Raw genomic sequence first — 69,522 nt, forward strand, 5'->3', positions numbered from 1 at the left:
TCCTCGAGAATTAGACCAAGTTCTTATTGGAGATTTGAAAGATACACGAGCTTTAATAACCCACCTAAAACCATCATGATTAGGCTATTAAATATCATATACACAATTTCTTGATTTTTATAATTCTTACCTATTTTGATAAGGACTGAGAGCATCTATGCATGTAGAAGCAATACCATTATTAATAGATTCATTTAAGGAGCTAGGTTTAGCAGCAGGTTTGGCAGCTGGTTTTGAGGCATTATTTTGAGGTGGAAGATTGGATGCATTGACAACTGGTGGTGCCGCACTGCTGTTTGCTGAAGCAGATTCTTCAGGTTTTGAAACATCTGAACTAACATTTCCTAATACTTTTCCTACCTCTGAACCAGGTTTAAGTACTTCAATGTTCAAAATTACCATCACTCGCCTTAAATAAGAGTTGGAAAATTATTAACATTTATTAATAACGAGAATTTTTAAAAGCTTGACAACACTTACTTCTGAGAGCCTCCATTGTTGACCATGCTGATGGCATACCGCTTAATTTGAACAATAGAATGTTCTGACAAGCTGTTGTTGGTGATAAGATGATTCAGCTGGGTTGCCAGCATGGTAAATGAATTAGACTTGACTCCATCAGAAACCAAAAGCCGGTATCTTTCACCACTTGATGAGCTACCTAGTTTTTTATGACCCTGAAGTACATACATTTTTTCAATTAAAAATTGTATGGAAAATGCGTGTTATTGCGCAAAAAGTGTCATCTTACCAATACTTGGAAGATCGGTTCATCGACTTCGTCACCGTTCATGATACGCTGTAAAAAGTAGTTTTACTGTCATAAGAAGTGTTTCCGAGTGTATTTACAATTGGATTTTTTTCAAAATATCAACTCTTAACAAATGTACACAACAAAAGATAACGCAAAACTAGTATAACCACAAATGAGACGGCGCATCAAAATACTCACGTCCAAAGCTCCTTCGGATAGTCTTGGCAGCATTTTTGATATTCGAGTCGAGCAAATGCACGATAACACGGAGTGTAGTTACAAAGAATCGAGTATCGAAAGGATTTTCTCTAAAAAAAAGTTCCAACGATTGGTGGAAAAATTCGCTGTGTCAAAGTTACAACTTGGTGCTGCCGAGTTCCCGCCAATGCAAACAGATGCGCGACCATTTGGCGGAACTGAGTCCTCTGAATTTCAGCCGTTTCTCCAGTTAGGCGTGCAATTGCACGACTAATTTATATTTTATATTGCGGTTTTTTTCGAATCGCCCATTGTGATTACGAAGGGATAATTTATATTTGTTCGAACTTTAAGAGTTTTTTTTCGATTTGCGCTTCATAATTGCAAACAAATAATTTTTATTTTATGTTCGAACATTAAGCGATTTTTTTCGATTTGCCCTTCGTAAATACAAACAAATAATTTATATTTTTTATAGCGGCTTTTTTCGAATCGCCCTTTGTAATTACAAACGGTTTTCGATGTTATGTAGACAAATGTAACTACATTCAGTTTTCGAATATTTTTATCACGAATTTCCAATGAAAATTCCCGTTCAAACTGAAAAGGAAATTATGACAAGCTTTTTTAAAATTATACTTTTGCCGGAGCACAAGTTCACAAGATAGAAATCTGAATGTAACTATAATTTTTGAATATTTTTATCACGAATGTTCAAGGTAAGTTCCTGCATAAACTAGGAATTACCCTAATGTAATTACAATCGGAAAAATCAAACATGAAAATAATTACGTCTGCATACATAGTATACGCTCAGGTCGTACAGCGCTGGTGTCTCCACGGGGCACCGTCATTTTTTGCCTCAAGACTTACTGTAAGTAACGCTGATTGTTTACAAGTTACAACTTGTCTGCACTTGTAGTGTCCCGTTGCCGCTAGATTATTTATCGAAAAATTCCAGGAAATCGACTTTAATTATTTTGTAACTCTGCAATCTTATTTGTCAAGGTACGTAGTAAGAGTGTTATTTTAGAAAAATTAATCGGTACTGATATGTCAGTGAGGGGAAAAGTTGTAATAACCTTTAAAGAGCAGCAGTAATTCAATGAGATTATGTGCTTTTTTCACATTTCAGATGAGTCGTAAAGAAGCTTTGTCACAATTCATTCAACAAATTCACGGACGCCCTGTGGTTGTCAAACTCAACAGTGGAGTTGACTACAGAGGTAAGATTGCTGTTCTCAAAGATTAAATGAGATATCATTCTAATGTTGAACATGTCTTGATTGTGTGAAATTCTTTATTTCAGGAGTTTTGGCATGTTTGGATGGATACATGAATATTGCTTTGGAACAAACCGAAGAGTATGTCAATGGTCAATTGAAAGATAAATATGGCGATGCCTTCATCAGAGGAAACAACGTCTTGTATATAAGTACACATAAGAGGAGGGCCAATTAAATGATTTCAATATGTCCATTGTATTATATTAGTAAAATACATTTATTTATATAATTTTATACCTCTAAATATCAACAAAACCACTAAATGCATTGAGCATTATTTTCAATAAAAATGTCGTCTACAACTATAAAAATTCTATGTTTCTATTGTAATGCATTTCTAACATTCTTAACTTTTATAAAAACTACAAGAATCTTCACACTAAGTCATTGTTTGTTTTTTTGTATAAAAATTTTCATGGAATTTGAGTTTGCTGAGAATCAGCGTGAGCCTGCTCCACCAGTGCTACCTCCTGAGCCATCAGTCTTTCGAACGCCTCATCATTGAATTGTTCTCTCATCTCTGCAGTTTGTCTTAAGTCACTTTCAGTCCTCATCAACGGTAAGGGCTCATCGTCTTCTGGATCCTCCTGGATGATCTCATTTGGCTGTATATCGTCAGAAGTTATCATACCGGTTCTGTACTTCTTGAGATGAACTTGCAAGTCCTTTTTGAAGCCAAGAGTCTCGCACTTGGCCAGAAAGTCATCGAAGTCGTACTTGGGGAACATCCTATAAGCCCAGTACTCGAGCCTCTTCATCACTCCGTCGAGATCTTCAGCCTCGTGTCCTTTACCCTTGAACTGAAAGCCCTCGTATAGTTTCTCGATCGTGTGAACCCCCTTGGGTCCTCTGAGCCTCTCCGAGTTCAAAACCATCATCTTCCTCGTGCCCTTCTTCTTGACGGGCACGGGTTGGGCGTCCTGGTTCTCGTCGGCCGCCGCCGCATCGTCGTCGCCGCCGTTGGCACTAACCTCACCTTCGGAACCTGCTGCGCCGTCGTCCTCCTCGTCCTGGTCGGCGGCCTCGTGACGGCGCACCAGATCGTCGTCGTCGGCGATGTCGGAAAGCTCCGCGTCGGACATGATGACAATTAATGAAAATCGAGTACTACAGACCGAAATGCGTGCGGAGTTGCGAACAATGAAGTCTATCTATGTGGAGAAACGAAGAAACACTGTTGGCACAGAAAAAGCCGTGCTGCACGGGACTCCCGCCAAATTCCGGGTAAATCAGCTGTCTCCTTTTGTCAGTTGAGTCTGCAGCAGTAACTTACTGGACGTATATAGACACTGTGCAGAGTATACAGTCTTTCTTCGTAAAATGTGTGAAAAAATATATTTATAACATCTCTCTCTCTCTTTTTTTCTATCTCTATACATAATAGCGGCTAATATGTACGTGCTCTACTCGATTCTACTTTTGATACTTCTTTGTTGTTGTTTGTTTTGATATAAAAGTTGCGATCGACGTTTTAATACTGCATCTCATTCGAAACTGGAGTCGCTGTCCTCCTTGTTGTTCTCCTCCTCGTCGGACACGGGCTCGTCCTTCTGCGAGTCGCTCTGGCTGTTCATGCGATTCAGAAAGGACACGAGCAGTCGCTTGTTGAGCTTGTCCGTCTGGGTGATCTCGCGAGCTGGAACATTGGTCACGGCTGGTGGCGAGGGCTGATCGTCTCGCTGCTGGACCACGACGACGACGCTCGTCGGGTCCTCGGGTACCTGGTTGACCTCCGCACTGTTGTTCTGCTGCTCGGTGGTCGGTGTTCCCGGCATCGTTTTTTGTTTATTTTGCTTTGTTTATTCACGAATATCACACAACAACGACAACTGCACCGTCGTCAATTTTTTTTTGTCGTGGCGCGCGCGACTTGCAGATCGTTGCCGTTGATTTGGTAACTGGAGTCGCGAGGGGTTATGTACGCAGTTGACGTATTATTTGGTGTCTGTTATTGTTATTGGATGCGGTTGCGGGGTCTGTCGCGAGAGGGCGCTATGCGGCGCCTCCACGAGCGTGGCGCGACTATTCGTATGTATGCAATCTCGTATGCTCAAATATGCAAGCTCGGCGCGAATCTTATTATCGTCGCCGTCGTCGCCGCCGCGAGCACAAGTGCACAGATAAGGAGGAATTAGCTGCAAAATCCGCGAGAGATAAAGAGTCGATCGGATCATCGGTTTTTGATCGATATGTGTGTGTAAAAAAAGTCATAGGTCATGCTCTCCTCGACACATACGGCGACGATGATGGGACACGTGGAGAAAAAAAACGTCGATCGATATTATGATTTTGTAATCTTGACAACTCGCCGAGGGCATGTGATGATAAGAAGCTGAGCAGCTGCGACGGAGTAATTCGCGCGAGTCATCTTGACGATTTTGATTTCAAGCTCGATACACGATTATTATTGCAAAGACTAATAGGCCCAATTAATGACCGAATTGTTGTTTTTCAACGTTTGAAAAACTAGGAAAAATGAATGATTGCGATTCAGAAAAAAACTAAATAGATCATTGCGTAGCTAATTAAATGTTAAACCAATTGAAATCACAGGAAAATTATTTTGGCATCGTTAATGTTATTATAACCGTTCATCAAGTGGTCATTAACTGGGTAGTTTACCCTAGTATAATTGATGTGAGCTCGATACACAATTATTATTAAAAAGACCAATATAATTGATATCGCGCGATGATTGCAGCACATTATTGTACTCCAGATCTCGATGTTTGCGCTCGGATCGCTTTTGTTTCTTGTTTCTTCTTCTTCAATTCCATTGTCGCGCGTCGCTCGAGATAACAACGTAGGGCTGTTGATACACTAACGTTCGATTGCGTACATACATGCATGTTATGTACCTGCTGTATATTACCTGCATCGCGAGCAACTCCAAGTGCGACCGATAATGAAACGTGACGAATCACTTTTCTCTCTCTCTCTCTCTCTCTCTCTCTCTCTCTCTCTCTCTCTCTCTCTCCAGTAGCCGCGAAGAAACAAAAAACAATTGTTACTCGGCTCTAGCAACGTTTGAAATCTTTTCCTTTTTTGTTTTTACTATCGTTGCAAAGAAATTGTCAGTTTGGAATTATTTTAAATATATTTTCAGAGTTTTGCGCGCTCGACCTTGCGAATAAGAAGAATAAAAAAAAAGATGTAAGTAAGCCTCTCGAGTTCCGCAAGTCTGCTTTGTCATCGCGGAATACTAGAAAATAACGACAAAAATCAAAAAAAAAAAAAACTGCAATCACGAATACGCGATCGCATACGACAAAGTCGCTACTGCATGGCACCCGCGCTAAATAATATACAATAAGAGCGAGTAGTACAGGTGCCGCAGCCGCGTGGCCGTAATCGAAGTCGTAATTTAAGAAGTTCCTTCTGCACGTTCATACACTTGTGCGCAAAAATTGCACCGACTCATCATATGAAAAAAACTTCATCATCGTTATAAAATGATCGACAAAGATTTGTGTATTTTGTACGCGGCCCGTTACGTACAGCGCGGGTGTTCGAGCACTTGTATGATACAACAGGTAGAAAATCTTCAAAGTCGCGTGTGTAAATCGTCTATGATGAAATGTCTATGACGAATGACGATGATGATCAGCCACTTACGTTACTACACTATAAGTAGCACGAATTCGGTGAAACTCCGAACTACGATCTGTATATACCATAGTAGCCCCGGAAGAATTTCAGGAATTTCGATGCAATCCCAGCGGTAAATATACATATAGCAATAGTCGCGTGAAATACACATACGCGCACACATCAATGGGAATGACGTACATATGGGTATAGTTTATAATATAGTATAGGAGTGGTGGCAGGCGCAGCATGAGCAGTACAAGTGGCGTGAGCAGCAGCACAGGATGGCTCGAGCGGTAAAAAGCCGGCGTTTGGTGCTGTGCTTATAGTTCCGGGCTCGATCTCGTTACATTACAGGCGGATGAGATATATAATATGAATACAAGAGCGACGTCGTCACCATGAAGATCCGCTACAACACGTACAAAATCGTATTATCATAAAAAAAACACGGCACAACCGATGGTGGAGGCTGTAATGTTTTGATGCTCCGAAGTTACGTATTCTATATCTAACATCGCATGTGGCGTTAAGATATAGGTATGCTGCTGTAGCAGACTCAACTCTGTGTTGTATATTAGCACTGCGAGTCGAGCCACCACAACACCGCCTGTTTCTCTCTCTCTTTGGCGCGCGCCTCGAATACAACGCACACTAACATATATATCGGAAGGCATGGCTGGCAGGCAGCAGCAAGTGAAAAGCCGAAGCGAGCGGTTACTGTAACAGTCGCGACTCGCCGCTCGCAGCACGCAGTACACCTTGTCTTGTACGAGCGCTTTTCGAAGCTCGCTCGCTACTTATCTTTCTCTCTGTCGTGCGCGCGTTGCACAGTCGAGTCCTTTTTCACACTTGACTCGCTGCCGTCTGCTGCTGCTGTTGCTTGATCTTGGCCGCTTTTTTGTTATTTACCATTGTCACGGTCGCGCGATTCTCGTCCGAAAGTCGCTCTCCCACGGTGTGCATCGGCTCCGTTATTATTTGTATTGAGTTTGAACCCTAGGAAGTTTTTTACGACTGCTGTTTCTGTTGCCGCTGGACTCCGGATAATACAACCGCTGCAACAGGTGAGTCTTTGATTTGGCTCTCTAATTCTAATTCTACGTATATACAAGTACATCGCGACACGTCAGGTTATAATATGATGATACACGGTGTACATCCGAGGATGTCTCTCGGCCACATGGCTTCTTACGACACACACGCTACGTGTGTCGCGCTGGCATCATCGTCCGCATGCAACTTACATGGCAAAAATTTCATACTCGATTGAATGACTAATAGCGGCGCGACGACGACGACGCCAATGTGTATGTACGTATGGGGTTATTTTAGCACGCCCGGCGCGGAAGTTGCACATGCATGTGTGTATATATAAGTGCGTTATAACCCCGTAGAAGGGAAGCAGCGAATCCGTATATAAACACACACGCGTTTCTCGCGCGCACACCTCCTCCTCCTCCTTCTCTTTTATACACTCTTTCTCTCCTCCAGCTCTCTCTCTCTCTCTGTCTTTCTTTTTTGGAGTTTCAACTTTCATTCATTGCTCTCACATACGGCTCTCGTATAAGGCGCGCGTGTGTGTATATAGTAGCGAGTACGATCGTTCGAAAGCGCATCGCTCCTCGAGTCCACAAACTTTCCAGTGATACTTGTGCAACTCGTATAATGAAATAAAATAAACACACATTTTTCTGCCTTCGGCTTATCGATTATAATATTTTATATTATTATATTGCTCCTTATCGAGAGAGTCGATGCACGCAGATAATTCGCTTTGCATGTCCCGCGTGACGCGCGCGATCGTCGCTGATGTGGATTATCTCTTTGGCCGTGGTTTATAATGCACTCGATTTAATTATTTTTTTTGTCACTCGTGTACGTACTTATACACACGTATCGAGAAAATTTTTTTTCGCGTTATATTGCGCTCGGCGCGATCGTACGATCGCTCGAGCGGGATCGCGCGAGCTACTAGATAATAACATGCAATCGCGATCGCAGTGCGCGTAGCACTCGAAGTAAAATAATAAAAAAATGCTCCGTCGCGACTTGTTTTGCTCAGTTTTTTGTTATTTATTTAATTTTGTGCATGCCGCTACTGGGCTTTCTTTATTCGTCGGTCAAACGTATGATCCAAATGCGTCGATAGAAAATAAAAGAAAAGAATAAAGAGTCACGCGAGGGGAAAGGGTAGAGAAGAAGAAGAAGAGAAGAGAAAATCGTTGGGCGCCTAGCGGTCGATGGATAAAAGGGAAAGAAAATCGTTAAGCATGTGCAGCGCACACACTCGGCTAAATTTAGACAAATTACTATATATAATACACGTACGTTTGTTCGCGAACGAGAGAGAGACGAGTGCAGTCGAGAACGACCACGACTTTGTCTTTATATCGCAATTAGCCAACCCCGGTACATAATGTCTCTATAATATTATAATCCAAACAAGTCGATTCTTTGCGGTGTATCCCCATCGTGCGAATGTCATCGTGTCTTTTATGCTTCGACGAATGCATTCGACTCCGTAATAATATAATGCCATTCGGCATGCAAAAAAAGACGACGACGACTCCGATCGAAAGCCGCGCGCGGAAGTCTCTCTCGGACTTTGTATATACGTGCACATATTTGCAGCTACATAATGCGACGGCGAAAGATTGTTGACTCGCGCGTTTTATATATATACCTTATACACATCGCGACGGCGCCGACGACGACTGCTCAGGTGGCCGTGTGCGCCTCGCGCGTCATGCGCGCGTGTAACAGTTTATACTACCTCGCGATCGTCTCTTTTCTCTTTTTCTCTCTTCGCGCTACTACTGTACTATATACACTGCAAAACACCCATGCACTTGCCCCACTAACACGCTTATCACACATCGTGCCCGTGGCGCGCGCGCCCGAGCGGCTATGCTGCACTTCTCGTCGTTGCTCACACGAGTATACACACATGTTTTTTTTTTTTTTTTTCACGGCTTCGACGATGCTCGTGTGCATCGCGTGTGCGCGCAATTACACGCTGGATACGCGGCCTAAGTAACGCGAAAATTTCAAATCCGTGCTGCTCTTTTTTTCCTCTCTTCTACTCTTACGTAAAAAAACAACCTGACTATATGGCTCTGCCTCTCTCTCTCTCGGATCGTCACCCGCACCGATCGGCGGGGCTCCATCTTTTCCAATTTTTCATACAATTATACTCCGGAATAATACACGATTGTACGAACCGGATAAAACAGAAGTAACTATATAACGATAAATCACGTTTTTTATGTGTATATTTTCCGTCCAGGAAAATCTGACGTCTCGTCGTATCTCGTTGTTTTTTTCGCCGATTTTAGTAGATATATTAAAAAAAACCAAAGCCCCGCAGTCGTCGATATATGCTCGTGCATTGCATCTCAGATATAAAGTAGACAGACGTCCGATTAAATAACGCGATGACATAGCGGATTTTCTCACGCTAGTCTCTCTCTCTCTCTCTCTGTATATGAGCGCGTATGTATGTTAATTATCGCGTGATTTCGTATGTAATTTTCTCGGCTATTTTTCTTTTTTTGTTCTTTTTGTTATTTATTAAAATGTCTCTAAAAATACGTTTTTCAGTGGTAGTATAGAGTCGGTGGTCTAGGCTCGATCGACGTCGTCTCGCGCTCGAGCTCGACGTTACGTAAAGGCTATATACACCGACACACGCGCACACACACATTGTATCGGTTAATTCAAATCCGCGACGACGACGACGCAATCGGAATAAGGTTTCGGGGGACTCTGTGTACGCGGCTGAAATTCATTAATTCGCGCATGTTTACATATTTGCTTTTTCTTTTTTTTTTCTTTCTCACATAATCTCATGTGTGTGCGCGACGGTATCATCACACATCATTAATTAATTATATACCGTCCTCTTTGCTCATAATCTCTTTGCTTGACGGTGGTGGCGGCTCGCATTAAAACACTATGTACTATACTATATATATTTATAGTTCAATTGCGATAACGAGTCGATGCGCTCAAGTATAAAAACGATCCCCAAGGAGATACGCAAATTTTTATACGAGTCACGCGATAATATCGCCTCGTACAAGTTTTTCGCAACGAACGAACGAGCGAAATCTGCCGCTTAAAATACCATACGCATCGATCCTCCTCGCAGGTATTATAATGCAAAGCAAAAGTTTACTCGAGTGCAGCTAGCTTCGAGCAACGCACGGCGCTTGTATGGCATAGGTTGACTGGGATAGAGAAGTTGGGCTATTTATAAAGGAGCGCACCACTGCACCGCTTTGATACACGGAGAGAGAGAGAGAACTGCTGTTGCTGCTGCTGCAAGCGGGCGCGAAATAAAGAGAAAAAGAAAGAAAGAAAAAATTGTCGTTGGCAAATCGACTAGTATACACATCATCGTGAGGCCGACTACATAAGAACGCAATATCGCAGGTGCGCGGCAGATATCGTGGTATAGCAGCAGTAGTAGTGGTTGCTGGAAAATTTTACTGTTGCCGCTACTTTTGCGCTTACTAATGCGAAACAAGCAGTCGCATATGCACGCACACACACGCATTCGTGGAAATCCTAGCGCGAGCAGCAGTAGTAGTAGTGGCTACGACGAATCACATTTTTATTCATGCGGATATTTTTTCCTGCTGGATTCTTTTGTTTTTTACGAGCAGTACGTATACGCAAAAAGAAAATTATCATTCTAACGATTTCGAGCAACAACAAAAAAAGAGAGAGAGAAAATTTATACGCGAGACAAAGAAAATTCATGTATTCAAAAAATAATCGATGATTTTCAGTCAAGCGCCGTGACTTTTGACTCGGGCTTGCATCTCTAATGCGTGCATTCAACGGAGAGACAGGTGCCGCCGAACTCGCGCGATTCAAAGTTCCCGCGCGAAAATTGCCGAGGGTCGTCGTCGTCGCATGTCGCGAAGGGCGCGCGCAGACCAGCCGCCTGTGCAAGTGCAATTCGAACGTCCCGCCGAAAGTGGCCTGATGTGCGCCCCGCTATCGATTCGGGACGCGTCCGAGGGGTAGAGGCGTTGTACCTGGACGGGGGTGGGGGTGACCGCTGGGGTGAATCAGGCCGCGCACTATAACTGTATCTCGACGAACTCGGGCTCCCTTCCTCGAGACCGTACTCGAAGTCTCTCTACTACCCCTGCATCTCGTACGATACGAGGGCCGCGCCAGTAATACTACGTCACGCGCACAGACACATGTAGGTAGATGTATAACGTCCTTATAGGGCGGCTCTGCGACTGTCTGTGCGTGTGTGTGTGTGTGTGTGTGTGCACACGACCCCTCTCGCACTCGCCACCGACTCCGTAGTACACGATATACTACTCGTCGAGGATTTCATCGAGAATCTGTACCGCATATAATAATTAGTCCATCGAATCGCCTGCTGCTGCTGTGCGTTTGTAAAATACGTTCGCCCGCGCGTGTATCGATATAATGTAACGCTGCTGCACGGGAACCTTGAAAAAAAAACAGGAGAGAGAAGAAAACGCGAAAGAGAGAAGTGCACGCAAAAACGAGAACGCGTGCGGACGTATAGTAGCATACATATAGTTGTTAATAGTAGTGCAGCAGCAGCAGCAGCAGCCTAGGCGTGTGTCGTGTCGTTATATACGCGCTCGAGTTCGAGCCGAGTAAAAGGATAAACTCGTTGTAATCCTCCGCAATCGTGACCCAGACGGCTTTAAAAGAGGAGCCTAGGGAAGTAGTGCGCGTTGGTGTGTGTTGTTGAATTGCGTGACGCCCGCGCGAGGGTGGTGAACGACGACGATGCTGGGCTACGTTTACAAGATAATACGCAGCATTTGGAATCATGGCAGTCTCGAGGACTTTGGCACTGCTCAAGGTATAACAGCATAGCATGCATAATCGTACGCACATACACACCAGCAGCGCGTGCAGCTCGCGTGGCGTAAGTAGGTAGCCCGACTGCACGCAAAACACGTGTGCGAGGATAGACAGAGATATAGTGCTGTAAAAAACAAGCACGAAATCTTATATTAACGCAGCTTTTAGGGAGGGTGACGATGAGGGCACCGATATAATGACATATAATATGCCGAACACCATATTTTCTACTAACTGGGCGGTGTGACGCATATCGCTCGATAATCGTGTGCATGGCACGAATGTACGTATGTATAGTGGCGGCGTTGACAGTCGTCGTCGTCGTCGTCGTCGTCGTAGGCCTCCATCCCCTCAAATTTCTTTTCGACCCCTTTTTTTCATTTCAATTATCTTGGGTCGCTACCTTATATTACATTATCGCCCCCACCACCTGTGTGTATATGTCATTCTCTTTTTTGGAATTTCTATCTAAATATCAAGAGACCGTCGTTCGCAGCCCGACGTGACTCAATCCGCGTGCGCTTGCATTACGAATTACGTATACGAGGACAAGGATTTTTGTTTAGCTGCGTGTTGACGTTTGGGGCATACCAATGAAGGGGCCTCAATGAACCGATTCTTATCTCTCTTTTTTCTTCCAGATATGGCCGCGGTGCAACCTCTCCTCGTCAACGGCGTGCAGACCAATGGATTCGGCAACGGCGGCGCCAGAGATAAAGTACGATTCTTGCTTCGCTTAGATTTTTGCTTTTGCGCTTTTATCGTTTTAACCGCATTGATGGTTTTGCGTTCGTCTTTGTTACAGGCCATCGTCAATAATCGGACGACTCCGAGATACGCAGTCGCCAGCGCGACCGGCTTAGACGGTGAGTTATTATTTTTTTTTTGACGTTTCTATTAATAAAATCTTGAAAGAGAAGCCATATGCGTATACGCAATGCAAGAGATAGTGCGTAATAATAAATTACACACGCGTCTTGTGACATATCGTTCTCGCGAATTATTATCATCATCGTTACGATTCGATAATAATTTTTATTTATACACCGCTACTCTTACACAGGTCCCGACCAAATCCTCAGCTCGGATGTCGACACGACGTGCGAGGCCAGCGGCCGAGTCCGCCTCAAGCTCGACGGCAGCATCGACCAAGACGACTTCAAGCCGATCTCGGTGCCGGGCCTGCTCGCTCGCACGGCCGCCCGCCACCCCGACCATCCGGCACTGGTGTCGCGGCCCGACGCCACGGGCAAGCGCACCACCTACACCTACCGCGAGTACGAGCAGCAGGTGAGGCAGGTGGCCAAGGCCTTCCTGCATCTGGGCCTGGAGCGCCACCACAGCGTCTGCATACTGGGCTTCAACACGCCCCAGTGGTTCATCTCGGACATCGCGGCGATCTACGCGGGCGGCTTCGCCGCCGGCATCTACACGACCAACTCGCCCGAGGCCTGCCAGTACTGCGCCGAGAGCAGCCGCGCCAACATCATCGTCGTCGAAGACGACAAGCAGCTGCAGAAGATACTGCAGATCAGGGCGCAGCTGCCCAAGCTCAAGGCCATCGTCCAGTTCGAGGGTGTGCCCCAGCACAAGGACGTGCTCAGCGTGAGTATTTCGTCTATATATAAACGTATTCCAGCCAGAGCTCCGATATTTTTTACTCAACGAATTTGTGCAATTTTTTTTGCAGTGGGAGGATCTACTGGAATTGGGCAGGCAACAGTCCGAAGACAAGTTGGAAGCCGTACTGAAGACGATCGGCGTCAACGAGTGCTGCACTCTAGTCTACACGGTGAGTTTCTCAAATGCAACATCTATTAATCAATGAAACTAACTAATTCCATTGAAATTTAGTCGGGAACCGTGGGCAATCCCAAAGCCGTGATGATCAGCCACGACAACGTTCTGACCAACGCCAAGGCCATACTGTCGGGCATCGATCTCAAGGAGGGCCGCGAGACGGCCATCAGTTATCTGCCGCTGTCGCACGTGGCGGCGCAGGTCGTCGACATATTCACGTGCATGCTCATGGCCGGCACCGTGCACTTCGCCGACAAGAACGCCCTCAAGGGCAGTCTGCTGGACACTCTGGTGTCGGCGAGACCCACCGCCTTCCTCGGAGTGCCGCGCGTCTGGGAGAAGATCTACGAGAAGATGCAGGCGGTGGCGCGCAGCAACGGCCCCATCAAGACCTGGATCGCCAACTGGGCCAAGGCCCAGGGTCTGCACTACAACCAGCAGCGCATGAACGGCGTCGACTACAAGTCCTGGGGCTATCTCATCGCCAAGTGGCTGGTCTTCGACAAGGTCAAGGCGGCCCTGGGCCTGGACAGGTGCCACCTGTTCGGCACGGCGGCGGCGCCGCTCAGCACCGAGGTCAAGAAGTACTTCATGAGCCTGGACATCGTCATCGTCGACGTCTACGGCATGTCCGAGTGCGCCGGCGCCCACACCCTCTGCAGCATCGACAACTTCCGGCTGGGCAGCGTGGGCCACGCCCTGCCCGGCTTCACGACCAAGCTCGACAACATGGACAGCCAGGGCGAGGGCGAGATATGCATGGCCGGCCGCCACGTGTTCATGGGCTACCTCAACGATCCGGAGAAGACGCGCGAGGCCAAGGACGAGAACAACTGGCTGCACACCGGCGATCTCGGCAAGATGGACGAGAAGAACTTGCTGTACGTCACCGGCAGGATCAAGGAGCTGGTGATCACCGCCGGCGGCGAGAACATAGCGCCGGTGCACATCGAGCAGCTGGTGAAAAAGGAGTGTCCCGCGCTGAGCAACGCCATGCTCATCGGAGACCGAAGAAAGTACCTGACCATGTTGGTGACGTTAAAGGTAAAGGATGACGAGTGTGAGCGCGACGATTATTGAGCCGAGCTTTTCAACGATATTTTTTCTTGTGTTTTTATTCAGACTGAAATGGACATCGAAAGCGGCGAACCACTGGACAAACTCTTGCCCGAAGTGCAGAAATGGGCAAAATCATTGGGTAGCCAAGCCAAAACTGTCTCCGAAGTTATAAAGACCCAAGACCCATTGGTGAGTTGCGTGAAAAAGAATGAAACTCACGAGTGAAACGAGGCATTTCATCTTATCTGAAATATACAAACGTTTTTTTTCACAGATACACAAAGCGATAACGGAGGCGATCACGCGGGCGAACGAGAAGGCGATAAGCAACGCGCAACGAGTTCAAAAGTTCCGCATACTACCCCATGACTTTTCCGTGCCAACCGGAGAACTGGGACCGACGTTGAAGCTCAAGCGCAACGTCGTCCTCAAGATGTACGCCAATGTGATAGAGGAGATGTACCAGGAGAAGAGTACTGCCTAAAACTCTGTAGCGAGCGACTTCTTCTTCTTCTTAGTCGCGTCGCGGCTTGTAGTAGTCAAATCTTTGTTGTTGTTGGTTGTTGAGAGAGGATTTTTAACTAATTCATCGAGCGCAGTCGCCGATTTGTGCGCTGCTTAATTGTATAGGGTATAAAGTGAGAGAGACTTGTTTCCTGTAGTCCAGGCTATAACAAAGACAAAAAAAGGTGGTCTTCTAATTGTGCGATAAAAACTATTTTTTACCGAGATAAAAGAGACACGCCGCACGCGTCGCGCACCGAACTATGTATCAGCCTGAGAAGATGAAATAACTATAATGATTATTTACATCAAATGTATAAGCAAAACTTTTAATTGTAATAGTTACCTTCGTCGCGGTGAACGTACATATTGCACGAAAAAAATTTATCGATCGGTGTTTTTCTACTAATTATAAAAAGTATTTAGACAATGTGGCAATTTGTAAAAAAAGAAATAATCACAATTAATCGGATTATTTGAATTTCTTGATTTTTTGTTTTCAAAAATCAACCAGCTAGGCATTTGATAATAATTTATCAAAAAGAAAGCCAAGTTTTCGTTAGTTATTTTCAGTTTCTACTTTAACTGAGCATTTAATTTTCTATCGCAGAATTAGTTCTGTAGAAAGCTTTTAAAAGAAATTGTTGTAATTATCGTTGTATATTTCTATATTTATTAAAATTTAATCACACCTTTAACGCACTAATTTTGCAATGTATGTTTTGGTGTTTATAAGGAATAATTATGACGATGTTAGTGTACATATTGTGAATAAAAATAATCAAAGTGCCTTTTTACAAATGTTATAATAGCGCGAGTGAAAGAACTTTGACACGTTCAGTTTTTTTAAAAATATAATACTTATGATTAATGATCATAATATAGATTCTTTTTTACTTCAGGTGTATGTTACATTTAAATTATACAATTTATCCAAATAATATTGCAAATAATATCTGAAGAATGGTAATAAAACAAGCTTTTTAAGCAGTTTATTGTAAAATATTTTAAGACTGATTGTCTTAATTGGTTAATAAAATTATAATTAGAACGTGCATAATAAATAGTCATGTAAGATAGTTTGCGGATATTGATTATTTTCTCTTTTCCTAGAGATACTATTTAGTTAGTAACCAAATTTACATTCACTATTAAATAAATTAATTGATAAAATTAAAGGTGCAAAGTTGATAGAGTGTACTTAGTTATACAAAATATATTAATAAAACTTCAGTTCGTCAGTCTTAATTGTCATTAGTATTTTTTTTTAACATTACTAAACAACGGATTAAGATGGATTATTTTCGCTGTATTTTTTCTTATACTTTGATCTCGTTAAATAAAATACATAATTATTTACAAAACATGGGTCATTATTTCAGGAGTTTCTCAGAGTTGTTGGTAAGGTTGAGAAAAATAACAAATCAATTATTTGAACATAAGTGTATTACTAAGTGTAGTTTACAATAACCAAATGTGATTCATTTTATAATTACTTAATACTTGAAATTGATATTTTACAGTATGAATTCCTTATATGAAAATAGATTCCCTAAGCACATCACAGAAATTTTTAAAAAATGCACATGTAATAATCTTGTACAGCATTAGTAACAGTGTTATGAGTTACAAATTCGTAACATATTTCAGTGGCTGATCTTTGACATTTTCAACTATTATTTTGAAATTTATTCTCACAATTTGATTGCTTTTTAAAGGCTAACATGTAATAAACTAACACTTACTCAGTTTTAATATTTTTGTTTGTTCCCTGTTATAACACAAGTTCATTTATGATTTATGTTTAAATGCTTATAACCAAGCACTGGTAGTTTTAAAAATCTACATTCTAATTTCAAAGATTTTTGATCGTTATTTAAAATAGACAAATAAAAAGAAACTTTTTGCAAGCTGAAGTTGTACTTAGAAAAGAATTATTAACTAGAAAACTTTATAATGTCTACTATCAGAAGGTAAATTATTGGGAATCAACAAAGCACATCACATTTAACTTGATTCTCACAACAGGCACCCAGACTATAACGATTTGGACGTGTTTTCTGTTTGAACAATGCATGCACACACACCATCCAATGGCACAAAAAATTCAAACATAATGCTTATGAGGTACTCGTTGATGTATTAAATTTTTGTTGAATGATGGAAGTTTTACGCTGTGGCACAGTTTCAGGTGTTGGTATGGCATCACCAGTTGGCAGAACTCCAGTTGGCTTGGGTTTCGCCGCTTGTTTTTGTTTAGCCATTTGATAATCTCCAGAATCAAAAAATTTTTGCTAAAGAAAAATAGAAAAGAAGCAAATTATCAACTCATCCTAATCGCAGAGCTTGATTTGCATATTCAGTTTGCAAGCTATTGCATAGTCATGTGACATCGGCGTACGCTAGATGCACAATTATATCATTAGCACTAGCGCAAGCTCTCAGAAAATCAACTTACTCCTTTCGCTAGCCTTTTCTGTAGAAAAGCAGAGTGCCCACTGATGGGTCGACCAGCAACAGCAGGAAATTTAGCTTTCAACTTTGCTTCCTCCAATTTTTCAAGGTCATTGGCCGAGAGCTGAAAAGAATTAAATAGAATGTAAACAATGAGCAATGCGCAGAGGATCAATCAATGCATGAACGACGAACGAACGAACGTACCTCGGCTTGAGGAGGAGGCATCTCTTGATTTTGTTCACTCATTGTGATCAGGACTTCTCGTTAAAGACTTTCGGTGGAGAGGAAAGTGGTGTTAACTCTTGGGGATGATCCTGCCCAAAGATAAAACAGTCACTCGCTCGTATGTACGCAGAGAAAGAGTGTCAATGAAACGAGATGATCGTCGCCACTCGACGAATAAATAGATGTCTTTCTAATCGTTCTAGAACGAGGCACGATCAATCGAATTATTCCTCTCGGAGTTGTATCGTCGTCGTCGTCGTCGGCAACGGTCTCGTAGCTTTAACCTCAAAGTCCGTTGCGCGTTCAATATCAGCGAGAGAGGAGCACTACTATTTACACGACGCTGCTGCAATAAAGTGCTCTAGAGAGAGAAAGACCTATGTGTGTGACAGTGTGACACGGAGCTCTCTCTATTCTTCTGCGATTCAAATTCGATCGATAAAACGAGGCGACGTCGAGTAGTTGTACAATACACACACAGGAGTTTATATGCAACTCCGTCGAGTAAAAAAAAAGAAGAAAATATCTACGCGTAATAATTGTTCGAGTTGCAAGCAACGTTCGACAGCAATAAAGACGACGACTGCAAATGTAATTCGCACCGAGGCGTGAGCGTAAACTGTGCTATATAGATGCGCGGGGTATTATCCGAACCAACTGCCAAACGTGTGTGTATATATTGAGTATGTATACACAACAGTATACTGTATATAGAGCCATAGGCACATACAGTGTCGAAGAAAATCCCTATATTTCCTTGGCTCGGTGGATCTCGCGCCACCTAGTTTTGGCGCGAAACTTTGTCGATCGCGCGCGCACGCCAGAAGAAGAGTATACCTAGAACGCGAGTAAGTCTGCGAGTGCTAGCAGCGTCCAGGCGCAGATACGTGTTCATCTCGGACACACGTAGTATGAAATATGAATCGTTATATTTCGTGTTCGTACTTGCACGATTCGATGTGGCCCTCGCTTGCAGCTGTTCTTTCTTTTCATGTATTATTATTTCACACGCGGGGCTGCCCTGCCGTGTCAACTTCGACTGCCTAAAATTTAAGAATTTGACAGTGGATAAATTTATGACTGTTTTTAATTTGAACGAGGACATTTTTTAAATTTATTTCTAAAGAGTACAATATTGCTAACGCACGAATTCGTATTTTTTTAATATTATTAAATGTAATAAACAGTAATCTCACGAATGAGATCTATTGCACAGTGTTTATTTAAAGTATATTTGAGAGAAAAAAATTATTTAATAAAAAATGTACAAATCTTTAAAATCAAAGACCTTGGTTCTATATATCAACATTAATTTTATAATGATGTAAATCACAGATAACACCACCAGTAGGATGATCCACTTTTTCAAAAATTTTTTGTATTTCGGGGGATCCATCGAAATCAGAAAGTTTGAGGTTTAAAATGAATTTTCCCGTAAACTAGAACTCAAAAAAATGATTTTAGATGGTGTCGTAATCTTGACAATACATTTTCTTACGTGTTTTTGTCTGCAGAATCGAATGCCGTAGTCAGTTATGATCTAGGAGCACAATTTCATTCAAAAAAATACACTTTTTCGATCGTTCTTTTTCGCAAATTCCGCAAAGTTCATTTTCGAGCGAGCGGCAAATGAACAGAAAAAATCTAGAAATATTTTTGACACCACCAAAATTTAGGATTTTTTATGACAAATCCAATGGTATATATGAGTATACACTTTAAAATTATTTTAATGCAGAAAAATACAACTTTATCCCAAAAAACGATATTAAAGAAATGAAAACATCAAAAAAAATATATTCGTTTCGTCAAGAAAATGGCCGAGTATAATCACTCATGAAAAAAATTGCATGCAATTATCTGATAGGTTTTTTTCTCACCTTTCCAACACCGTTTACCGATTTAAAAAATTCGCAAGATTCGCTGAGATACATCTGTTTTTGTAGGATGCATGTTTTTAGCTTAAATTCTGCTTCGCTGGTTTTTTAATGAAAAGAGTTAGCTCAGAATTATTGAATTTTTACGGGAAAATTCATTTTAAACCTGAAACTTTCTGATTCCGATGGATCCCCCGAGATACAATTTTTTTGGAAAAAGTGGACTGCCCTAACCACCAGGTATAATTAAAAAGTGTTGACCTCCATAATTGTAAATTTTACCTTTGGCGTAGGCTAAATTATAGTAATTTATGTAATGAATAAGGTTTCTGCCTCTTCAGGTGATAACTGCATTACCTTAGAGAGTGGGAGGGCCCGATTCTCGTCTCTTACCGTAATTTTGTTCAATTTTTTTCTAAAATGTTCGTAGCGCAAGTATTTTTTAAGATCCTCTGATTTCTCGAACATTTTGAACTTGTGGAAAAAATTTTTGATCGTCGAGACGTCATCTTCCTTCAGCTCGTATCGTTGCGACCACGTAGAGTGCTCTGCACTTATAGTAGGGTGGTTCGCATTGAAAAAATTTTCGAAATCGCTTTACGTCATGGCGAATTGGCGACTCTTAAAGTTTAAGTCTTTAAGAAAATAAAGTCGGGTTAAAAATCTCGGAAAATTATGGGGGAACCGGTATCGATAGCTTTTTGAAGTTTAAAAACGAGATCTTAAAAACTGAAACTATGAATGATGCCGAAAGAACGTGGTTAAATAACTAAAAGTTGCCAAAAAAGTATTGGACATAGTTAACACCTATACCTATTGTGAATGGTGTTTTTAAGGCTTTTTCAGTCTTGTTGTCAACCTCGAGTTTGTCGGGTTTACCCCTTGAAATAACAATTTTTTCATATTTGCAGAAAAAATGGTGTTTACTTCATTGAGAATCAGCTGAGGTAATTAATACATAGTTTAAAATCTTTTATTTCAAATTATTGTGAGCTTATCAATTAAAAATCGAAACTGATTTTTTAAAATTTATTTATTTGATTCATATAGAAAATTTACAACAGCGGATAACAATTCATAAATAAAGACTGAAAATACTCTCATCGACATCACGAACTGGGTCCTGCCGCAGCCAAAAGAATGTTGCATAAATCGTTGACTCTTAGCTGACCCAGGATCATTTCACAAATTTCAAGTGGCAGCCTCTTGTGAATTAACTCCCAGAAAGGGTCCAGTGCCCAACGACTGAAAAATCGTCGCGCTACTAGCTCGCACAGATGTGCTGCACAAGAAAAATCACTGATTTGTATGAGCCAATTAAAAAATTTTCCCGAGCACGCAAACTCCAAGTAGTTCTTATAGGTGACTCGTTTTTCCGCCTCTTCCGGGTGGTAATTGGACCAGATCGTAGAGCAACAGACTCGGAATTATCATAGTCTTTTTGGCTCTACTCGCAAACTCCTCGTCAACGTAAAAAGACTCTTCAAGATCCACCGATTCAAACGATTCGTGCCCATCCTTTTTGTCGAATGCCAACTTTTTTAGATAAGACCTTAGTACCTAAGTACATAGAGGTTTGTGAAAAATTCGTGCTGATTGTTCTTTGAGGGATTTGAAAATTGAAGTTTGATTAAATCTCGATCAAACTTCGGCTAGCCGTAACAATGAAGATACAAATCTTTTTACTTTTCAAGATAAATTATACAAAAACTCCCAAGGCTCATTATCTCAGACCATGAATTCACGACATTTATTATTCAAATTTTTACTTATTATTATTATAATACATTTTTCAATTTCGTGTTTTTTCAATATTCAAACTTCTATGTGATCCAAAAAAATTTTGAGATCTTGATGTATCCTAACTATAGTTGACAAAATGATGGTAAAAGTATAATCTTGTGTTGTGTAAAGTAAAATTCAAAAAAAACCTTCGACAGTCCCAAAAGTAAAATATGAATAATGAATATTATCGAATTCGAAAAATTGTCAATTTCAGAGCAAAAGGAGTTTTTCTCCAGCCGTGAGTACCTAGTGTTCAATTTTTTTTTTTTTGTCTTTTTCATCTTTTTTTTTTTGTATTTTTTTTTTCNCGAGTGTATGACAGAGTCAGAATGTTTTGTTAGTTAATAATATTATCGTTGCAAAAATAACGGTGATTGATAGTTGCATTCGTTTACATATAAAAGTTCAACATTTCGTTCGAATGTATACCAAATTTCAGCTTTTAATGTTTATAAACAAAGGCGTGGTGATTTTTTAAAAAAAAAAGCCTAACTTCGTTTCCAATATAGTTAAAGAGGTCAATTTTTTTTTAAAATTTGCGTAAAAATGCAAGGAACAAGATGCCGAAATTCGATTTGACTTACGACTTCTGGTTCGGCAGATAAGTCAATTTGTTTATAAGAATTTTCGTACACATTTATATCTGGTGTTTATTTTTCATGTCTTTATGAAAAAATTATTGTTTTTATTGTTGCAAATTGACTGGGAGGTCTCTACCTTTAATTTGCGCTGTGTCTGGTCTTCGTACGTTGAGCCAACTCAAAGTTATTTAACAATCACTAGGGGAGTGTTTTTTAATAAACAAATGCAATATCTCGATAAATAATGCACTTAGCGAGATTTTGAAAAATGCATTGGATTCTGCGTAACGAGGGCTACATTTTCTCAAGATTTCATTGCCGTAGCACGTTTTAATAAATAATTATAAACAATTGTAAAAACGGCCACTTTTAGAGGTTTTTTCGACCTAGAGAATAAACAAATGGACGAAAAAATATGAAAAAAATACCAGAATAAAGGTCTTGAAAATGCCTACAACTTTTGTTTGAAACATTTTATCGTAAAACTTATACTTTACGAGTTAAAAAATTTAATATGCTTTTTTGCATTTTTAAAGGCTTATAAACAAAAACGCAGGAACAAAAAACAGTGGCATTTTATGAAAATTAGTTGTTTAGGGTACCCAGAATAAGAATCCGTCGTAAAATTCTGGTTGCGAATTTTTTTTTTTCAAAACCTTTATTGATTGGACTATAATCTTTGTCCTGCTCTAGAATGAGCTAGAAAGCTTCAATCGAACTTTTGAACCGGTCAAAATTTATTAAAATTTGACAAGGAATCAAAAAAAATATTTTCAAATTTTTTTACCGGAAGCATCGGGTTCTAGGAACCGTTTTTTGTTAAAAAAAGCATTTTTCGGCCCTAGAAGCTATCGCCTTCAATTAAAAAATCTGAAAAAATTTGAGATAATGTATTTTGATGAGAAAAACAAGAAAAAATTTTTTTCAGATTTTTCGAGGCTCCGTATCGCTCTAAAAAAATTATTTTCGTTAAAAAAAGCGGTTTTTTGCTTCAAAAGGTGCGTTAGGTCATCTGAAAAAATCTGAAAAAAATTGAGATAATATTTTTTAATGCGATAAAAAACTGAAAAAATTTTCGTTGACTTCATCGGCTCATACCGCCATATCTTGATTTTTGAAATTTTCAATAATTTTTTCTGAAGGCCTGAAGCACTCAAAAAATCTGAAAAAATTCAAGGTTGTTTGGATTGTTGAAAAGTATTTTTGATCGAAAATGGACGTTTATACCGGAAGTGGGGGGTAGGAGGGGGGAGGGGGTCTAAAATTTTGTTTTTGGGACCTTTTTACCATGTACCATAACATACCACAAGCGCGTCAAGATCGGTGACATACGTGCGCACGGTTTTGTAAAAAAGTATTATTTTGACCCACATAGATATTTGAATCGGCTTAAAATTAAAAATTGGCGACGATATCTTTGAGGAATTTATTTGGTCTTCAAAAACCAAGTACTTCGCAACAAACTCCGACAGATGACATCAGTTTACGCGAAAAAATATCGAATAAATCCTCTAAAATTTTTTTTCAAGTCGGTTTATGCCCTCATCTTATCGAGTAACCTGGACGGTTATATGCTCCAAAAAGTTAGGGCGAAAGTGTAAAAATTGCTTGCCTTTATTGAAATTTGATATCAAACATTCATTCATTTCTTTTTTTTTCATCAAAAAAGTATCGGCCAAAAACTCGTCTAACATATTATTTTATTTAGCGTTATGGTATTATTTTTTTCGATATTTATATTTTGAAGACATAATTTAAGATATTTTTGGGTGCTTATCAATATAAAAATCCAAGCTCACTTTTTAAATGTCTTTATTTGAATGATAGAGAAAGTTTTTTACATTGAACACCAGACATCAAAGATACTGTAAATAATGTCATGAGCTTCGACCTGCAGCCCCCAAGCAAATGTGATATAAATCCTGGTTCCCCAATTGCTCGATGATCATATCGCAGCAGAGAATCGGCAATCGGAAGTGAATTAGCTCCACGAAAGAATCCAGTGCCCAGTCCAGGAGAAATCCTCTCATTAGTACGTCGCACAGTTTAGCAGCACAAGCATCATCTGAATCATAGTGTAGCTCGCGCACCTTTTTAACCAACTGTTTGCAGTCTAAACGTACGACCAGTTTTTTCGCCTTTTTGGGTCCCAACTTCGTCAGGTCGTAGAGCGACAAACTCGTATCAAACCTCACTTTCTTTGCCGCTTCTTGGTGGTTTTTCGCGAGTCTCGCTGAAGTCTCGAACAATCCGAAATTCGCTAAAAATTTCATGATCATCAAAGCGTCGTCTCGGTACAATTCGTATCCTCTTTTCTCGAGATGTTCGACAATGGCCAGGGCGTTAGACGCTACACTCAATTTAAAATCCTGACTCCATTTAGACGAATTTCTTGACAATCTCTTGTCAAAATAACCCTCAGTGGGAAAAACGAAGCTCGACAGATCAGCGTCATGATTCAAGATTGCATCGACTACAGGTGCCTTGAATCTTGCCACAGCTAATTGCAGTGGTGTTTGGCCCTTGTTGTCCCGTGCATTGACCTGCACCTTCTGCTTCATTTCGTCGCAGGTCTTGAAAAATATGTCCCCCAAAACGGTCTCGAAAAAGTCTTTCATGCAAATCATATGCAAAGGAGTCAATCCCTCTGCATTGGCCACATTTGCATTAGCGCCGTTTCTCAGTAGCGACACGATCGATTTATTTTTGCCGTATCTCACAGCCAAGTGCAATGGCGTGTCACCATTTTTGTCCTGGGCGTCGACCAGTAACCTCTGATTGATATCTTCGTTAATCTTGATAAAATATTTCATCGTGAAATCATCCAGGCCTCTCTTTTCAATAAAGTGCAGAGCAGTCGATCCTTCCTTATTAGCCAAATTCGAATTGGCGCCTCTTTTCAGCAGCATTTCGGTCACCTTCGTGTTGCCGTGCCTCAGAGACATGTGCAATGGTGAGTCACCCAAGTTGTCCTGGGCATCGATTCGTACTAACTGATTCTTTTCGTCGCATATCTCGAAGAACCTCTCGAGCAAGTTGTTCAAGATGTTTCTTTGGGAAATCACGTGGAGGGGTGTCAATCCTTCTTCGTTAGCCAAATTGGGATTAGCGCCTCTGCTCAGCAGCAATTCCACCAGTTTCTCGTGTCCTTTCGTCAGAGCCAAGTGTAGTGGCGAATCGCCAGTTTTTTCCATTATGTAATTGGGATCTTGTCCGAGCTCGAGGAATTTCTCGACGGCTTCGTGGCAGCCAAACTTGCAGGCCACAATAAAATGTGTTAATCCAGTTTCGTCGATGTAATTCGCATCGAATCTGTTGAATATTTCAAAAAGATCAGGGATGACGCGATTTTGAATATTTCTAGCCCCACGATGTATCGGCGTAGTGCGACGCAACAGTGGCTTGCCGTCTTCGTCAACTTCGGGCTCGTCTTTGTAGCCGCTGCGAGCCACGAATTTAATGAACGGGTCTCCATCATATAGGCACTCCACAGAATCCATGAGAAAACGCTCGATTTCTTCTCGTTGAAAAATGTCCCGGAGATCTGGAAGTTCGTCTCTCCAATCATCGATCAAAGGCTTGAGTTTGCAAATAAACTTATGTCGCTGTCTTTCGTACTTCAAATTGACACTTTCTCGTAAGCTTTTCAATTTGTTGAAACGGTTTTGGTTGTCTTGAGCCATCGTTCGTTACTGCATTCACACACAACACACACAGAATAGCTTATAATTTGAAATATTTTACTTTTTCACTTGATGCAGTCGATGCAATATTTCCTTAGATGTTCACGCTGCGACGTTGTAACGTGTACTGACTATATTCACATGCGCTACGATCTATATACAGAGAGAATAAAGAACATGTGGGCGACAAAATAAGAAATTCAAGTGTGAGCCATGTGCAGCATTAGTCATTTAACTCTGTAAAGATTAGAAAGTCAAAGTCAAAGTGAGCGCAGTAGGGTCCGCTCGTGTGCATAGCATATGTGACAATAATAACAATAGCACACGACCAGACATGCGCATCGCCTCTACTACCTTGAATTTACACTTTCTAAACCTTACCAAATTAAGCGACGCCGACTAATCATACGTGTCGTTTGACGATACGACGAGAAACCTACATGAACGTCGAGAGAGATGAAGCTAGTGAAAGTCTGTAAAAATCAAGATTCTCTCAAGAAATCTCTTCGAGACGAACTTTTCGTCTCGTGGATCGAAAATCTCGACGTCCGATTTCATTTTCAAAATAATCACAAACAACCTCGAATCTTTTCAACTTTTTTGGACCCCTCACAGCCCTCTTAAAAAATATTATTAAAACTTTGAATAATTTTATTTCAAGCATAAATTTTGTATGATTTTTGAGCTATGGCGCTAGAGCTAAAGTGTACAGCCCAAAAATTTATCTTTTCTGCATAAATAGGTCGTTTTAGGTGGAGCTTTCGTTTGAAAAGTTTTGAACAAATTCACACCAATTCTTTGACGAATTTGAAAACTCTTTTGTTTCTTTCATTTTTTAGTTTCAAGTTTTCTTTTGCATGCTGAAAGATTAAAAACTAGGGTCAAATCACGTGCATTTATTAGCCAAAAAGAAGTCAAGGAAGATCAGCTTTGAGGCTTTCTTTTTTGTTTCTTATTATTTTGTTTTTTGTTTAATACGAGCACGGCAGAAGCACCCTTGCTGTGCTCAGGCGCTTACCCTGCCTCGCTTGAATCTGCTACTTATGCCACTATTTCATAATGTACTATTATGCAATAGTAAGCGAAAAATACTTTTCGTCATTGAACGCTTATTCATTTTGAGATAGGACTAGGAAGGCGAATATTAGCGGATATCAAATTTTTGTTGCTTTTTTAAATGAAAACGGATCGAGATGGGTATTTTATTGACAATTTTTTTTTCATTTAAAAAAATGCAAGTGAAGATTACTCTCTTTTTTGTTTTCTTTTTCATGCTTGAGAATAACCAATAGAAGTATAAGATGTATTACAAGGTGTTTATTTTTGTTCCAATTTTGGTAAAATCCAAAAATTATACAATATGGAAATATCAAAATATTCAAACTCACATCAAAGTACTCACTTCAAAGAAAACAAATTACTTAAAATAAAAATATATTATCACAATGATGGCATTCTAATTATTCATCAGACAAAGTTAAATATTTTAGTCTATCTTATTTTGATTCATAGCTACAAAACAAATATGGAATATATTATCATTGTTGAAATACAGTTTATAATATTTTCAATGCACAAATCTCGCAACCAAATTGGGAACAATAAGCTCAAAAATCCTGGTACTATGTTTTATTAAAATTATATATTAAAAATACTCTAATGCTAAATGTTTATTTATCATATGTGACTATAATTAACACAAGTCTTGTAAGTAAGATCTAATATAAATTGTTCACTTCAATACCATCTTTATCAACTGATAAGTAAGGTTTGGAATGAAGTTAAAAACAAAAAAAGCACCTTAGGTATTTAAATAAGAATTAAAAAAATATTTCTCATTGATTGAAATTTATGATCACAATGACTGATGGTTTTCTAATTATTCATTGGGAAAAATGAAAAATTCTTAGCTAATTTATTCTTCATTCATAATTGTACGACAAAGATACAATATATTATCATTGTTGAAATACTTTATAATATTTTCAATGCACAAATCTGGCATTCGGATAGGGGACAAAAAACTCAAAAATTCTGTTGCTACATCTCTGCAATATGCTGTAATGAGACATCTATTTATTTGTCCTTTGATAAACTCTGCCATATATGGAAACTCATTGTTTAAATTGATCCAGTTGACTTTGGATACATATTCTGAGTTTGCTATAGTTTTATAAATTTTATCGGGACTAGTTTTGCAAAGATCAAGGAGCGAAATATGTTTGGTAATCATAATGCTAGCAATAACTTCCAACTCTTTTTGGACTTCATCGATTGCATTGAAATCATCAATTTGATCAGAAAAAGTATAAATAGGATTACTTGTATACAAATCTCCTAGTACTACAGGCGCAAAGTATCTGTTCACAGCTTCTTCAGATTCAATCCAATGCTCCAAACTGCAGAAATCTCGTAGAAAATTCTTAATAAAATGATAAACTTGAAAGTCTGAACCTGGTAAAAATGTATAATGTTTACTTTGGAATTTTAAGTTGCGATTATATACAATGAATATACTCACTATAATCTAGTAAATGAATGGTCCTCAAATTGCAGAGAAATTGATTAGAACCAACCAAAAATGTTAGAACTTGCGATCTCTTTTTCATGTCCATGCTGTATCCTTTACTTTCCAAGAGTTGAATTATGTCAAGAAGGTTTCGAGTCATCTCCAGCGTAGGCAGGAAATCATGGTCAAAGTAGCCTCCTTCGATCGCAATTCCAGAAAGGTCAGCTCCATGATCCAGTAGTAGTTGAACCACGTCGGAGTTCAAATTGCTTACGGCAATTTGCAAAGGAGTGCGGCCCATTATGTCTTTAACATTGACGTCGATTCCGTGTTTCAAAAGCAACGCCACCACCTCTGCGCCGATGTCGTCGTTGAAAAGTTTCTCATAGTTGCCAACCTCACAGTACTCGGGTAGATTCGGTCGAATGATCCGATGCAGTATGGTGTGTCCCGAGCTATCGACGGCTTTGAGATCGGCACCGTGGTCAAGTAAAATCTCTAGCAATTTCACTTGATCGGCGTCCTTGGTGGTGAAATCGCGAAATAACGAAAATATCGGACTGGAGCCAAACATGTCCGTCGTGTTGACGTCGCACTCGTAGCGCAAAAGCAGCTCGATCATTTTCAATTTGTCGTCTCGAGCGGACCCTTCGCTCTCCAAAAACGTGTAGCAGAGACAGTGCAGAGGGCTCTTGCCGTCTTCGAAAAGTTCGTTGGGACTGGCGCCTTTCCGAAGCAGCAGCTCGAGAATCGAGACGCGATCGTCCTCGCCCTCGGCCTGGTCGAAGTAAACCGTCGTGTTCAGCGGAGTCCGCGGCAAGTTGCGACAGGCGAGATCGACGTCGACGCCGTTGTCGACGAATTCACGCACCATCTCGAGGTTGCCGACTTGACAGGCCACGTGAAAATGCGACAAGCCGTCCACCGGCGATATGTAATTCACATTGCCGTAGTACTGGAACAGCGAATCGATCTGGGGCGCCATGATCACGTAGTCCATCGCGAGGCTCGAGAAGTGATCTCTCGCCGCGAGATGTACGGCCGTCTCGGTGCGTTCGTCGAGAGAACCGGGTATTATTTCTCTTGATGGAAATACAAGGGTTTTGCACAATCTCAAGTGTTCGATGGTGGTTTTCAGGACGTCGTTCAAGGAACGAGATTTTGCGTGGGCGTCAGTTCGAACGTAGTTAGATTCTTGACTCGAAGTGGCTTCGTGATTTGTTTGCTTCATCGTGCACTAGGTTGAAAGTACGATGCGGTATTCGATATACAAAAAAACAACTTGATTTTGCTGATCGCGCGAGTAACCAACAACCAAGTTGCTACCGAATGAATCACCTCCGTGACTCGATTGCATCGACCTTTGTCCTTTGTTCGTTATGTGTTGTGACTCGTTGACGTAGAGGGCACTGAGCGCCTGTATACGCCAAGGAGTCAGTCTGTCGGTGATGCAAATTTGACATTTGTATTTTAGCGATACGCTTTGAACAGTTTTTTGATTTTAAAGAATCAGATTTACGAATAACGCGACCATTAATAAACAATATCGAGTCTATTAGTTATTGTACGTTTCATTGTTAATCTATTGCATTTGTTTTGAAAAAGTATATGACATCTTCTCGATGTTTTTCATGATATATCATAAACACAACACTCATCGTCATTTTAATCGCAACTGATGGTGTACCCGGGAGCACTGATGGAAACTCGCGCAAGATTCAATCCGATAATATTTGTGAAAGCAATCGACGAGCATTATGTAACGAACGAATAGAACGAAGGTACTTTTATATATTTTCTGAAAAAAGCTCGTGTCTTTATTATACGCGAATAATGAAAGGTAAGGCATCGAGAGGATTTGCTGTGTTTTCGTTGCTGCTTGAAAGATTGAGTCAAGATATATTTTATTTATAAATTCTCCAAAGTAATATCTATTAAGAATTATATATTACTACATTAACTTTAGGTGTAACTTATAAATATTGAAATGCACTTTAAAGCAAAAAATTACTCATTAAAAAATGTTGAAGTATTTAAATTTGTGTAATTACTTGAATATGAAAAATATATTTTTCATCAAATGAAAACACGTTATCACCTAATAATTATGATAGTTTTATGATTATTAATCAAAACCATTCAAATATTTTGAATAAATATCATCTTGAATCATAGCTATAGCACCAAGATCCAATATATTATCATTGTTTAAATACTTTACAATGTTTTCAATTTCCAATTCTGGTTACAGAATGGGGAATAATAAATGCAAAAATTCTGGTACAATATGTTTGCGATATGTTGTAATTAAACATCTATTAATTTGTCCTTTAATAAATGCTCCTAAATATGGAAAGTCATTTTTTAAATTTATCAAATTCACTTTTGACACATACTTTGAGTTTCCTACAATTTTACAAATTTTATCAGGGCTAGTTTTGCAGAGATCAAGGTGAGACATATTATTGGTAATCATAATCTTAGCTATTCCTTCCAATTCTTTTTTAACCGATCGATTTCAGATATTTTCCACTGAACCCAAAACCATAGGTAAAACCTGATTCTGCTATGAAACAAGTCATGAATATTTTTTTTTTCTTTGTGTTCCGCGTCAACATTTCCGCATGGTGGATGTGTTTGTCGCACTATGTTTTTTAATAATACTGTGAGATCAGTGGAAAGCGCAGGTGAGAACTCCACAAACTCAAGTACGGTGGTGACTTGCAAAATCATCGCAGCCTTATCGTTGCTGGGTTTAGAAGCTTCGTTGAAAAAGTGTCATTATTTTTTGCCAAATGATTTGCTTAATTTTTTACTCTTATTTATTTATTATTTCGAACAGCACGTGGTTAGATTTGACCTCAACATTAACAGTGCAGTTTGTCCAGCTGAATCATCATCAACACATGTACTGCTCGTAAGGTATACATTATGTTTCAATTGACTTTCGATAAATTGCGAAGTCACTTTCAAATTTATCGTTTGAAAATTGAATACCATTACTTTGAAAGAGTTGAAAGAATTACACGTTAAGTGTATAATAGATATTCAAAGCAAATATGTCTTTGTTTTATGTATGTACTAACTACTAGCATCTTTCAGCGCGCCACGCGTGCTCAAATCATTCTCGTGCTCGATCACGTTTTCTGGAATTCCAAAACTCGCACTTTTTGTATTAACAATTATTTTTTACTAGTTTTGTTAACAAATTTTTTGCAAAAGAAAAAATGTTTTTAAATTTCTTTGAAATTTCTAAACAAAAACTTCCTTTCTTAGTTTTTTCGTCAAGAACATTGAACGAATTAAAAATCATTCATCGCTAGAAAAATATCAATTTTTTGCTACTTTTCAATACCTAAAAATAACGCTTGGTATATCCACCAATTTCTTTTTAATGAACAGAATTGAACTTTTTAAAATTGAGGAGTATATGCGATACCACAGCGCCTCTATGCATTCAATGTTAATTTACACATGTTCCGTGACCGTACCGGTAGTACGTCTGCTAGTATTTACGTCGCGTCGCCTCGTGTAATATAAAGTGAAAACACGTGTCGCGTACTGCTCGGATAATGTCAATTTAGTACAGAGAAGTAGAAACTTACTACTGTGTAAGATATTAAAGCCAATGTTATTGTTATATTTGTGATTTTGATGTGTAACGTCTTTTTTTATCTGAATTTCATCAAAAATTAGTATCGTCGATAACAAGTTTGTGCATTATCAACCGAAACTTACATTAGACAAATATAGACAAATAAGAAATAAATATTTCAAGACAAATATATTTTTAAAAATAAAAAAAAAATGAAGAAGCCAACAGAAGCTATTATAGACAGTGTTATTGTCAAACCAAATAAAATTCAACCCATAATTGGTATGTATTGTTGAACTTTTTAAAAGATTTTCTTAAACTGAATTAAGATTCGATAGAATAATAGTTATTATTTTAAATTGCAGTTCATTTTCAAAATGGTCAACTTAAAGACGAAGAAACAAATAAAATGAAATGTCAATTATACAATGATGAGGATAAACAGAAAGTAGTTCTGGTAATGTCTAATGGTCAAGTGGTTTATAGAGGTCTTAGACCAGATCTTGAAAAAGAACTAACTTATACAATGTTGGCAATTCATAATAAAAAAACTGGAAAAGTTAGATTAGTTCAAGCAGAACATTGGGATGTAGCTCCTGTGTTAGACCAACATATTAACAATAATGATAATGAAAATTTAGATAAACATGCTGAGTTAAATAAAAAGTTTGGATCTAAAAAAATAAAAAGACGAACAGAACAGTTTGAAAAGATGAAAGTCAAAATTGAAGATATTAAAGAATCATTGGAGAAAACTGTTCAAGGTAAATATTATGTACTTTTTTTTGTAATAAAAAAAAAACAAAAATTTAGTTTTTAATATTTTTTTTAGATATTCCAATTGCCACAGAAGATTTAGAAAAGAGTGCAAAAGATGATTTGATTGATGGAACCATTTTGCCACCTTGTAATAAAGATGCCAAGCATGAGTCTGAAATTTATAATATTTATGATATTGTTCCAAAGAAAATTTTAAAAACTTTATCTGTTGCGTCAGTCAAAATTTCTGAAAGTGATATTGTAGAGTGAGTATCATAATACAGGTTATAACTTTATTTTAAGTAAAATATTTAATAATAATTATTTTTCTATATTTTTAGCAAGCCAACATTTTTCAAGAAAACTGTTGAATATATTAAAACAGATCCTAAATCAGAATTTAAAATCGAAATGTTGCTGTACATTGAAGCGATAGCTAAGTGGTTAAATACACCTGTAAAATTAGCAAAATCTAAGAATTTTAATGCATGTGAACATTCTGACGATGTACACTCTTATGTTTTACAAAATTACAGTATGAATAATGGAAGGTAATTTTCATCATTTAATCATAGGGTATAATTAAATAATACTTGTTATTGTATATCTTATTTATAATTTACAGACTCAAGCCTGATTCTTTGCAACATAAAGGGTTGTTACATTGTATGATACTAGGACTAATAATATGGGATTACAAATTAAATATGGAACTGTTTCATACAATGTTTATTAGAACAAGTACTAAAAAATTATTTGAATTTGCTAAATGTATTCCTGCTGCATCCGTCACAGATGATAAGAAATTTGTGGTTCTGCGAATACGTAAAGAAAAAAAATAGAAATTAGTTAAATTAATGGCATGATTGAATTTTGTACCCATAAACTTTTAATAATATTTTTTATTCTATAAACATGTTGAGTTATTTATTATATTCCTTTTAGTGAAATTTAACTTCTTACCTAATGTGCATGTACACGTTGGTTGTCTCCTAAAAAACGGCAACTTTTCGAGGTTTATACGCGATTATTATTTCAAATTACACTAGACGAGCGTTAATTCTGAACGGAGAGGTTGAACGTGTATAAAAATATGAAAAATTCTGGCATTCCATCGGACAGAGTTACTCCTTGCCCAGGATACAGTACTCAGTGTTTGAAAAGTGCCAGATGCCCCAATACTGGCAGTTTTTCCTACCTGAAGTTAAATGTACAAAAAATTAAAGAAAGTTTTTGAAGCGTGATTCGCGTTCTAAGTCTTCTAAAATTATACGATAAAACATACTTAGAAATATTTACGAAAAATTCAAAACCTAAATTATCATGAAAAAAAATTTTCTCGCGACGATAATGGTTTATCCCAAGGAGATGTAAAGCTCGCAACTTTTATCGATGATGCAGCAAAATCTGCTAAAGAGCAATAAGCGATATCACTTACTTACTTCGATATGATTCAGCAATCGGAAAAACTGATTTTCCACGATCGGTTAAAATTTTTTTGTACAATCGCTGCGCGACCGTCGTATTATCCTGTAAAAGCAACGCGCGAGATGGAATGCGTGCGCTTAGGATTTATATATATGAGGCAGCTGCTGCTGTTGGAGAACTGGAAGGGTAAAAAAGGGCGAGGCCTGGTGCACGACCGGTAGCCGAGTGCTATGCAGGAGAATCACGACGAGCCGATCGCTCGCCTATGCAGCAGCAGCAGCAGCTGCGACTCTCGACTCTACTTCTTTTTAATTTTTTTCATCTTTATTCCTTTATGATATGTGTATACGTATACAGGTAGAGCTTGATCACTGCAGACTCCTCCTGCACAGAACTATAAGCAATGGAATGCGTTATATATGCACCCGTCCATCCATCCACGTACGCAGGTACCTATATTTATTGTACGTGTATCGGATTTCGCGGCCCTCTGCACCAGTTGCGCTGCGATTTATTTTTTTTTCGTTTGTTTTTCGTTTGTCTAGTCTTTTGTCTATTCTTTTCTAACAGCAGTTCGAACCGGCTCGATCGGCTTGAGCATCATCATCGCCAACTGTGTGTGCATAGATCTTTGCTATTATAATATTAATAAATAAAAAGGAGACGATCGTAATCGCGCTCGTGTCGCGCACGCTCTCGACAACGATAATAATACATACATTGTTGTAATATATCGAATAATTGAATAACGATCGCTCTCCAGAGTCAATATTATATATTACGTATGTGTACGTGCGCGACAAGTGCCAAACACAAGTTTGCCTCGCGCTGCCTCCAAAACAATGATTCATCACCGAGGCTCGATTAAAAATTCATCGACGAAATCCCACTTGAAAAGATGAGATAACAGCAGCAGCAGCAGCAAACGTCTACAGGCGTTGTGTTGTTTGCTATTCGTACAACATGTGCACCAGTGCGACGCGACGCACATAGCAGCAGTACTCCAGTAGTCGGTCGTCGCTCGTCGTCACGTATATAAAAGAGGCTCGCTCAAGCTGGCCATCGTTCATTAACCGATCCGATCTCGACGATCGTGAATTATTATTATTATTTTTTTTTGGATATCCCCGGTCACAGCCATGCTGACGTTTGAGTTTTCGGCGATTTTTCTGGTCGTCGGCCTGCTGCTGACTGTGGCCTCGGCGCAGAAGAATCCACACTACGTGGGCAACAGGACGACGATGGTCCATTTGTTCGAGTGGAAGTGGAACGACGTGGCCGACGAGTGCGAACGATTTCTCGGGCCCAAGGGATACGCCGGCGTTCAGGTACATAAATGTTCATTTATTTTATTTATTTATCGTTTGCCCGAAATCACCGAAATTTTTCATTAGGTATCTCCCATCACCGAGAACATCGTCGTGCCCAATCGTCCCTGGTACGAGCGCTACCAGCCCATCTCCTACAAATGGTCCACCCGTTCCGGCAACGAGCGAGAATTCCGCTCGATGGTTCGACGCTGCAACAAGGCCGGAGTTCGCATCTACGTCGACGCGGTGTTGAATCACATGACCGCCGGACAGGAGAACGCCCGGGGCACCGGTGGCTCGCGGGCCTACGGCAAGGAGTACCCGGCGGTCCCGTATACGAGCGAGAGCTTTCACGACAAGTGCGACATCAATTACGGACTCGCCTGGACGGTGAGGGACTGCGAGCTGGTCGGTCTGCACGATCTCGACCAGAGTCGGCCAGAGGTGCAGGACAGGATAGTGGCTTTTCTGGACAAAGCCGTGGACGCCGGCGTGGCTGGTTTCCGGTGAGCGTCTAAGAGCGAAATCGGTTATCGATATTCTCGAAGTATTATTTACTCATCGTCTTTTGTTATTCTCTCGTGCAGCATCGACGCGGCCAAACACATGTGGCCCGATCATCTCCGTCAGATTTACGCTCGAGTCAAGAATCTCAATACCGATCACGGCTTCGAGCCCAACTCGCGGCCCTTCATCTTCCAGGAGGTGATCGACTACGGCAACGAGGTCGTGTCCAAGTACGAGTACAATCAGTTCGCGGCGGTGCTCGAGTTCAAGCACGCCCGCGAGCTTTGCGCCGGTATCCGCGGCCAGAATCCGCTCAAGTGGTTCAAGACGTGGGGCCCTCACTGGGGACTGCTGCCCTCCGAGGACGCCGTCACCTTCGTCGACAATCACGACACTCAGCGCGACGGTGGTGGCAGTCCGCCCCTGACTCACAAGGAATTCCGTATGTACAAGGTGGGTAATACCAGAGTGTCATTTTTTTTTTCAACTTTTTGATGGCGAAATTCCCAAAATTTGGTAATCATTGAATCGAAACGTGATTTTTTACGCGCTCGTGTATAACGAGATCGTAATCGCGAAGATCGATCGGATGACCCGTCCTAAAAAAAATCACCGCTGGAGGTGTGTCAAGATATAAACAATGACGCGACACAATTATCGGCGATGACCAAAAAAATTGCCCGATCCTTATCTAATCCGATAAAAAGCTCTAACATACTCGACTCGCAAAATTTCTCTCTAGATGGCCGTGGCCTTCATGCTGGCGCATCCCTACGGTCATCCCCGCGTCATGAGCTCCTTCCGCTTCTCCGCCTTCGATCAAGGCCCGCCCGCCGACGAGTCCGGCAACCTGATATCCCCGGCGATCCTGAGCGACGGCACCTGCGGCAACGGCTGGGTGTGCGAGCACAGGTGGCGTCAGATCTTCAACATGGTCGGCTTCAGGAATCACGTGGCCGGCACCGAGCTTACTAACTGGTGGGACAACGGCCTGGGCCAGGTTGCCTTCTGTCGCGGCAATCGCGGCTTCGTCGCGATCAACACCCAACACGCCGATCTGAGGCAGCGACTGCAGACGTGCCTGCCGGCGGGAATCTACTGCGACCTGATCACCGGTGACCTGGTGGATGGACGCTGCTCGGGTCTGTCGCTGAGGGTGGACGAGCACGGGTGGGCGGACGTGGAGATTCTGACCAGTTTTCACGACGGTGTCGTGGCTTATCACACGGCTGTGAGTACACGATGATGATTGACTTTTGTAGGTCGAATAACGACGTGAATCGAAAATTTATGTGTATTTATAAATTTTTTGCAGGCCAAGGCAGCGTAAACAAACACACGGACTCGTCGAGAAAATTGTAAAAATTTGTAAAAAAAAAAAGTATTCTAGCGAAGTAATAAATTAATTTAAATGCTTAATTATTACGATGTAAGATGTTATGTACGATGAATTTGTATTTACAAACTCTTTGACAGAGTTTTAGTCGATAAGTGAACGAAGAATAAACATTGATGTAAATAAGCAAATCAATTTACAAAAATAAATCGTTACTTCTTTTTTTTCTCCCCAAAGCCAATTTCAATTTTTGATCGAATATTCTGGAAGCGTTAAAAAACATTTTAAAGTCACACAGAAGATAATAAAAAAACGCTCGTGCCGATACAATGAAAAATTGTAGTTTATATCCTAGGCACGACGTAACAAAATTTTCAAATAGTACAATTGAGATGATTTAGCGATCGTAGCTTAGTAGAGAAACAGCTGCCGATATGTTGAAACAGCTGTCACTGGTACTCTTGTGCATTATCGTTTCTTTTAATGTATTGTCGATCGGAGCGACGAAAAATCCTCACTATGTAGGCCACAGAACGACGATGGTCCATTTGTTCGAGTGGAAGTGGAACGACATCGCCAACGAGTGCGAAAAATTCTTAGGGCCCAAGGGATTCGGTGGTGTTCAGGTATTGCAAACTTATTCGAGATCAAAAAAAAAGCTCGTTATCAAACTCGACGATTCGCAGGTTTCACCGATACAAGAGAACGTGATAATTCCCAATCGTCCCTGGTACGAGCGCTACCAGCCGATCTCCTACAAATGGTCGACTCGATCGGGCAATGAGCAAGAATTCCGCTCGATGGTTCGCCGATGCAACAAGGCCGGAGTTCGCATCTACGTCGACGCGGTGTTGAATCACATGACCGGCAATCACGAAAAAGCCGTCGGAACCGGTGGTTCCACGGCCGACCCCCATAAATTCAGCTATCCCGCCGTGCCGTTCGAGAGGAAACATTTCAACGAGCCCTGCGGTATCGACTACAACAATGCAAAGACCGTCAGAGATTGCGAGCTCGTGGGCTTGCACGATTTGAATCAGAGATTGGATCACGTTAGAAAGCAAATGATCGCTTTTCTGAATAAAGCCATCGATGCCGGGGTCGCGGGAATCCGGTAAATTATAACAATAATTATTTCGCGCAACGAAAGATGATTACCGCAATTGTCGTACACTTTTCAGTATTGACGCGGCGAAACACATGTGGCCCGAAGATCTCAAGTACATCTACTCGAAGCTGAAGAATCTGAACGTCGAGCACGGATTTCCGCCCAACTCCAGGCCCTTCATCTTCCAGGAGGTCATCGATTACGGCGGTGAGTCCATCTCCAAGTTCGAGTACAACGAGTTCGCCGCGGTGCTCGAGTTCAAGCACGGCAGAGAGCTGTGCAATGGAATTCGCGGCCAGAATCCGCTCAAGTACTTCAAGACTTGGGGTACCACTTGGGGACTGCTGCCCTCGGACGATGCGGTCACTTTCGTCGACAATCACGACACTCAGCGCGAAGGATTCATGACTCCGCTAACATACAGAGAGTTCCGACTTTATAAGGTAATTTTCGAGCCCAAAATCCAACCATTTATTTCGATTTAAAAAAATTTATAAGAGGAAAAATTTTTGGATGAAAAGTCTCGAGTTTAAATTGAAAATTGAGTATAAGTGATTGAGTAAAGATTTTAGAAAGTATATAAAAGTATAATTTTTTTTAATTATCATCTGACTAGAAATTTCAACTACTTTTCAGTTAAAAAAAACAATTAATGACTTTTTATAATCTTAGTGAAGGGCTCAAAGGGGGCTTAAAATCGAAAAAATTTTTATTTTATTTTAGAGTAGGATTTTTTGTCCCCTTTCCATTGCTTTTTTCGAAACTTCAAAATTTTGATCCTTCTCTGAGATACAGCTGTTTCCGTGAGCCATTTTCGTATACTTTGCGTGTTAAATTTTTTCTTCTTTTGCATTTTCTGGCGTTTTACGTTTTTACAAAGTGCAGGTCATTTGTCGTAACATTCAGAGCGTACCGATTGAGTTACAGCACCAGGGTCGCGTACACTTCTTCAGAACATCAATGGTTACGGTCACAACCTCGGGCGTGTCGATCCAACCCTCGGGTCACCCTGCACAAACACTGAAGCACAATTTTTTTTTCATTTTACGTTTTTTTTTGTGACCTCCATCATGAATCTACTGATTGAAAGTGACCTATGAGTTCGATCACCTCGCCCGAGGTTGTGACCGTAACCATTGATGTTCTGAAGAAGTGTACGCGACCCTGGTGCTGTAACTCAATCGGTACGCTCTGAATGTTACGACAAGTGACCTGCACTTTGTAAATACGTAAAACGCCAGAAAGAGCAAAAGAAGAAAAAATTTAATACGCAAAGTATAGAAAAATGGCTCAGGGAAACAGCTGTATCTCACAAAAGGATCAAAATTTTGAAGTTTCGAAAAAAGCAATGGAGAGGGGACAAAAAATTCTATTCGAAAATGAAATAAAAATTTTTTCGATTTTAAGCTAGCTTAGAGCCCTTAATAATAATATAAAAAAATTATACCCGAAAGCCACTTCTGTCGAGGTAAGCTAAATAAAAATACGTCACAACAATAATAGATGGCCGTGGCCTTCATGCTGGCGCATCCCTACGGTCATCCCCGCGTCATGAGCTCGTACGACTTCAAAGGCTTCGAGCAGGGACCCCCCGCCGACGAGTACGGCAACATACTGTCGCCCATCAGCGCCGAGGGCACCTGCAGCAACGGCTGGGTGTGCGAGCACAGGTGGCGCCAGATCTACAACATGGTCGGCTTCAGGAATCACGTGGGCAAGGCCCCGATGAAGAGATGGTGGGACAACGGCAACGGCCAGGTGGCCTTCTGCCGGGGTGACGTCGGCTTCTTCGCCATCAACACGGAGAACAGCGATCTCAGAAGGAAGCTGCGCACCTGTCTGCCCGCCGGCACCTACTGCGACGTCATCTCGGGCGAGCTGAGGAACGGACGCTGCACCGGACACTCGATCGAGGTCGACGCGCAGGGCAACGCTCAGATCGAGATTTTGACCAGTAGGCACGACGGAGTCGTCGCCTATCACACGGGTGTCGGTATTTTGTTTTGAAATGGGTACGGAGCTGTATTTATCAAAAATTGATTTCGATTTGTTTTTTTTTTTTCAGGCCAAAGTTGGGAAAAATAAACACCATCCAAATCAACTGTGAGAAGGCAAGCTGAAAATTAGAAGCTAAACATTTTCACTACTTTTCATTAAAAAAATGTTGAGGTCTTGATTAACGACTCAATAAAAGTAATTTTCAACGAATTTATTTCAACAGAAACAATGCACTGTTCACTTTTCACCTTGAATAATTGTCTACTTTACAAATCAACAATATCTCCAAGTATACAATGAAAATTGATTACGTTCGATGCTTGATATAACTTACTGGACTTTGAATTAAAATACAATTTTATGCGAGCTTCTTTGAAAGAGGCGCTGCACTAAATATAAAATATTGTTTGTCTTGGACACTGATCATGAAAAATAGTGTATGTACCTTGGTAAGTAAAAATTAACATCGCGGATCATACACTCGTTAACGGTCGATAATTTACACATGATCTTTGACATTTTCATTTTACTGAGATACATAATGGACTGCATAATATCTAATCATATAGAATTCAAAATTATTTTTTTTCACAAATCGTAGCTTTTTAAAAACTAGGAAAGTTGAACAAAATAATCATTTGAAAATGTATAGAATTACATTGTTGAATGGATCACAAAAATAGTGTGTGGCTTTAAGTGCTGTACAGTCCGCAGTTAGACAACTCGTATTTCTACCACGTTCGTTTAACTCCCCCCTTTAATCGTCCGATAAGATAAATAATCTAAAACATCAAGAAGTTAAGTAGTAGTAAAACAATCGTCGATCATATGTCTGACTTGTTAAGTGAAATCCTATTCTGCTATCACTCTGACATTCTCTCTCATTTAAAAAGCACTATATATTTAAAAAATAAATAAATGCTCAAGCGCGATAATATTTACAAAATTATTACGAACCGAATAAATGTTATTATTATTTGTTAATGAATTAAGTAAACGCCACTTAATAGATAGTTTTATATAATATTTATATTGCGGATACGCACACATTTGGAGATCGATCATACTTTCTTTTTAACGTTAAATTTCTATTATGTGTTATGCTCGTTAAATATACCAGTATAGAGCTCTTTACATCGATAAATTGAATATGTATAAATAACTTTTATGCCTATATATAATATAAAATATACATTTTTTTTAAATATTGTTACGTAACAATATATATATCAGTTAATATATTATATCGCATATATATAATATACATATATATTTTTTAAGTACGCTGTAAAATTCGATTAAAACGCATTTTGTTTAGCACAACATTAGACGAGTGAAATACGTATTTATGATACATCGATACGCACACACATTCAAAAGGTCGCTCTCGAAAAATTGTATACACAACTAGAAAAAATACTGCTTTTCAATCTCTCTCTCTTTCTGCCTTGCTTTTTTTTCGTTTCAACGTAATTACGTAATAATACACGATATTAATAAATTTTTTTTTTTGAACAATTACATCAGTATAAAATATTCCGGCTCTCGTTTACAGTACATATCAAGATAAAAATATTATAAAATTATTATCACTCAACCTTTATGTACACGATACATTACATTGCTAAACAATTTTTTACACGCACTCGGTTTGACTTGCACAGTTTATAAATAGATTACAATTCGTTGTGTGTGTTACCGTTCGCAACGTTATACAGTTATTTTAACATTTAAAAATATTGCACCCCGTCGCATTTTGTCTATTCGTTAAAATCACATTAATCGGTTCCTTTTACGTGTTTATGCGTGTGTGGAAGGCGTCGAATCGTTTTTGTACAAGCGATGGATTTTAAGAGTTTCGAAACAAACTCACCACCGCAGTCGGGCAAAGAATGAAATTAATCCAAAACAAAAAAAAAACACCTAAAACGATATAACAAGTTTGCCTTTTTTTGCACGAAAAATCAAAGCGCTCGCATTCTTCAACACTGTATCTTGTTACGATTACGATTATGATCATTGTTATTGCGGGCGGAGCTGACTCTGGCCGACAAGCCGCGCCTGGCAGGCTTCTTGAACAGCGATTTCGGCCGCGAGCGTTGATCTTTGCTCTCGTCGCCGTAGCCGTTGTTGTTGAGCTCCGCCTCGATCGGGTGTCAGTTGCCGGTACTGCTGGGCCTTCGACCGCTGCTGTTGAGCGAGTTCTGCGGCTGCTGGGGCGGACTACCCCTGCCGCCGCCGCTCGTCGAACTGTTGTTGTTGCTGCTCGACGACTGCTGGTGATGGCAGTGGGCGCAGTGCAGACAGACCGTGCAAGCGCCGATCTTGTGCGCGAGCAGGGCGCGCAGCTTGAGGGCCGGCCCGAGCTTCATGCCGATCGGCCCGGTGAGATGCTCCTCCGAGAGCAGAGGCAGCGTCGTGCCGTCTATTCGATGATCTCGGAAATTCTGCAAAATAAAACGAGAGAGTCACGAATTAGTATTTTCTATATTATAAGCGTTTGTACGGTTGATGTATCAATTACATATTCGAGAAAACCTTGTTTGCAAAAAAAAGCCACTGCGCAGATACAGAAGTATATAATTGTAAAAATTTATTATATATATGCGCGCGCGCGCAAAAGTCGTCTTTATTTATAGGCACAAGTCGCTAATAGAAACGCGTTATCTCTTCGCGCGTGTACTTAATACGCTGGTGCACGTATGCAAATGACGAGGCAGCACACACTCATGCACGCATACTCACTGCTCGTCATCACCGGATCGCGAGAGCGCCATTACGTTATATTTTATTATATATTTTATATATTATAAGAATGAGCTGCAGCAGCGGCAGGGTAATTGGCTTCTTCTCTCTTTGGCACGTGCCTGCGCGCACGTATTATTACATACATAGCAGCATACACGCATAACGCGAGGATGAAATGCGCGCGAGGCTCTCATATGGACGATCGTGAAAATTAAGTATCCTGGGTGCTCTGCGATGGTTATTGAAGTCGAGCTGGTGGCAATTGAAACTATTATGCCCTCTCGACTCTGTACGCGACGTCGTGCTTTTCCGTAACTCGCGAGGAGTCATAATGTACAAAACTAAAAGAAAATAAGAGCATAAGAATCAAGCGCGGATCTTCGCAGGCGTAAAAAATCGGCTCTTCTCGGATTACCGCATACGCGCTCGAGGGAACGAGAAGACGAAGAAGAAGCCGTGGTGCAGCCAGAAAATAAAAATATTGCACGCGTATATGAGCAATTCTCCAAATGAAACGCATTTTTTGAGGTAGAATCGCGACAAATTTTTTTTTCAACCTACGTGGATACAGACCCCCGGGAAATGTTTTTGGGGGTCCTAGGAACCTGTAACCACGTAGGAACCATTGAAATTTCGATAGTGCTTATTTTTATAGCTACTTTTGTGATTTAGAGGACGAAAAATCATGTTTTCTCGTAAATACGGCTAATTACTCAATTTCTAAGTCGCTGAAAAAGTATCAAAATTCATCTAAAAAAAATAACTGACTACTGTGTTCGATAGGAAATTTTCTCAGCTTTCCAATGGTGGTATCAGATTTTCCGATAAATTGCACATTCACCGAGAAAATCACCATCACACATTAAAGGCTAAATATGTCGAAAAATTCAGTACGGAAAAAGTGAACTTTTTGGATAATTGTTGATTTTTCCTTGTGAAAATGAAATTTATCGAAAAATCTGACTACACCATGAGAAAGCCAAAGAAATTTCCTATCGAAAGCATATCTTTATTTATTTTTTCGGTGGAATTACAATGTTATACATAGGAATTTCTTTCACGTTGTTCGCTGTTTTCTGTTTCCGAGCTGATTCAGCGCGGTCGCGAGGTTTTCGGCTCGCTACAATCAAAACTAGCTCGTAATTCCACCGAAAAAATAAATAAAGATATGCTTTCGATAGGAAATTTCCTCAGCTTTCTTATGGTGTAGTCAGATTTTTCGATAAATTTCATTTTCACGAGGAAAAATCGAAATTAAACCTCAAAGATCACTTTTTCCTTACCGAGTTTTTCGAGATATTTAGCTTGGCACTTTTGATGGCGATTTTCTCGGCGAATGTGCGACTTATCGGAATATCTGATACCACCAGTGGAAAGCTGAGAAAATTTCCTATCTAACACAGTAGCCAGTTATTTTTTTTTAGATGAGTTTTGATACTTTTTCAGCGAGTTAGAAATTGAGTAATTAGCCGTATTTACGAGAAAACATGATTTTTCGTCCTCTAAATCACAAAAGTAGCTATAAAAATAAGCACTATTGAAATTTCAATGGTTCCTACGTGGTTAGATGTTCCTAGGACCCCCAAAAACATTTCCCGGGGGTCCGTATCCGCGTAGGTTGAAAAAAAAATTTGTCGCGATTCTACCTCAAAAAATGCGTTTCATTTGGAGAATTGCTCATATATATCGACGAATTAATGGTCTTGGCAGGCGCAAAAAGACGAGTAAGAATAAAAAATAGCCGGACGAGCAGGAGAGCGAGTGTATCGATATACACGACTTATAGAAAAAGCCAATTATATACATCTTACGAGCTGGCGAGAGCGATTTGTAATCGCCCTCGTACGATCTATTCGTAATTATCCAGTCTAATTATCCGAGCAAATTTATGGCCCCTAAGCGCGCATTATTTTGTACGTACATCTTCCTAGAAAACTGTGCCGAAGATTATTGTTTGCTGAAGCTCGCGAGGCCGAAAACTTGGAGCAGCTCGAGGCGCTCATCCATTAGCTCGCGACGATTAGATACACATCGGAAGCGTTATGTAGACGGACGAGTCGTGTAGAGGTGCACCTATGTAAACACGAGCACAACAGCCCGATGTTCGCCACAAAACACACACACATACACGATACGTGTCTACGGCATGAATGCGCCGCGTCCAACATTATGTACAGCACGTCTTACATGTATATAGAGCAGCTCGGGGAACTGCAACAAGCAACCTGCATTAGATCGCCTCGGCTCGCTCTCCACACGGCTGTTTCGCGTGCACAGTATACCTGCAACCTATATACATCAGCAGCGGACGATTACTTTGGCGCTCGAGCTTGCAGCAGCAACAACAACAACAACTTCAACTCGGCACCTGCAATTTGTGCTCCCGAAAAGCTACCTCAGACATTGTCTTGAAGGCCTGCCACGTCAGACACGCACGCGGCGCCGATCCGGCTCTATTTGTTCGCGATTTCGCGCTCAACTGACACGACGAGCAGCTCTACATGTACAAACAAAACGGGGCCAACTGCAGCTAGAAAGACCGCTGAATGCGCTGTACAACAGGCTAATTGTGCGCGCCAATCGAGTCTTGCACTTTGCACCAACGATACAAGATACAAGAACGAATGGATTTTTCGAGACTCGATGAATAAATTTCAAATCGACGCAAAATTTCCATATTATGTATACGCGGCAGCCGAGTAAGTTGAGTCAGTGGCACGTGCGATGGCGCATATAAAGTCTCGGGCTGATGGAAAAATAACAACAGCGGCTCGACGTGGAGCGCCTGCACCGCAACGCCAAGCGCACGCGGGGCTATAAATACGATAAAACCTCGAAAATTGTAGCGGCACTAGAAGCCGGCAGGAGCTTTGCGAGTATCGCGTGTGCGGCAAAAAAACACTTAGCCTTAAGAGCATCTCCCAGCTGCAAGCAAGCAGCCAGAGAGAGAGAGAGAGAGAATGAAAAAAATTGGGAAAAATAGCGCAGACAACAGGTCGTAGGATGTGACATAATATAGCGCGAGAGCAGTGCGGTGAAAAGCTCAAGCTCTTGTCGCGCCAAAATGAAATGCGATAAAGCGACGCGCGTATACGAATATCATATACACACGCACATAGATATATGAAAATAGTAGCAGCGGACTGGGTGTAGTAGAGTATTAAAAAAAAAAAAAAAAGGAAAGAAAGAAGAGACCCCCACGTGCGTGCAGCATCAGTAGTGTCGAGTTTACTTTTGTATTCATCGATGACACCGCGCCGTATGCTGGGTTCGCTCTGGGCGCTCTCGACGCGCGCATCATCCTTTCTGCGCGAGAGAGAAGATGATGCCCTACGCTAGGCAATGTAATACCTGCCCCGAGTACTTGCGAGGCTAATACTCTTCTCTCTCTATACATTTTGAACGTATAGATGCGGAGGTACCACCGCCACACGAGAGAACGAGTAACTCTCGAGTGTTGTAAAGGTAACAGTATATCGTCGCAGCAACCCCATCGGCTGCGGGGCCGCAACAGCTACTCTCGCGCGCACATATCGCTGCCGAGCGATGCTTTTATATATTATATACGTACATGGGATGTTCACGCAATACACCGAGTTGGGCGTGAGAGGATGTGTCCCTCGATGATCGAGAGAGAGAAAAAGAGAGCGAGTTTAGGAGAGCTCGAGCTCGGTGTGAAATCCCCCGTGCCTCTTCTTTTGCCTGATCCAAAAGAAAAGGGTCATTTGCTACATAGCTGGCGGCACTCAGCTATCTATGTATGCGCGCTGACATCTCAACGGCTTGCGTTATATACCTACCTGGCAATTGAATAGCTCGACGAAATTGTGCATCTGTGCTCACGCACGACTCAAGACGGACGAAGACGATACGTACGCGAGTCGGAGCTCTGTTCTTTACTCGTTCGTTTTCTCTGCGGCTGCATTTGTCGACGGAGGCGATTCGACACCTCGAGTGTCACCTCTCGCGCTCGTATTTGATACGAATGCGTGCGCGGATACGATCGCCCGACAGATGGGTGAGAAGAAAAAAAAATCAATTTATGCTCTCCCAGCCTCTCTCCCTCCGGTATTTATTTATCATATAGGCATGAGGCTCGCAGTGAGTAGGAGGCGAGTTTCCACGTGACAAAAAGTTCCGCGTCCTGCCACGACCCTTTAATGCTTCGTATTCGCATTTTGCTGATTAAAACTGCTCTGCGTCTCTCTTTCGGCCGCACCAAAGTCTGTATACGATGTGTCGCTCTGCTGCGCTGCCGTAAAAAATATGTGTGTGTGTGCGTGGTTGTATTGGCTCGTTGCAGAGGCAGAGAGCAACGTCGAGCAGCAGCAGTAGCAGCGGCTATATATAATACAGCTCTAGTTGGCGGGGGTTTTAAAGGGATGGCTGCTGGCTAGTGGAAAGAGAGAGAGAGAGAGAGAGAGGGAGAGAGAAAGGCGCACGTCGGAGCCGGGGCTCATAAAACAACGGTCGCAGTCTGCTTGTTACCCAGTCGCCGTAAACTCTGGGTATGAATCTGAATTATGGAATTATATGGCGCAGTAACTCATATCCTTGGCGTGGCGTGCCGTGAGGGTGGGCTCGGTCGCTCTTCTCTTTCTCTCTCACTCATTCCAACTACGAGTGCGCGCGAGTAGTAGTGCCCCTTAAATCATGGCTTACATTCGTTTGCAGACTGCACTGCTCTGCTCGTTCTCTCTCTCCCTCTCACTCGCTTCTCGGTATATCTCAGTCTCTCTAGACTCGTAGCCTCTCTCTCTCTCTCTCTGAATGTCTGTATGTGTATATCTGTGAGCTGTACAGGGCAATACTCGCGACTGACGAGAGACGAATGTGTATATACGTGAACACCCGCACTCGCACTCGTGTACCGAAACGGATGTGCGAAACATCGAGTCGAGTATTGCATGCAAGCGCGCTCGGACAAGGTCGCGCCAAGTCTCGCATATATATCTACGGCACTAGCAGAAGCAGTGGCAGCAGCAAAGCTTGTAATTCGTTGATCTAGAGAAACAGCATAGCGTGTCGTCGTTATAGCTCCCTTGTCAGTGGCAAAGGATATTCCTGGGGCTTTTCCTCGCGAGCTGTCTGGCCACATTTCGCTCCCGTCACTGCGATTAATTGACAAGTGTGTACGACGCGCGGGGCCAACCTCGAACAATTTCTCCTCGGCAGCAAGCCCAAAATTTACAGCAGCGCGATATACATCAGGACTTCTTAATCATGCCTTTAGTCCCTACTCCAAGCATCGTTCTCTACACATCTATAAAGTTCGATCCATTAAATGGATATTTTTAGCTAGCGTAAAGTATTGGCTGATCGGTAAAAAGAGAATCCGAATGATTTTCGACTTTCGTGAGAGAGCTCGTGTGGTCAAGACCGACCATAAGACTTGTAAAAGCCAACCTTGCCTCTACATATCAAACTCCGAACTAGTCGTGAGGAGCCAAGAACTACTGCTGCGGACGTTAATGTTCGCCCATAAAGAAGTGCCACCCTTGGTCAGAACCTATAAGGTCATATTTCACTAATACTGCTGATGAAACATGCTTACAACTTATATTTTCATCGATTTTTCTCCCGTCATTGGACGAGTACTTCTTTGCAAATGACAACATTCGAACCAACACGAGAATCTACAACGCGTATTTTCTTAAAAATGGTGCTTTGACTTATATATACAATTATTTGAATTTTCCACTTGCAGATTTACAGATAGAAGTACTCGCCATCTAATGGTGGAATATTAAACAACGTATATCTTCTTTAATCGTATTTGAAGTGATTCAAAACTGACCAGAATTTTTTAAAAACCGTTAAATTGTCACTTTCGGGTCATTTAAAATGTACTTAATGTTTATAACACAATTTTGATAAAAAAAACCTCGTAAACATGGTTATAAATATTAAAACATTTAAAAATATTCATTTTTAGTCATTAGTAATGTCGAAAGTTTTTATTGGGATTCCTTTAATAAAAAAAGTAATAGTTTTCCTTTTTTAGCATTCATGTCAATTTACATACTAAAAAAAATTTATTTTGAATCCAATTAACAGTCGAGTTCTAATACATTTAACTTCATGATACTATCAGAGCTGTGACATCTTCGTCAGTTATTTAAATTCTATCTTCAAATTAAAAAAGTAGAACTAAAATAGATTTTACTTTTCTCTACAATGTGTATAACAAATAATAACACAATTTTTTCTGTTAAAGTCGTTGGAACAACAATAAAAAATCCATTGAACAAGTTTTCTTAGTCACGACACGCGTCGTAATTATCTTGAAGCTTAGAAATCAAGCAGATCAATCTATACAATATCTCATGTAGGAATGTAATATGTGAAATAACGAGTTGCGCGATTAATGCAGTCATAAATTATGCATTCGCAATAGGAAATCGCTCACTACGACGATTGTTATGACAGGCCAGCAAATCAATAACAAACGTCAAGCCAATGACTTTTTAGCTTTTTTCATTTGTTCTGCGTTGCTATAAAGGCTGGTCGGTTGGATCGTAGCCTTTTTCAAAATAAAAATTATTGTTCATAACTGCTGGATCGTTTAGCTGCACCCCTTTTCTGCGCATTGAAATCCAAGACAGCAACGAATCAAACTAAATAACGAAGCAAAAAGTGCGACGGTCGAGGCATAAAGGACAGAAGCCGCAGCTGCCGAGGGGAGAGGGAGTCGTATAATACGCCTGCCGATCTTAATTCAATGTTAATAATCCACTTTATTGGCGTAATCAATAAAACGCCTATTGCAAATGGCTATAAATCATATTGTCCGGAGCGCGTGAGACGTCATAAAAGCTGCATATATAACATATATAATACGCGCTCGCGGGACTTGCGCAAAGCCGCGTGAATTCGCTTTATTATACGAACGCGCACTGCACACACGCCTACGGGACTGAACTTTATTACGTATAATAGTGCAGGTAATGGTGGAAAACAGGCGTACATATAGCAGTGGAGCTCGAGAGAGAGAGAGAGAGGAACATTGAATTATATATAGAAACAAACACCTGCGCTTTTTCCAGCTTCGAACGCGACACGTCGTCCGCGCGGGTAAAGCTGCGCATAGTACACACATTATAGGCCTATAGATCGTTTCAACATCTTGTCGAACTCGCTGCAGTGATAATTTGTTCTCTCGCTCAATAGAGTTGCGTTCCGCAGCGATTTCATCTGTACATTCAAACACCCACTATATTATGCTCTATTATAAGCCAGGCCGTCTGCGCGCAAATCTACAACTCCAGACATATAATACACTATAACGTAATTTACGTATTATATAGTCAGTAGCAGTGCGGCTCGAGTGAATTATTTGCCACAGTCACGTACGTACACGCGCGCCCGCACACACACACACACACACACACACACACAACCGAGCTGCAAGTTTAATGTTTCTCACCTACGTGATATGCAGGCGTTGATTGCTTCGATCGATAAAATAATGCCTCATAACGCGAGAATAATGCAACGGAGAGAAAGAGAGAGAGAGAGAGCTCAACGACGGTAAATCCATGGACGGCCGACTTCAGATACAAACGGGAACGCTACAATGCTTTTATTGCACTTGTTATTTATAATGACCTCGTGGATTACATCAAGATGAGTAGGAGTAACGGATGATTATTTATCTAAAACTGATCCATTTACAAATAATAAGCCTTTATTGTCCATGTACTTAATAATATTGTCACAACTTGATTCGAGTAGAATACCTTGAGTCAGGCTCCAATTGTATCATAAATCTTTTTTTTAAGTTTTTAGTAATAAAACCTTAAAAAATTTTCCCGGGTTTCCCGAATATGCTGCGAAAAGTATTGAATTTCTCCAGGGAGTTCACTCAAAAAATGACTATCGAATTTTTTAAAATTTTAAACATAAAACTCGAAAAACGCTATTCGTTGAGATTGAGTGTTCAAAACATTTGATATAAGTACATTTTTTAAAAATATTTATAGTGCGTTAACTTTGAATTCCTAAATAGGGTTAATGCACTACGAAAAAAGAATATCTCAATACAATGGTTATTACAGAAAAACCAACTTCCTAATTTACCGACAGTCTCGTACCGGACTTTCGCTAAAGCCACGTAATAATTAGGAGCCATGTTCACATTTCGGAATGATAAATATAAGGAATTATGAATATTCGGATCGTTCCGTCCTCAATTGTAAAGTGAAAATATTGTGTGTACGCCACCTATGCATCACTTATTTCAGTGTATGTGAACTTTCTAATTATGAGCCACGTGCTTTAAATTCTTCTATATATAGGTCGTAGAGTATATTAAATCGTCAGTACAAGTTCCGAGTCTGCCGTGTAAAGAGCTCGAAAGATAGCACCCCTTGCGATTAAACGTAAAAAATATTTCATATTACGAGTGTCTGTGTGTTGCGTGTAAGTGCATGAAATAATGTTAACTTCAGGGCAGGTTTGCTTTTGTAAACGCGAGCAATTGGAGTATTTACGAGAAAGGTTCGATTGGCAGATCGAAGAAGAGCGACGAGATTTTTTCCATGAAGTTTATATCTTAATCAAACATTGGGACAATGGACTTCCAGATCTCAGAGATATTTTTCAAGACGAAGAAATTGAATGGCTACTCATAGAGTCTCAGAAGCCCAATGTCATTAGTTACACGTTTGACCCACAAGACTTCACCAAGTTTGTTGCCAGGACCGGTTACAAGGATGACATCAAAGTTTATAAAGACGGCAAGTTATCGTTGCTTCGTACCACACCAGTGCATCATGCAGTCAGACACAAGCGCAACGTCTTCGTTAGCGATCTTTTTAACATTTATAACAAGTTTGACATGCACTACACCGATGAATTTGGATTAACACATTTCCACGTGGCATGTATGTTGGACTATTCTAGAATGGCTGTTGAGAAATTTCTCGAACTCAGGCAAGATCCAAATTTCTTTTTTCAAAAAGAAATTGATCCTCCACTGCACAAGGCTCTAGCCAACCGCAACAAGAAAGCGATCGAATTGCTGCTGACAAATGGTGCTTGATCCAAATTTGGCCAACAAGGTTGGATATACTCCTTTGCACATTATCTGTCAGAGAGACAATTATTTTGAAGATGGTGAATTGGCGCATATATTATTCAATATCTGCGAAAATATCCAGCAGACGGTGCAAGTCGATGTCCAGGACAATAAGGGCCGGATCCCGCTGCAATTAGCTGTATCAAATCTTTTGCCAAGTATGGTTGATGTAATTTTGGATCGGGGTGCTGATTTATCTAGCTTCGCTTTCCCTACTGAGTTAGGCGAGATATTCAATTCAAATAATCATGTTAGTAAAATGAGACTCTCATGTGGTGTCGCACACGTCGTCGAGATCCTTGAGAGAAGAGGGTACGAGCTGAGCCAAAGCGACGCTTTGACGATCATGAAATTTTTCGATAAACACAGATTGTTCGGGAATCCGAAGAAACTCGACAAATATTTGCGTACCGATAAAGATTTCACTAGAGGAGCGAAAAGTATAGAACTATTTCTGCATAACGATTATGAGCTGAAATCGCTGTACGATCTGCTCCAGTTATCACCTAAAGAGGCAGCGAAACGCCTTAGTTATAGTAACTACTTCATGATCGCGCGTCAATCGACCATGATGCCCTACGAAAATAAAGAAGCTAATTGCTCTATGTATCTGTGTGAGATAATGTCGAGAAGGTTTTTCCGACGCTGGGCACTGGATTCTCTTTGGAAACTGATACACTATCGGCTGCCCTTTGAGATGTGTGAACTCATCATCGACGGTCTGGTGAATGAAGATTTGATGGATATTTGCTTGACTGATTTAGAATCAAGTTATAATGACAATAAAATACAAAAAACACATGTAATAAAATGTAGCAACCGAAGACTTATGAGGGCTAAAAAAGCTCCAAAAAGGCTACAAATTCCATGGTAAAGATTATGTAAAAAGAAGAAGCAAAAAAGTAATGAAAAAATTTGATGAGTCGAGTTTTTTCCTCGAGTTCGAGTCGAGTAAAACTCGGAAAATCGGGTCACTATAGTATGATATCAATGCAAAACCACAGTTGATCAATAATTCAGAGCAAAATTTTTTCTTTTCAGAACATCAATGGTAACGGTCACAACCTCGGGCGAGATGATCGAACTCATAGGTCACTTTCAATCAGTAGATTCATGATAAGGTCACAAAAAAAAACGTAAAATGAAAAAAAAAAATTGTGCTTCAGTGTTTGTGCAGGGTGACTCGAGGGTCGGATCGGCACGCCCGAGCTTGTGACCGTAACCATTGATGTTCTGAAGAAGTGTACGCGACCCTGGTGGTGTAACTCAATCGACGAGCTATGAAAGTTACGACAACTGAGGTACATTTTGTAAAAACATAAAACGCCAGAAAACGCAAAAAAAGAAAAAATGTAACACGCAAAGCATATACGAAAATGACTCAGGGAAACAGGTGTATCTCAGTGAATGATCAAAATTTTGAAGTTTCGAAAAATGCAATGGAAAGGGGACAAAAATCCCACTCGAAAATGAAATACATTTTTTTTTCGATTTTAAGCCCCCTTTGAGCCCTTAAATGAATCAAATTATGATCCGACTCTAATATTTAAATTAAGTCGTAAAGACTTCTACTGTGAAAATGAACTTTCAAGTACTAAACGATCAGACAAGTAACTCTCAATCAAAAATAAAGGTATTATATAGGTATTACATGCCAACTACTGGCAAAAGCAGAGCCACGTACGACTGGCGTATTATATTTTTCGTGTAACTCTGCAATCATTTGCTGCAACATATCAATGTGATCGATGACATAGTGATTTAGTCGAAGATTAATATCTCATCTTGTATTTACGGAGTATCTCTCGCTCGGATATGTTTTATAATATATCTATTCATCGGCGCGATCGTGTGCGATCATGCAACTGTCTTTGCGAAGCACATTTCACACACGTTCGAGTGTGTCGAGTGCAGATGAATTAATCACGATTATACCAGAGATACATGGACCATACGATCGGTGTTGTTTGAAAAGAAGAAAATTACGGCAGTGCGCGCGGATGCTTTAGATGCTACGGCGATCGAGCGAGCTCTCGGAGCTGCACGAGCTTTTTGAAAAATGAACACAACTTTTCACGTCTCGACAATCACTCGGACGATTCACGCGGCGCGTCAAGCACATCGTTAGAATCAATTAAACGTTAGCTAGAGAACTGCTAACAAATTTTTCATCCGGAAAATGAGACTCTCGAGCTGTGGAGCATTTTTTTCTCTCTCTCTCTCTCTCTTCTCTCTTCTGTCTCGCTTTCGTACTTTGTCCTTCTCCCCGGGGACGAAAGAAAAGTGAGCTGAGAGAGAGAGAGAGAGAGAGAGAGAGAGAGAGAGAAAGAGAAAGCAAGCGAGGGATGGATAAAAAAAGACTTGCAGGAAATAAACAGTGACAAACAAGAGGAAGATTAAGAGAATGAAAGTAGGAAGAGCGTGAGGTGGTGCCATAGGGGCTTGGCTGGTGTTGCTACAGTGGTATAAGGTGGCGCGCAACTCCGAGCCGCCGCCGGGGTAAGTGATAGGAGCGAGCGAGTGACGCTGCGTCCTTTATCCTTGTCCGCGTGTAAGGGGCCAAAGTTAAGAGGAGTCCAACGACGTGATGTATGGGTCGACGATTGCAGCTAGACTTTAACAATAAATCCCTGCTAGCAAAGCGCGAGGACCTTAGCCTCTTTACTCTCTCTTTCTCTTCTACACGCCACCACTGCTACTTGGCTTGCGTCTTTCCTCCTCCTTCTCTCTTTCTTGCTACTACTAGCTCGGTGGCTATGTATGAGCACTCGGGGGATAAATAGATCGCTCCTAAAGCAGCTCTGTGCGCGCCGCTTGTAAGACACTGCTTTATTGGCAGACTTTTTTTCTCTCGGCTCGGCTTATATATCTTCTCTCTGCCTAAGTGTAAAGGCCACGAATATAACTATATGTACGAGTTCGTATAGCTGTTTCGGCCTCGCTCGCGTGCCAACATGCATATAACTCCTGCGAGGAGCTAATTGTATGAAGACAGGAATTTATTGATAAAAACGACTCTAATTTTCCATTTATCTTCTCACTTTGCTAACTAAATGCGAGCTGGCGGCGGCTGCAGGCTATAACGGGAAGAAAAATTGAACGCTCGATTGCGAGAGATGTCTCGCGCACGCCGAATCGACGAGCAAAAAATCCGCGAAAGTCAAAGGAACGTCTTTTAATTGGAGCGGAGTATACATGCGAACTCGTAACAAAGCACAGATCGTCGAGCAGAGACAACGCAACAGCCGAGATAATAAGTATCTTTCTCTTTCTCTCGTAGCTGTGGGCAGTCATCGTTGTCGTCGTCGTCGTCGGGATGATCGATGCTCGGATTTGCTCGTCCACACGGCACTCATTACGAACAAACAATTCCTCGGTGGAGCTTCAACAGGCGCTATTGTAACTACTATCGTTTCCCCGGGGCAAACGCGTGCTACGCTACACAATATATATTCCGCGCTGGCAGTCGACTAAAGCAACAGCTCGACGGTGGCAGCGGCGGCGGCGGCGGTGGCGGCCAGGAGTGGACGGCCAACTAATGGCTAGCTGTCTCAACGTTGAGGCCATCTATCCATCACGCTTGACTGGCGCAACAAGAGTGCGGAGGTCGGCCGCTCTACCTATATAGCTGCTACTACTACTACTACTATTACTACTACTGCTGCTCCTCTGTAAAACAGCCATCCACTGCACGACGAACTGTATGGCAGCCACTCGCAGCAGTAGCAGCGAAAGAAGAGCAGCAGCCGTGTCAGCTCTTCTGCAAACGTCGTTGCTTTGAACATGACTTGACATTTGAGATTTGTTCCTCTCTTTCTCTCTCTCTCTCCCGCTTGTTTCACCGATCCCCGCAAGCCAACCGACCATTTTTCACGCCCATGAGTTATGGTTTTCATTTTCGCGAGTGAATTTTGCACGTCGAGCTGTTTTGCGAAATTTTTACTGCATCGATAATTCGGAAAAGGGACTGGACGATGATGCAAAAAAGACGAGATGATTAGCGTGTGAACTCGAACACGAGCTGCAGCAGCATCGAGAAATCTTCATTACACGACGTATATACCAATCGAGTTTACGCGCACAAAAACAGCGTCTCGTCGAGCTAGCTCCGCAACGCGAGTGTGTATATAAGCAGCTACGCATCGTGTGCTCGTACTTTATTCCTGAGAGAGTCGAGGATTCGAGCTACTGCAGCCGTGTTGATTGCACATAACACGTATTGGAGCGATTTCAATCGACGCTCGCTCGCATACGGCCCTCGTGCGCACTAACGATCGCGAAAATGACCTTATACATCTCGGCGTTCGGAGAACAAGCTCCAGTAGCCGCTTCGAAGCTGCGCGACTGCAACTTTTTCGTTTAAAAAATCCATACGGGCTCGCGCGCGCGGTAAATTTGCTATTGCGTCTTGTGTGGCTCGATCGGAGATGTGTGTAGCTGCATTTCTACCCCTCATAAATAATTTATCGTTGGCTGCAGCGAGCAGAGAGCCGAGCGAAAGAGTGAGATTTATTCGCGCGCTAAGTGGCCACCATCACCGCGAGCACTCCGAACGCACTCGGCTCGACTCGTGCACTACGTACACTCGATGTTACACACTTTTATATTTACGCGCAAAGAGGGAAAATTAACTCTATACGAATTACCTCGACGAAGAAAATACGAGGCGGTTATTCCTCCCGATGCCATACCTCTTGGTGTACTCGAGGAAGAGAAGTAGTTGCGCAGGAGTTAGCACCCGCTGTGATCACGGGGGCCAGCGGACTCAATCCGAGTGGCGCCTGCTGGCGTAATCCGCCTGCTTCGATGCTCTAACGCGACATAATTTACTCATTTTTCCATTTGAAATTTCCTCATCGCGAGCGCGGGAGTACCAAAAATAGCTCGAGCTCGCGTGCTACGCGATTGCGAGTGCGGTGCTATCCAACACGTTGTTTATGGACATTGCGAGTAGCTAATTCTCGCTGTAGGTAAGTCGAGTGGGTTTTTCTGCAAATCGAACGATCATGGCATACATAGAGTCAGAAAAAAAGAAGAAGAAGAATACGTGTGCAGCGCAGCGACTGCGGCACGCGATTACACGTAAAGCAGCACATGCGATGTCGAGGGCCTCGAGTTGCCTCTGCTTGCCTGCCTGACTGCAGTGCGCGAGCTTAACAAATGATCAACAAGATAGATAAAAGGCAAAAGACACGATGTTAATGTGGCGCGTATAACGAGGCTCGCGCCCTGCACACCATATTATAAACGCTCTCGCCTCTGACTGCCGCTGCTACTGCTACTTTTGCCTCTACATATGGCCAATTCTCAATGAAATCGATTGCCTAAAAAATTGATTATTTGAAATTATGAAAATTTTGTTGTTTTTCATGTCAGGAACGTTCCCACACTTTATAAAAATTGTAAGAAGCTCCAAGTTAGCATTTTTCGGAAATTCATGATTATTGCAAACATTAAAATAATTACTAGCTCAATCAGTACTAAGTAAGCTTAAACAAAAAGAACTAAAGAACATTTTTAAAATCATTTGAGGAGTCTAGATGTTTGTTTTGATAAAAAGAAACTAGCCACACTTGAGAACTGCATCAAATCTCTTTATCGCGTAAATTTTGGAAGTTACACGACGAGTATCATCAAGTCTGTGATAGGCATCTTTGCGAGATGGTGTCGAGTCAATTTTTCCAACGATGGGCACTGCAACACTCTTTGACGCTGGGTGCGCCAACAGCTGCCAATTATCTGCCGAGAAATAATCATCAACAATTTGAGAAACGTGGGTATATGGAGCATTTGCCTGGAGGTCACAGAACAAGCCTTAAATGCTGAAGAGTTCTGTAGATATTTCAAAGATGCAAAAGAGATTTTTTTAGCAAATATTGAAAAAATTAAGCTTTTTGTTAAATATTTTGCCATAATTAATATCGCTAAAATCATACAAGTCTCTGAAAAACAGTGATAACGGTCCCAAAAATTTTAATAAAATTTGGAAACATTTTCAACATTGGGAATAACCAATTATTTATGTTTGCACAAAAAATAATTTTGGTGATTCGACTTGACTGAGAATCGGCCATATACATATAAGACATGCAAAAACTCGACGACGACCTCTGCACGCTTGCCAGCGGATTACGTAGACACGATAGCATCGTTGCTGCTCCTCGTGCTGCAGCGGCAACAGCGACTAAATCGGAGAAATGCTCTTATGTAGCACGCATGACTGTGCCGAAAAACTTGCTGCTTTAGCTCGCACACACACAAACTTATCCCTTTTGTTCGCAGCTTCGCTCATTCTTTTTATACATTTGTGTGTGGATTTTATCCTTGCTGGCGATGGTCGGGGGGCCACTTGTTATAAATAGCGCGCGGCAAAATTTCCTGATCGCTGCCTCGTGACTCGGCAAATTGAAACAACACGCATGCGAGCCGCGATGATGCTACGTAATGCGGCGCGTGAAATGTTCAACCTTTGACAATCGAACTAGCTAATGATTCATTTATTTATTAGGCGCACGACAAGCAAAGGACTATACGTATTATGTACGATAAGTAAAATCTTGATTAAGCCAAACCAGTTGTTCTCATTCGCTTTTGTCCGGGACTCTTTTATTTCGATGAGCTTTATACGGAGCTGCTACTGCTCTCCCCCTTTTTGCCTTATCTATCCACACCGTCGCTTCGTTAAAAACTCCTTTGTGCGCGCAGAGAGCTCGTACAAATAATATCGGGTTATATAAAAAAAAAGGAAAAAAAGAGGAGGAGTAAAAAGAGCCGGAACGAAAGCCACAAAAGTACGCGAAAAAACGCGAGCGCGAAGCAGAGAATTAACGAAGCAACTAAAAACAAAAAAAAAGGAGAAGGGGAGGGGGAGGAAATAAAAGCCGCGGCGTTTGTCCGAATTTCGAGTTATAATTCGACGGCTGCGCGTAATTCGAGTGCACAAAGCTCGGTGGCTGGTGGAAACAGTAAATATATCACACCTGCAGGAGGCTCGAGGCGCGGGCAGTTGTGTGTGTATGTGCTGTAAACCAGTCGATAGTTAGGCGCATAAATACTCCGTCAGTCGCACTTTTTGCCGAGGAAAAAACCTCTCCTAATTAGCTCCCGGGAGCGAGCTCCAGTGTGTGTGTGTGTGTGTGTGTGTGTGTGTGTGTGTGTGCACGATAGGCGATGTACGCAGCAGCGCGAATCAAGTGCACAGAAGGCAGAACACGGGGCATTTTTTGCTTGAGCGCGCGCGTAAAGCTTGGCTCAAGAAAGAGAGAAAAAGTTGGAAAAAAGGCAAAAAGTCGGGCGCGTCGATACACGGGCACATTCTCGTCCACGGCCTCTGTGCGCCATGATAAACGCGATGGTAATTTGTTTAACGTCCGAGCTAAATACTTGCGATGCGGCGATGTATATTATGTAGCGAGTGGCGAAAAAATTGCCGCAATCGACGAGTGCAGTACGCGACTACTGCGGATGCCTCGACTTGCTTGAATGAATAAACGAATGCTGCTAGTTTGCTATTCATGGAAATCGATCGGCTAATTGGATCTGCCGATAGGTCGACTACTAAATGCCTCGCTCGACTACGTGTACTCGTTTCCTTTGCTCATTTTCTTCTTGCTTTTTTGGACTGCGCAAGAAAAGCACGGGATAACACAGGCTTAACTACTGCGTGCAGCGGAGCCGGGCAAAATTTCAGGAATATCCCATTGCGGCCGCGAGCTTAACAATCCAATTGGAGGATCATCGTTCAATCTCGATGCGGCGCGGCCCAAGTAATGAATTACTCGAACTGATCTATACTCGTACATAGGCTGCGGTCGAAAAATTCAATACAATTGCCTGCGCGTACGAGTACAGCAGCAGGCACAATGGAATATAAGTACATGAAAAGGAGATCTTGGAGCCGCTTGGAGGAGTCGCGTGCACCGCGAGGGCTTCGATCTATCTCTATACATTAGCTGATTAGGTTGGCAAAAAGGAGCTCGTAAGAATGTTGTCGGCCGCCGAGGCTGGAGAATCGACAAAAGCTCTCGTTTTGTGTTGGCTCTCGGATGCAACCAAGCGAAATCGATCGAGCTGCTGCCGCTACGTATAATATTGAAACACACACGAGCCGCTGCGTGCACGTGTGCCCAGGCCTAGTTATATTATAAATACGTATCGTAGCCAGTCTGGCATGGGATGGCATGGCCGACGTCGCCGAAGCATGACCGCACGATCCGTATATATATAATGCACACGCGCACAAGTAGTCGGGTTGCGCACGCGTTAATCGAGTAACGCGCCGCACTAACGAGCCCAGTCCATAACGTATACGCATGCGGGGCTAGATATACTCGCCGCCGCGGACCGAGCGACGCACGATATGTATGCATACACGCTTTAATACACGTTACATGTAGAAACGTGCCGCTGGCGCGTACCGAGCGATTATATGCGTTACACGGCACTGCTCGACGCGCCTAACACGTCGACTTATCTGCGCGCGGCCAGCTATATATATGCATGCGTGTCTCCTTTGATCAGCAGCTTGCGCTCGAGCCAGTATATATAGAAATGATAATAATGATAATGTATGTGTGTACGCGATCTTTAATATTAGCAGCTAGCCGAGGCGCGCCGACAAAGTACACTACTCGTTTTACGGATTATTCTCCGCGTTCGAGCTATATAAAGAAAAAAGTCTAGAGCTTACATTACGGAGAGAGAGACTCGATATTATATACGACAAGGTATCGGCGCGTGGATATATGCTTTATCCAACGCACAAACGTAAACGAGGGTGTGAAATACTCCTTTCGAAGGCGCGGGGGCTTTTATATAAAATATCGCTGCCTTGTAGTATATACACAAGCACTTATCGTTCGCGCCGCTCAACGGATTAGCCGACGCGTAAAATCGACAGCTACAAAATTCTACGTTAAGCGCCGTAAAAACGAAGCCGAAGAAAAGCAAAATGCCTTGCGGCTGTATTGGCGGTGCTTAATTGCTGCTTTGAATTGCCGAGATAATGTTGCATGAGTAATGGTGAAACTCGCGGCAAAATCTTATTCACTCGCTGAGTGCGAGCGCAATTCATCAAGCGACTCGCGCATCGCAAACGAATTGATTTTCAGAGGTATTATCAATATATTCCATCGCGTATGGAAACGCTGTACGCATGGAACTTGGAAAAAGGCCTGTAGATGCTGAATTCGTAGCGCTCTATACCTGCGTCATAATCATAAAGATATCTCTTTGAACGATATGTACTTCAATCTATCGCGAATCGAAGCATCAAATATAAGACCTGTGGTGGTGAATTATGGAGCACATTAACCACGCCATAGTAAAGTAGCAATAAATAGGGGTTTCAACTATCGGAATGAATATTAAAATTTGTTATAATTTTTAATATATTGCATGAGCATTAGGGCGGAGCAAAAAAACCCTTTTGTCGCCGATCGCTTTCTAATAGCAATAGAACGTTAGTATAACTCAAAAAAAGAGAAAAGCCACGAGGTAGGCGCATACAAATGATATCTTCAGTTAGCGCATGAAGCTCGAAGTTTGAAATTCGTAAAAACAATATCTTTATGCTTCAGTATGAAATCGTTACCAAATTTTTCTGCACTGGATTGGCCGATTGGGCTGAAAGTTTCAGGGCTTGTTTTACATGTGAACACGAGTTTCTCTGTAAAATTTCAGCCCTCTAGGTGCCTCAGAAACAAAGATATAGTCATAGGAAGGTTGAAAAACAACGTTACATTAATTTTTTTTTGTGCTATTTCTATCTTTGTACACCTGTAGGTTGCGTAATTTTGCTGCTATTGAAACGAAAGAGTAACCAATTTTTTCGTCTTTTAAAGACGTTTCCAACCGTATAAGTTTGTATAGGGGTTTTTAAATTTTTACAGAAGTTACAATATAAAAGGTCTAAACTTTTGTGTCACCATCGAAACTACATTTGTTATTTTTTTTTCTGTTTCTTAAAAGTTACACATTCTAGACAAACTTGAACCCCAATGATAGTTATATGCTCTTAAAGAGCATAAAATTACCTTTAATTTGGTGTATGTAAAAAGTTTCTAAGTCCTCTAGAACCGAAGATACAGCTGTTTGAAGTTTTATTGAAAATTCAAGATTAAATTCTGTGATGATCTTACCATATCCGGTCTATGATAAATTCACAGATTTAGTTCTTCAATATTCAGTAAAACTTCAAACAGCTGTATCTCCGGTTCTAGAGGACTTAGAAACTTTTTACATACACCAAATTAAAGGTAATTTTATGCTCTTTAAGAGCATATAACTATCATTGGGGTTCAAGTTTGTCTAGAATGTGTAACTTTTAAGAAACAGAAAAAAAATAAATAAATGTAGTTTCGATGGTGACACAAAGGTTTAGACCTTTTATATTGTAACTTCTGTAAAAATTTAAAAACCCCTATACAAACTTATACGGTTGGAAACGTCTTTACAAGACGAAAAAATTGGTTACTCTTTCGTTTCAATAGCAGCAAAATTACGCAACCTACAGGTGTACAAAGATAGAAATAGCACAAAAAAAAATTAATGTAACGTTGTTTTTCAACCTTCCTATGACTATATCTTCGTTTCTGAGGCACCTAGAGGGCTGAAATTTTACAGAGAAACTCGTGTTCACATGTAAAACAAGCCCTGAAACTTTCAGCCCGATCGGTCTATTCGAAGCCGAGATATTTTGCTGTGATTCATTTCTGAAGCATGATTATATTGTTTTTACGAAATTCAAACTTCGAGCTTCATGCGCTAACTGAAGATATCATTTGTATGCGCCTACCTCGTGGCTTTTCTCTTTTTTTGAGTTATACTAACGTTCTATTGCTATTAGAAAGCGATCGGCGACAAAAGGGTTTTTTTGCTCCGCCCTAATGAGCATCTATTAACTCGACATTACAAAAAGTTTTTTTAAAGTATATTTAGTTTTTAGGTAGTTTAAATCGTTGCTATGTTAGAATTTGCAACTGGTTCAAATTTGGAAGGATAATTTATATGATTCATGGCAATGTAACAGATAAATCGATAATTTAATTGTAAACAATATAATCATAAACTGTCTGAATTTTGCCTTTATCGATGAAACAACCCATAATAGCAAAAGATACATTTTACTTATTCGATTTCTATGGTACAAAGTAGAAAGACCCATCGTTTAATCTAGACACCAAAATGGATAAAAGTGAGAAAAAATCTAAGGAAATCGTTTCTCAAGATAGCTCATGTGAACGCCATATTTTTGTATCAGACAACAAACAAAACTTTGGTGATATTTGTCAGGAGAAATTTACACTCGAATCAAGCATCATAGCACATGAAAACACAATTCACATTGATCAGAAAGAGTACGCAGGTGACAGGTGCGAGAAGAAATTTGTGAAAAAATCGAGTTTGCTTATGCACCAAAAATTAGTACATAAAGATGGAAAAGATTTCTCATGCAACAAGTGTGAGAAACAATTTAAAAATGAATCAAATTTGCACAAGCATAAGAAAATATTCCACGAGGTTTTCAAAAATTACTTATGTGAATTGTGCGCGAAAAGATTTGACAATAAACATAATTTGCTCTTACACATAAAGAACGTACACGAAGATCGAAAAGATTATCTACGTGACAAATGCGAGAAGGAATTTGGGGATCGAATCACTTTAATCAGGCGCAAAAAAACAGTCCAGGAAGCTCACAAAAACTACGCATGTGATAAATGCGAGAAGAAATTTGGACGTGAATATCATTTGCTTTTGCACCAAAAGACAGTACATGAAGGTCGAAAAGATTACGCATGCGACATTTGTGAGAAGAAATTTGGAATAAAATCAGATTTGATCAAACACCAAAAGACGGTACACGGAGGTCGCAAAGATTTTGCATGCGACGGATGCGAGAAGAAATTTGGAAGTAAATCAGATTTGTTGAGGCACCACAGGACAGTACACGAAGGTTGCAGAGATTATGCATGCGACAAGTGCGAGAAGAAATTCGGGCTAAAATGTAATTTACTGACTCACAAAAAGACAATCCATGAAGGCCACAAAGATTATTCATGCGAAAATTGCAATAAGAATTTTGGACAAAAATCAGATTTGTTAAAGCACCAAAGGGCAATACACGATGATCGGAAAGATCACGGGTGCGACAAATGCGAAAAGAAGTTTAGGCATAAACACCATTTGGTTTCGCACCAAAAGACAATCCATGAGGATCACAAAGACTTTGTATGTGACAAATGCGAGAAGAAATTTTCAACGAAATCGAATTTGGTTTCGCACCAAAAGATTGTACACGAAGGTCGGTACGATTACACATGCGACATGTGCGAGAAGGTATTTGGACTAAAATGGAATTTATTCAGGCATAAAATGACAGTCCATTAAGATCATTAAGATCGCACACGAAAAATGTGAGAAGAAATATATCAAATTAATTTGATTACACATGCCAAAAAGCAATATACGACATCGAATATCAAACTTATCGAAAAATATAAAATTTCTCATTAGTAAATACTAACAGTTTGTTCTATAATATATTGGCTTTCAAAATATTCGTAATTGAATTCATAATAGATTCATTGGAGCTAATTTGAAAGATTTTTCGAAAAGGGACCTGATTGGTATTAACAATTAGTTTTTACCGAAAACCCCAACATGGACACCATTTAAAAATTTAATTTAAACGAATAAATATTGCTTCCTCATAGAGGAAGCTTTGTGACGGGCTGAATTTCAGCATTCGTAAATAAGCATCGTAGGGTAAATTCGATGATATATCCTTAAACTAGATCGAATTTCTGACACATGTTGGTATGTATGTATGTGTGTATGTGTGTGTGTGTGTGTTTTTTTTTTTTTTTTTTTTTTTTTTTTTTTTTTTTTTTTTTTTTTTTTTTTTTTTTTTTTTGTTGTATAACGGTGATTTATTTAAAAGAAAGAGAAAAAGGAGTTTACATTGAGTAGTAATGTAGCAGAAGAAAGAAAATAACAGAATAGTTTACATAGAGTATGTAAGTACATCCACGTCTATTTTTCCCTTTGTTCCATCCCCGCGGAAACCGCCGTTAGGCATTACTTCACGGGGATGGAGGGGTTGGCGTTTTGCGCTTCTTGGGGGCTTGGATGCGGTGGCGTCTTCTTCCAGCCGCATCGTCCGGTCATCACCTTCCGTCCATTCCTTCGTCTCTCAGTCTTATTACGACTGAGTAGGCGAAGGAAGCAACCGCGAGCCAGTTCGGCTCGCTCGCGAGCATGAGCCTGGTGGTGTTCTCCGGCGTCATGACCTCGTGGAGCAGGGAGTGTAGACTCTCTCTTTCCTCGCTGAACCTCGGGCATTGGTAAAACACATGCTCCGCGTTCTCAATGGATGAGGGGCAGACCGGGCATTGCGCGCTTTGATTGTGGTCGTAGCGTCGGCTATGGTGTTTGAAGAAGCCGTGCCCGGTCAAGAGCTGCGTGAGGTGGTAGTTCAGCTCTCCGTGCCTCCTCTCGATCCACACCCTGATGTTTGGGATCAGTCGATGCGTCCATCGGGCCTTCGTCGACCGGTCCCATGCTTCCTGCCACTTGATTAGCGTTGCCAAGCGTTCCTCGTCCTTTGCGTCCTCTTGGCGGCGGCTGTAGAGTCGCGCTCGCTCGTCCGCAAGAAGTGTGTGTGTGTGTGTGTGTGTGTGTGTGTATGTACGTGTGCATGTCTGTGCAGAGTGATATTTCGAAGACGGGAGGTTGTATCGTTACTGTAGATGGCTCATTTTCTTCGTAATTATGAAAGGAAGAAGCCAAAACATGTTTTTTTCTTCTATGTTAAGTATTTAAAAAGTTATGGGGGTTTTTCGGAATTTTTTTTTTTTTTTGTTCAATAATAAACCGGTTTTTCCTTATAAAAGTAATACTATTTTGAAAGAAGAGCTTTTAACTTTTCATTGAAGATGAAAATGGTAAAGATTCACCGTCGGGTTCAAGTTTTACATTCTGAAAAGAAATTTGGTTTTTTGGGGTGAATGTGTTGGGATGTGTAGTGATATATCGATGACGGTAGTTCGTATTGTTAGTGTAGATGTCTTATTTTATTTGTATTGATAAAAGGAAGAAGCCAAAAAAACATTTCTGTTTCTGTTTTTTTTGATGACCTGCCCCAGAGTGTTGTTCAAGGCGGCCCAATTCGTAACGGCCCGCCGGGAAAGTTCCCAAATTCCCAATGGTCAGTCCGCCTCTGAAGGCAACTTAAAAAAATTTAAGGTCATGTTTTTCAAAGCGATAAAGTAGAGAAAAAAATTTTCGAGTTTGATTTAGGCTCGTATCGCTATATATAAATTTTCCAATTTTTAATTATTTTATCTGAAGGCCTGAAGTACTTGAAAAATCTGAAAAAATTTTGTTGATATGTACTCTTATGAATTTTTTTAGACTTTTTAATTTACATATTAATATTTCGAAATTATTTTTTTTTGAGGGAACTACCTTAATCGTTACGTCATCGCGAAAAAAATCGATAAAAATTATATATCAAAGAATAGAAGAACATTGGCAATTGATTCCACAAACAGAAATAATTTATGATTGAAACTGTTTTGTGAGCAAATTAGAAAAGATGATATTAATATTTTCAAATTATTTTTAAGTTAAAAAAAAGTATGAGGAAGCTACTTGCCAATACATTGACAGCGGTTTTTTTTACATGTTTCAATGTTATTAAAAGCTCTTTTGATTGATAAATCCTCTTTTTTCGTATTTTTATCAATTCGAAATCTAATTTCAATGCTTCGATTTTAATTTTCCTAGCTTTCCAAATTCAACTGTCTTAACTGAGCGGCAACAAATAGTTTGTGTGGGGGTGGTATATTTTTAATCCGCCACTGGTAACCCGTTTCCAACTCGATATACAGATGTATGCTTACAGCTCCAAACTAGGATTGTATGTGTCAAACGATCTCCGCTGCCCTTGGATATCTCCGACGTTTGCATTATACGTTAAAGTTTATTTTACCGGGACTGTTTATACGATTTAACGCTTGCGTTATGTTTTGAAAGTGAAATAGATTCTCCGTCGAGAACGAGTCTTTGTTGTTCGAAAAGAAAGCTCATCGCACTCGATATTCTCGTTGATATACCGAGATTACTGCGCACGGCTGGATTACGCTTTTGATTCATATACTTTGCTAAATTATTAACGTTTTATTTCAGCGTATTGTATTAATAGCTACTTTGCATGCGGATTAATGCGCCGGCGTACGTTTAATAACGAGGGGCGAGATGGAAAAAAAGTTTCTCCTCGTGCCGGGTATTATTTATTCATGTGAGTTTGTGTATACAGAGGCGTCGACAGTAGCGGCGGTGGCGGTAGAAGACGCGAATACGAACACGCGCGGCAGTGCCTGCGCGAAAGGAAAAAAAGCCGCGGGGAGATTTTACTGGCAGACTGAAAAGTTTTCTTGTCCAAGTCGATAATCTCCAAGTGTGTACATGCTACGAAGCTTCTAATGCCCTGAGCACTTAATGAAAAAGTATCGTGCTTGCACGTATAAGCACGGCTTTGGACGAGCAAGTGTTTTTTCGTATTTACTCTCTTGTCTCGTGTCCTGGCCGCCGCCGCACTCATCGGTCTCATGGGATATAATGTATACGTACATACGAGAGGCAAACAAGCAGAGAGAAACACGCGCGTATCACACGGAGTTTGCCATCTCATTACACGTCGGCGCATCACGTATACGCGTATACACAAACCTTAGGCTTATACAAAACGGAGCCTAGTGCGCGAAAACGAGCGATCCCCCGCAAAGCTTTAAAAACTCGGTGGAGCCGCGTATTATATACACGAGCCTCACTGCGCGTAGCAGTCCGAGCGAGCTGCAGCGTAGGCTCTCGGTCCCCCGAGGGACCTAGCAAGGATCCTAACGAGCAGGCAATGATTGGCTGCTAAGAGAGAGGCTTACACACGTTATTAACAGTCCCGATAAGAATAAACACGGTAGTACATGCAGAAAGTTTGAAACAGACCGAGCTCCAGCTTCGGAAAGAGAGACTCCCGCTGCGAGCGCGTAGAGTAGTAGTGGTAGGATACACACAAGGCGGCTGCTGCTTTGCCTCGTTATGTACGCGCCATCGCGTTCAACACGCGCCGCTCTCTTGTAGTACCACTAACGCAAGTCTACGATCTAAGTGCGCTTACCCCCTTGTACGATGCGCTACATTTTGCGCGCGTTTGAATTTACGCGTGTGCACCGCCGTCGCATCAATTGTCAATGGCAAATGCGCCGTGTGCGCGCATATGTCGACGCCATCGAACGAGCCATTGATATGCGTATATACTTTTACCCAATTAAATCGTCTTTACTCCATCGACGTGTAAATGGCTCGTCGTCGTCGACAAAATACCTTTGATTACCGAAATCCAAAGCCTTGGCGAGAGCAGAGTGGGGAAAAAAACATGTCACGCTCGACGGAGGTAAAGCTTAATTACATCGCTGCGTAGCTCGAGCGTAAGGAGCGGAGACATCGTTACAAATACTGTGACTGCAGTGACACTGCCGTACTGCGTACGAGTCTCACGAGCACGATTTTCCTTGCAGTTTGTTGGCGCTGCTCTTGTTATCGTTGTTGTTAAGCAGATGGACTTTATGTACGCCGGGCGCGGAAAATTTACGAAAAGTGCAATTGTGCTGGCTCGCCGCGGACGAGAAGAAAATGCGCATGTACGTCGACAATACGATGCGCGCCTGCCGGACTCGGTGTAACAACACCGCAGAAATTAATGTAGCGTCGTAAAGACAATTGGCCTTCATTAATCACGCTCGGCTATATAGCACAGAGAAGAACACGTCGCGCACGGAAAGCCGCTGGCCCTCTTTACTTATACTCTGCGGATCGCGAAATACCTTCCTCGCTCGCGCGCGTGAGCAAATCTATAAATTCAACCTAGAGAGAAAGACACGCATAGCAGAGCTGCATTTCGTGTATTCGCGCCGTTCCTGCGTACGTGTGTGTGTGTGTGTGTGTGTGTGTGTGTGTAAAGTGTAATTACGCCGGCTACCAGTTGGCCATTAATCTCTGCTGGACTTTATTAATTAGTCATCATTTACGAGCTCCGCGCGCCTGACTGCGTGTGCGGCACGCATCGAGCTCACGAGAGAGACTTGCCTTTTCGCAACATTACGCGTTTCTTTGTACGGCTCGAGCTGGTGCCGTGTCTGCGCGAGCGAGAGACTGAGCCGTGTAAATGCACACGCGGACTGCAGTGGGTATCGTAGCGCATTATATGCGCGTTCTCTCACTCGCTCACTCGGGACTTGTATTACCGGCGAAGACAACGCAGCAATTGTCAAAGGTCATTAATAACTCAGGCGTAATTGTGCCCCGGCGCGTGCATGTTATGTACACGCACGTATTTCTTTAGGTGCGGTTTTTTTATTTCATTGCCGGCTATTTTTCTGGCTTGCGCGCCTTTACGAGTGAGGGACTGCGACGGGCAT

At 41.2% G+C, this 69,522-nt stretch overlaps 9 protein-coding genes across 11 annotated transcripts in view; 5 read left to right on the forward strand and 4 right to left on the reverse strand.

The window, feature by feature from the left end:
• Positions 1-1,325, reverse strand: part of LOC106651807 (replication protein A 70 kDa DNA-binding subunit) — a 3,307-nt gene extending 1,982 nt beyond the window's left edge. Inside the window, exons 1-5 of the mRNA XM_014370477.2 lie at positions 953-1,325; positions 752-799; positions 481-677; positions 131-409; positions 1-64 (exon numbers count right to left, since the gene is read on the reverse strand). The exon at positions 1-64 is cut by the window's left edge and continues 304 nt beyond it. Coding sequence (XP_014225963.1) covers positions 1-64; positions 131-409; positions 481-677; positions 752-799; positions 953-985 — 621 coding nt within the window. The 5' untranslated portion in view covers positions 986-1,325. The remainder of the gene's footprint in view (positions 65-130; positions 410-480; positions 678-751; positions 800-952) is intronic.
• A 469-nt stretch (positions 1,326-1,794) lies between these two features.
• Positions 1,795-2,549, forward strand: LOC106651850 (U6 snRNA-associated Sm-like protein LSm6). Its single transcript, XM_014370539.2, has 3 exons — positions 1,795-1,960; positions 2,088-2,178; positions 2,262-2,549. The coding sequence occupies exons 2-3, from the start codon at positions 2,088-2,090 to the stop codon at positions 2,411-2,413; spliced, it is 243 nt and encodes an 80-aa protein (XP_014226025.1). The 5' UTR covers positions 1,795-1,960; the 3' UTR covers positions 2,414-2,549.
• On the reverse strand, positions 2,437-3,340 carry LOC106651829 (protein TIPIN homolog). The gene has a single exon (XM_014370500.2). It carries the CDS (start codon positions 3,318-3,320, stop codon positions 2,652-2,654), a length of 669 nt encoding a protein of 222 aa, XP_014225986.1. The 5' UTR covers positions 3,321-3,340; the 3' UTR covers positions 2,437-2,651.
• A 360-nt stretch (positions 3,341-3,700) lies between these two features.
• Positions 3,701-4,180, reverse strand: LOC106651844. Its single transcript, XM_014370527.2, has one exon. It carries the CDS (start codon positions 4,011-4,013, stop codon positions 3,723-3,725), a length of 291 nt encoding a protein of 96 aa, XP_014226013.1. The 5' UTR covers positions 4,014-4,180; the 3' UTR covers positions 3,701-3,722.
• A 2,337-nt stretch (positions 4,181-6,517) lies between these two features.
• Positions 6,518-15,501, forward strand: LOC106651919 (very long-chain-fatty-acid--CoA ligase bubblegum). Of its 2 annotated transcripts, none has more exons than XM_014370628.2 (8): positions 6,518-6,893; positions 12,336-12,412; positions 12,500-12,560; positions 12,758-13,299; positions 13,385-13,486; positions 13,549-14,538; positions 14,617-14,742; positions 14,828-15,501. In XM_014370628.2, the coding sequence occupies exons 2-8, from the start codon at positions 12,338-12,340 to the stop codon at positions 15,035-15,037; spliced, it is 2,106 nt and encodes a 701-aa protein (XP_014226114.1). In that variant the 5' UTR covers positions 6,518-6,893; positions 12,336-12,337; the 3' UTR covers positions 15,038-15,501. The 2 variants fall into 2 exon arrangements, with proteins under 2 accessions (XP_014226114.1, XP_014226106.1); XM_014370620.2 differs by lacking the exon at positions 6,518-6,893 and adding an exon at positions 10,937-11,692.
• An 844-nt stretch (positions 15,502-16,345) lies between these two features.
• LOC106651934 (alpha-endosulfine) lies at positions 16,346-18,416 on the reverse strand. Its single transcript, XM_014370639.2, has 3 exons — positions 17,719-18,416; positions 17,516-17,635; positions 16,346-17,351 (listed from the first exon to the last, which is right to left on the reverse strand). The coding sequence occupies exons 1-3, from the start codon at positions 17,758-17,760 to the stop codon at positions 17,178-17,180; spliced, it is 336 nt and encodes a 111-aa protein (XP_014226125.1). The 5' UTR covers positions 17,761-18,416; the 3' UTR covers positions 16,346-17,177.
• Positions 18,417-31,694: 13,278 nt separating this feature from the next.
• LOC106651685 lies at positions 31,695-33,436 on the forward strand. Of its 2 annotated transcripts, XM_014370325.2 has the most exons (6): positions 31,695-31,785; positions 31,871-32,051; positions 32,135-32,533; positions 32,602-32,794; positions 32,870-33,079; positions 33,154-33,436. In XM_014370325.2, the coding sequence occupies exons 2-6, from the start codon at positions 31,982-31,984 to the stop codon at positions 33,368-33,370; spliced, it is 1,089 nt and encodes a 362-aa protein (XP_014225811.1). In that variant the 5' UTR covers positions 31,695-31,785; positions 31,871-31,981; the 3' UTR covers positions 33,371-33,436. The 2 variants fall into 2 exon arrangements, with proteins under 2 accessions (XP_014225811.1, XP_014225802.1); XM_014370316.2 differs by having other exon boundaries at positions 31,703-32,051.
• Positions 33,437-34,927: 1,491 nt separating this feature from the next.
• Positions 34,928-37,318, forward strand: LOC106651775 (alpha-amylase-related protein-like). Its single transcript, XM_014370445.2, has 5 exons — positions 34,928-35,284; positions 35,351-35,772; positions 35,854-36,226; positions 36,516-37,004; positions 37,089-37,318. Exons 1-5 carry the CDS (start codon positions 35,096-35,098, stop codon positions 37,101-37,103), a joined length of 1,488 nt encoding a protein of 495 aa, XP_014225931.1. The 5' UTR covers positions 34,928-35,095; the 3' UTR covers positions 37,104-37,318.
• Positions 37,319-37,506: 188 nt separating this feature from the next.
• LOC106651630 (alpha-amylase-related protein-like) lies at positions 37,507-40,616 on the forward strand. The gene is made up of 5 exons (XM_023463038.1): positions 37,507-37,735; positions 37,796-38,223; positions 38,291-38,660; positions 39,721-40,206; positions 40,283-40,616. The coding sequence occupies exons 1-5, from the start codon at positions 37,544-37,546 to the stop codon at positions 40,322-40,324; spliced, it is 1,518 nt and encodes a 505-aa protein (XP_023318806.1). The 5' UTR covers positions 37,507-37,543; the 3' UTR covers positions 40,325-40,616.
• The last annotated feature ends 28,906 nt before the right edge of the window (positions 40,617-69,522 follow it).

The sequence above is a fragment of the Trichogramma pretiosum genome, unplaced genomic scaffold (assembly GCF_000599845.2).
Source record: "Trichogramma pretiosum strain Unisexual culture from Peru unplaced genomic scaffold, Tpre_2.0 scaffold19, whole genome shotgun sequence".
Classification (NCBI taxonomy): Eukaryota; Metazoa; Arthropoda; class Insecta; order Hymenoptera; family Trichogrammatidae; genus Trichogramma; species Trichogramma pretiosum.

What these genes read in the sequence shown, in the direction of transcription:
- LOC106651850 (XM_014370539.2), top strand. Translation starts at nt 2,088, where the DNA reads ATGAGTCGTAAAGAAGCTTTGTCACAATTCATTCAACAAATTCACGGA. An exon ending in CAGTGGAGTTGACTACAGAG is followed by an intron (nt 2,179 to 2,261) that starts GTAAGATTGCTG and finishes TCTTTATTTCAG; the next exon opens with GAGTTTTGGCATGTTTGGAT.
- LOC106651829 (XM_014370500.2), bottom strand. Translation starts at nt 3,320, where the DNA reads ATGTCCGACGCGGAGCTTTCCGACATCGCCGACGACGACGATCTGGTG.
- LOC106651844 (XM_014370527.2), bottom strand. Translation starts at nt 4,013, where the DNA reads ATGCCGGGAACACCGACCACCGAGCAGCAGAACAACAGTGCGGAGGTC.
- LOC106651919 (XM_014370620.2), top strand. Translation starts at nt 11,617, where the DNA reads ATGCTGGGCTACGTTTACAAGATAATACGCAGCATTTGGAATCATGGC. An exon ending in ACGGCGGCGCCAGAGATAAA is followed by an intron (nt 12,413 to 12,499) that starts GTACGATTCTTG and finishes TCTTTGTTACAG; the next exon opens with GCCATCGTCAATAATCGGAC. An exon ending in AGCACAAGGACGTGCTCAGC is followed by an intron (nt 13,300 to 13,384) that starts GTGAGTATTTCG and finishes TTTTTTTTGCAG; the next exon opens with TGGGAGGATCTACTGGAATT.
- LOC106651934 (XM_014370639.2), bottom strand. Translation starts at nt 17,760, where the DNA reads ATGAGTGAACAAAATCAAGAGATGCCTCCTCCTCAAGCCGAG. An exon ending in TGCCTCCTCCTCAAGCCGAG is followed by an intron (nt 17,636 to 17,718) that starts GTACGTTCGTTC and finishes AATTCTTTTCAG; the next exon opens with CTCTCGGCCAATGACCTTGA. An exon ending in AGAAAAGGCTAGCGAAAGGA is followed by an intron (nt 17,352 to 17,515) that starts GTAAGTTGATTT and finishes ATTTTTCTTTAG; the next exon opens with CAAAAATTTTTTGATTCTGG.
- LOC106651685 (XM_014370325.2), top strand. Translation starts at nt 31,982, where the DNA reads ATGAAGAAGCCAACAGAAGCTATTATAGACAGTGTTATTGTCAAACCA. An exon ending in TAAAATTCAACCCATAATTG is followed by an intron (nt 32,052 to 32,134) that starts GTATGTATTGTT and finishes TTTAAATTGCAG; the next exon opens with TTCATTTTCAAAATGGTCAA. An exon ending in TACAGTATGAATAATGGAAG is followed by an intron (nt 33,080 to 33,153) that starts GTAATTTTCATC and finishes TATAATTTACAG; the next exon opens with ACTCAAGCCTGATTCTTTGC.
- LOC106651775 (XM_014370445.2), top strand. Translation starts at nt 35,096, where the DNA reads ATGCTGACGTTTGAGTTTTCGGCGATTTTTCTGGTCGTCGGCCTGCTG. An exon ending in AGGGATACGCCGGCGTTCAG is followed by an intron (nt 35,285 to 35,350) that starts GTACATAAATGT and finishes ATTTTTCATTAG; the next exon opens with GTATCTCCCATCACCGAGAA. An exon ending in GCCGGCGTGGCTGGTTTCCG is followed by an intron (nt 35,773 to 35,853) that starts GTGAGCGTCTAA and finishes TCTCTCGTGCAG; the next exon opens with CATCGACGCGGCCAAACACA.
- LOC106651630 (XM_023463038.1), top strand. Translation starts at nt 37,544, where the DNA reads ATGTTGAAACAGCTGTCACTGGTACTCTTGTGCATTATCGTTTCTTTT. An exon ending in GAGAGTTCCGACTTTATAAG is followed by an intron (nt 38,661 to 39,720) that starts GTAATTTTCGAG and finishes CAACAATAATAG; the next exon opens with ATGGCCGTGGCCTTCATGCT. An exon ending in TCGTCGCCTATCACACGGGT is followed by an intron (nt 40,207 to 40,282) that starts GTCGGTATTTTG and finishes TTTTTTTTTCAG; the next exon opens with GCCAAAGTTGGGAAAAATAA.